Source organism: Centruroides sculpturatus, unplaced genomic scaffold (assembly GCF_000671375.1).
Source record: "Centruroides sculpturatus isolate CEXI.00-Female unplaced genomic scaffold, Cexi_2.0 scaffold931, whole genome shotgun sequence".
Classification (NCBI taxonomy): domain Eukaryota; kingdom Metazoa; phylum Arthropoda; class Arachnida; order Scorpiones; family Buthidae; genus Centruroides; species Centruroides sculpturatus.
In genome coordinates this window covers 249,734-321,822 of record NW_019385181.1, presented here as the reverse complement: position 1 = coordinate 321,822, position 72,089 = coordinate 249,734, and the positions used below count along the sequence as shown (strand labels likewise).

Sequence of the window (72,089 nt, the reverse complement as noted above, 5' to 3'; positions counted from 1 at the left end):
AATGAATTTTCGAATATAAACTTTATGAGGCCGAAATAATAATCGAGGCAAACGTTGTTGTTTTGAAGGATTTATTTTCAGAAGAATTCTTAAAATCTGCTAAAACATTCCAATTTATTTCATTTCTAATTACATAGTTAAGTTTTGTAAGGAAAACACTACTCGTTTGCATTATTTGAAAATATTTAAATCATTGAGAAACCGAAATACCATAATATTAAATCTTTAAATTTAGAATTATGACATAATGTTTTTACGATTTAGACTTTACTCTTATCCCAACTGTCAAAATATCTTTCTTTCCCATTCATTTTTCTCTGGAGTTTAAATATTTTAATTTTTTTGTTTAATACTTTATGCATTTGTATCAATTTTGCAAGTATAAAATGCATGTAAATTTATAATAAAAGTTAACCGATTAAAATTTTTATCGAAGAAGAAAAATCGATCTGAACGAATTTTAGAGGAATTAATTCTTTATGCATTTGTATCAATTTTGCAAGTATAAAATGCATGTAAATTTATAATAAAAGTTAACCGATTAAAGTTTTTATCGAAGAAGAAAAATCGATCTGAACGAATTTTAGAGGAATTAATTATTTATTGAATAAACTAAACATTGGAATTCTTGTACTCTATATACTAGAAGTGGATCCGGCATCATTTTTCTATCGTCAAAATCCCAATCACGTCTAGATCAGGCGGGGATTAGGTCAACAATTCCTCTTTCCTCCAGATGGGAGATTTTGTTCTATAGAAGAAAAATGACGAGCAAACATCGCATTGTCATAATCTGAATAATCGAACTACAGTTCAGTCTGCCATAAAATATCAAAATTTTAAAAATTTAGCCAGAAAATAACTCTGCCAAGTGATATGTAACCTATTCATATAATTCCCCGCTGTTTTTAAGAGCGAAAATATACAATTGTCTTATTACTTGAAACTCATTTATAAATAAAATAAAATAAATAGGTATTTTTGTTTGTGATACGAGGATGGCAATTTGTATTTTAAATGTCAATCCAGTAATTTTGTAAACGAATTAAATAATCGCAAAAGTATTATATTAATGTTTTAAAGAAAATAAAATTTAAACCAAAATTTATATATTAACAGATCTGAGTTTGTTTGAAAGTTAAAATTCGTTAAATCGGGCATATTCTATTGAAACGTCATACATAACGATATGACGAAACCCAAATAAAATAAATAATCCTGTTCAAATAGAAGTCTGACAGTAAACTTAATTTATAATGCAAAAATTGGATACATTTGGAATTTTATTTGAGAATAATAAAACATTTCGATTCTTAAAATATCTCTCGTTGCTTTTATAAGATGCAACGTTTTATCCATTTTTGCTACAACATATCGATCTTATACGATCGATACGTTGTACTTCGTAGATTTATTACCTTATCTTTTTTATATATTTATTGGGCAATTATCGAGACTAAAACTACTCAAAATTTCCAATTCGATACCAACGTATAAATAATTATTTTCTACCCGCATCGAAACGGTAAAAGAAAAAATGAAAAAAGGAAGAAAAAAATTTGGTAAACCTGACCTATACACGAGTTAAGTTTTCATCTCGTATTTAGTGTTGTCTTCACCAGATGGCGGTCGGTCATTTTACTTTATAACATTGTCCCTCCTGTACGTGATGGTATTATTTTCCGGTCTACTGGAAGCTTTTGTCTTAATACTTTTCAGTTGTTAGAGTTCAATTCAATCGAAGTCGATGCAATTTCGGTAGGATTCCATTCGGCTAACAACCCTCGGGAAAGTACAGACACTCGCTTCTTCCTTCTCTTTTTTGTATAAAATATTTTGTTACGAAAAGTTTACGTGAAAACGGCGCTTTCCTTCCAACTTAGCCATTTGTATCCGAAGTCGCTTACGAAGTAAGGTAGCTATTGCCGAAGTATCGTAAAGGTATATAACGGATGTGTAATATAAAAAAAGAACAAAAAATAGATTTAAATTGTATACAAACTCCTTTATACTGTACGTAAATATATCTGAATAATTTAAAATTTTGTCATTTTATAGTAATTTATGGTGTTATGATAATGAAGTGACTCAATACAACGTGCTGTTTTCGCTATTGATGCGATAATAATCGTGAATTTCACGAAATCAGTATTTATATGTTATTTACGGAATTTAAAAAGTGATTAAGATAATTTAGTTTAAATTCTGCGTTTAATAAAATATTAAACTTTTTGTAAGACATTTTATAATAGCGTTAGTTCGATATTTAACATAATTTGATAGGATTTTGGTAAATATTATAGATCAATATAGGCCTAGTAAAAGTATGGAATAAAAACGATAAACAATTGTAAATATCTTTATTTAGATTCTTAATAAAATACGGGTAACTTAATTAAAACTAAGAATTGAGGAAAGTACAGTATAATGACGGTGATTCCGAACTTCCTTCTGTAGGTTATTCGCCATTGTTTAAAGCGAAGACGACGAAGGGAAAATTTTGAAAGAAAAAGGTGGTTAAACTCTAGAAATCTCATCGGACGTGTTTATTTTGTATCGGTTGATTCGATATTCGTCATTCGTCCAAGCAATTCGCACTTCGGAATTTAGCATGAAATATTTTTATTCGCGTGGCTAAAACTCGAGGGTTTGCTTTTAGTATGCCGTGTAGTATTGGTATTGGGTTACCGGTTCTGAAATATTCATGTGGTTCGTGCGAGGAGTCCGTACACGCCAAAGCTTCATTATCAGACCTTATGGCACCGACCGCACGCCACTGGCTAAATCCCGCTCGACAATACTAATTGTCGGTGCCGTGTTTTGGCACCAGAAATGAACCGACCTTGTCGACAACACCCACCACGCGCGACAGCAAATACATTAACTATCCGTCCGGTCGCTTTATTATACTTTCTGTTCGATGACATTGATAGTAGTTTTGCGAGTCGTTCCATAAAATATGAATAAACTGGTCTTATTCATACTCGCGTGACTCCGCGTTCCAATAACTATAAGCATTTTATTGATTGATAAGTATTGAATTTTTTATTCCTAATTCCCTATCTTTCTCTATTAGGAGAAAAAGTAGCGTCGAAGCATTGTTTCGTGATAATAATATAAATTTTTCTGATAATTATGGTCATTTATTAGTTTAATAGAATCTCGTGCGTTGTTGAAACATTTATTGCCCATCTTGTTGGAATTACAAAAAGAAATTATAAAATGGCTTCGAATAATGAAACGGACTTATCAACCAAATTACAATTGCAAAAAGGTGTAATATAGCGAATACAACATCATTTTCATTGCAGTTTCTAAAATATTCGTTTGGAATACTTCCAAGTCATTCGATCAGTTTCGTTTTAAATTTCAAAGTCAAAATTATCGTTGAAAATATTCACCGGTTCTTCCCTTAGAACTTTCTTCAAATTAATTGTTTGATAAATTAACGCAATTAGTATTAATTCCCCTTTCTACTAATAATCCAAACACTTTTTCAAAGAATTATTTGATAATTTATATAATAAAAAAAAATTTATTTCTCGGTCATGCTACTAATATGTTTATAATAAGAATTTAATAATATAACATCGGAGAAGTATATCGTAATCCGTTTCTTTCCGTTTATCTAATGCCATCTTAATTTTTTTATGGGCTTATCATATTGTTTAAGTCTTTTGTTGCCCTTATCTGCGATTATTTGATAATTTTATCAAAATAAAATCTCAATTAGTAAACTGTTCTACAACAAATACTAAAACTCAATTTTTTTTTTTATAAAATAGATTTAGAATATGGAAAGACGAGTAAGACGAGTATGCGTTTTGTCGCATCCATTCTAATATAGGTCTATAGGATTTACATACTTTAAAAAGGAACTAGATTAAAAAGGAAATATATTTATAGCAAAAAGATTGATACAATTTTAATAATATAAACACGATGTCGGTAAGGCACAAATTGGGCTATTTCAATTGAACTGGACGACTTTATTCTAAATCATCACTCAAGCAAATAATCTAGTTCAATGATATATTTTCGTGTAATCAAATTTTATTTTGTGTTTCATTCGATTGTTCTCGGCTTCCTTCGTCATTTTCTTTTATTCTTCTAACTATACTAAATCATCTCGTAATGTATTTTTCTTTTTTTTTACGTATCTAGTTAGAATCTACTTTTCTTTCTTATGAAGCAGTTTGTTTTCCTAGTTACGCCTGTTAAATCATTATCGGATTTTCGTGCCTAATAACCTGATAAGTAGAATAATGCAATTAATTGTATATTAAAATTATCATTGATTTTACAGATTTACTTTATTTATTTTTTAAAAGTTATTTTTTTAAAAATAAAAAGGATTTTCTCGTTCCCGTTCGGCAATTGTACATTCCATATTGTACTGTACTTAACGGCTAAAATATACATTTATAGACAGATTTATACGATAATGATTACTATTTATACGAGACTACTAGAGTATAACATGCATAAAGCTTAAATTATTATAAGACCGAGTTCATAAGGCTAGAGCCGTACACGGAAACACGAATGTGTTTACTCTATTCTAATAACCTTCACCGTGGGTCGTGGGTGGAATCGTATTGACGCACACAATTATTTATTAAACTCTACGTTAAATATTAAAATTCTAATGCATATTTCAGAGTAATTACAAGCAACTGTAACAAATAATGGAAATAAAAAGCATAAATTGTGATTCGATTTATTGTTATGATTACTTTTTTCGAGGGATTATTTTATTAGGATAGTCGACCGAGCAGAAAATTCTTTTTTAATTATTCTTTATCTCATATGATTCGATTTAATTAAACGATATAAAACGCCATTTATAATAAATAAAATAAATAATTTTTTAATGAAATTATATTCGAACATTTTTTAATGTGGAAAATATTTTAAAAGATTATATTTGCTAAATCCGCGTTTATAAGTCTTCCTTTCTCATTTTTAAATGGCGAGAAATTATAAAAAATAAAATAATTATTATTATTTGATTATCCAGAAATTAAAAAAAATTATTACTCAATTTAGGAATAATTATTTATATTTTTAGATTTTCGATTAATTAAGTTACACCACTAATTATAATTAGTTTGATATTTAAAACCTTTAAATAATTAAAATTATCGTATAATGAATAAAATTTTAAGATTATCGTTTATGTTGATAGAATAATAATAGAAATTACAATCGTGTCCAGAGAATTAAAAACTTTTTTTATTTGTGTTACGTAAAAAATTAATAGCTTGTACTTCAGACGGTAATAACATGGAAAGAAGATTTTTATTGTTAGAAAAGAGAACGAATTTGGAGTGGTTAAGACCCTTCCTCGGCTCTAAAATTGAAAACGACAAAACTGTTCGATAAATGCTTTAAATATTCGCTTATTAAAAACATTAATTTGTTAGGCAAATTAAATTTAAAAAGGTGTCAAAAAAAGACGAAACAATACTTAGTACGGTTTAAACTGTAATTAAAAAGATATTATTGTTATAAGTTTTAATTAGTCCTAAACAATAAATAAGGTTTGTTTGATAAGTTTCTTTTGACTATATTTCACTTTTATAACTTTTTTTTTTTTTTTTGTATATTGTACAATCTTTTATAAGTGTATATCTGTCATATTTTAAGAACAAGTTTCCGAAACGAAACTGATCGGGGATTTTAATTACTATTGTTTACTTTCACAATAAAAATCTATTTTCGGCATTATGTTTCCTGAACTGTACACACCTTAAGAGTAGACCTTTTTCTGTTTAAACACTACAAAGATAAAAATATATAGAACATCACTAAATAACGTAAAGATCTTCAAAGTGCAAATATGTATGAATGACAACGGTTTAAGTTCTTAAGATTTGCCATTATTTTTAGAAACGTTATCTTTTGTATGAAAATTGTTATGAATAAATAAGATATCCCTGTTATTTTTAATTTAAGTTTATATCAATACATCCTCTTATATCCATAAAATAATCTTTTCCAGGTCACAATTTGCAGAAAACGTAGCAGCAATACGTTGTGGTATGTTAAAATTCAAATCATATTTTTCAAAAACATTTAATATTTATTTTTTCATTAAACTGTAAAGAATGTTCTTTTTAATTTTTATCTAATTGACAAATATAATTGTTTTAAACAATCACGTAATTTTGTATTTTTCATACATTTTCTACCGAATCGGGATCGGAAGCGACGTAAAAATTTGATGTTTTCGAATGGAGGATATATCATTGTTTTTCTATTGCATTTTGCATAATTGTTACGGATATTTCGATTATTCTTTTTCTGTTTGAATAAATTAACCACATATTTGTCATTTTGTTTCTTATCTATCCGTCTCCCTTGTTTCTATTTCTATTTATATTTCTATTCCTATAATTAATTAATTATTAATTAATAATTAATAATATTTACGAAATATTCCTATAATTAATTAATTATTAATTAATAATTAATAATATTTACGAAATATTCCTATAATTAATTAATTATTAATTAATAATTAATAATATTTACGAAATATTCCTATAATTAATTAATTATAGGAATATTTCGTAAATATGACTTAAGTCATAATATTTGGATAACACGTATTGTACTGTAAGTCCTAAAGCTCAGAAAACTTTTTCAAATATAATTTTCGATTCTGGATGATCATTTTCAATATGGGAAAATCAACCTTCATCCATTTCTTCGTCTCGTTCCAACGGTTCTTAATTTTTCTCATAATTACCGCGCCTTCTTCGCTATAATTGAATATTCGATTTTTTTTCACGTTCTAGGAACTTTCTATTATTAAACTTTCATAACTTCTTAAAACGATAAATTCTTCTATCCGCCATGTTTTCCATAGAAATTGGAGAAACGGTGGATCGATATATTTATAATATGTTAATCCTTCTTTCTCATTTTCATTCAAACAATGCAGTATGCATTGTTTGAATATTTTTTTAAAATAAAATATATCCGGAAATATTTAATTAACGTCGTAAAACGGTAAAAATTTTACTTTTTAACTATGAGGTCAATAACCGACATTTGAAATATTCAATAAAAATACAAAACATTTTTCTGGAAATGTCTACAAAATGATTCATTTGACAACCCGTAGTCTACTAAAGTAATTTAATAATTTAATTATAGTTTATCAAAATAAAAATAATTATTATTATTTAAATATTATTTTAAAATATAACAATACAATTAATTCCACAAGAAATAATTAAAATTAATGAACGTGCGCTTTATAATCAGCAATAAGATATCTTGTTTAAACGAAAAAGTAATTTAAGAATGAAAAATAGCATTGGCGATTTAGGAAACGAGATAAATAATCTAAACAGTGGATTAATTTACAAAATCACATCAGCATTCACATTTATTTAGATGATAATTGATAAATATTTAAATATTTACGAGAATATCTTGTTTAAATTCATTAATAAGTTTTGGTTATAAATACCTTAAAGCTAAATTCTCGAGCTTTTCATTCATCTACACAAATAGACAATAGGTTAAATTCGTTATTCGAAACTTCCACCGTAATTCATTATAAACTTTTAAACTTGAAAATCGGCTAACGGGATTAATGACAGGGCGATTACGCGCCAGGTTACTCTTTTGCAATATCTCGCGTATTTAGATAACTTATGCACGGGATTCGATTGTTTAGATGTAATTCCATTCGGAAAACAATTATATCGGAGGCGATCTCGAATATTAAACGTTAATAATTGATATAAAAAAAAAAAGGAAAGCGACGTCGCGACCGGATTCGAGCGAGTAAGCGCCGAAGTAAAAGCCGCGTGGGCGACAGACGACGCCATTAAGGCCGATCCCCAAAATAACGACTCTCTAGAACCGAAGTACCTCGCCGTTCGTTAATAAAAGGTCTGGCGAAAGGTCGAAGTGCCGGGGGGCGCGTCGTCGGACATCTGGCCGACCTGCGGACCAGCTGTCGACGGTGCACGCCACCCCTCTTTTCTAATGCGTTCGATTTGGTTCGAACTGATACACTTCATGACTTTTCTACACGCCCTGACCTAAGACGTTCTTACGTTTCTTCTCTTACGTACGACAGAAGGTAACATAGATCTACCGCGAAACTTGACGTTCGTACGAAGAGGGCGTCACGTGTCTTGGACGGATCGGTAGATCGATGGTCGAATATTAGAGGGCGGAGGGCGTGACACGCGAAAGACGATCGACCCGGCTTATAACGCGTTTTTGGGTGGAGGCGAAATGAGAACGCGGTCCCTGATCGAACGAGGCCAGTTTCTACTGTACAGTACTTTATCCATTTCATAGTTATTGTGCAAAAGTAATGCGATTAAATCTACCTACTTTTTGTTTTACTACAAGTTACTTTAAGATATGTTTTCAATTTTTTCACATTTCTAGGTAAAAAAAAAGAAAAAAAAACGCGTAGAATCTTTTAAATTTCAACTCTTCTTATTGTGCATTGCCATAGCATTCCCTACTACAACGCAGATAAAAACAAAAAATCGCATCTAAAATAGCGCAGTAGAAGCCGTTCTTCCGGTTAAGCCTTAATGCTCTCCCTCACCCCCCCGCGTTGGAATTTCGAAAAATCCCNATTAATTGTACTGTACCTTAATTATTTTACAGTAAATAAAAACAAAAGTTATGAAGCAATTCTGCGAACGAATTAAGAAGTAGACCTTATTTAGTTTTTTATTTTTGATTTATTTATAAATTCTGTACAAATTAAAATTATTTCGTTCAATAATTTTGTAATAACTTAACTAAATAGATATTTAATTAAGTTTAAATTAGTTTTGGGACTGAATTGCGAATGTTGTATCAAGCTAAAAAGACGAATGGATTTAAGCAAATTTAAATAACTTTATAAAAATTCTTATCATTTGGTTTTAACAAAAGTCTAAATAATTAGCGATCACTTTGTAAATTTCTACGAAATTCACAAATCGATTCGATAAGTTAAAATGTTAACCGAAAGTCTAGACAAAAATCGATGCTTAGTTTATTTTGTGATACGATTTATTTTGAATATAGATCTTTTATGTGTTCATTGTTAGACATTTAATATTGCGATAAGTAGCGTGTGATTTTCTAAATTAATTTCTATATTTTGATATAAATAAGAAATTAATTAACAACTCCTCTTTGCATAATGTCGTTATTAAATAAAATGTTGCGATTCGTTGAATTACTTTTCTATACGTCGAGTAGCTTCGAATTTATTAGAAGAAAATAGATATAAAGGTAGATAGGAATCGATCCGCGATAGTTGATAAATCTTTATTTTTCCAGATACTTTAAACATTAAACAACTCCTCCAACTTTCTGTTTCCTATTTTTCTTTTTTTTTCCAATAAAACGATGGGTAATTTGTGAAAATGGAAGTAAGTACTCTAAGTTAAACGAATGATAAACGAGTTTTGTTTCGTCGTGGTGTGAAAATAATCATTAAAATATGTGATGGAATCGAGTGGGAATTTACAATAACTAAAAAGTATTTTAAAATTCTTTATACGTAAACTTATTATTTTAGTTTTTTTATATTTTTTTATGACTTTCTATTTGAATAAAAATCTTCGAATACTTTTGCGCTAAATTTTATAAATTTGTGTCAAGATTTGTATATTTTAATTCGAAGCAATTTACTACAACTTTAATCGTTTTACCGTTTCAAATAAATGTACCAACATCCCACGAGTGCCAACGAATTTTGACATTCTCTGTGATAAATTAATTCGTCGTATTAAAGTACTATATTATTCGAATGCGATTTTAATTCAAAATACCTTCTCAATAGATTAAAAACAATTTTTACCAGAAATTATATAAATTGGCAAATGTAATAAATAATTATGAAAAGATTTTGATTTAGTATTTCTATCTTAGATCACGATAAGGACCGATATGTATGATTACGAAGCATTAGTTTTAATTAGACGTTCATCTAAATAAAGAATTAAAAATTGTTTTCTATTTATATCGTCCTAATAAACAGATGTATAAAATATTGTATTAATGAAGATACCGGTATAAAAAAATATCTTATATAACATAACACTAATTATTTTTTTTAAATCAATTATATTCTCGCTTCAATTAAAACAATTCAACAAAATATGTCATAAAATATTATTGGAATACTTCCTCGTACAATTATTACGGACAAAATGTCAAATGCATAATTCGAAAGTCATTGTTTCAAAATAAAAGATAGATTATATGCAGACTTCAGAATGTTTCCGGGCAAAATTTGAGGTGATATTTTCATTACACGGTTTCAATTTGTCCAATTTTGAAATTGAATATAAAATGTCCATAGGATGCCGCAATTTTTCATTTTTATTTTATTCTTCGTTCGGGTTCCCTTCGCCAGAATATGTTTTCGGGAACCGACGTCTTCCATCAATTCGGAAATCTTTTACGTAATCCTTATGAAAAGACGTTTTCCCCACCGAACAGTCCACGTCTGGGGAATTCTACCCGTAAGTGGTACATTTCTGACCCATAGTGCTTTGAAAAATCCGTCGATAACGTCGGTATCTTTCGAACGAAACAGCTCTTTATTTCGATTTACCGGATGGAAAATTATATCTGGAAAAACTTGAAATAATTTCGACCAATTTTTCTAAAGAAATGAAAAAGAATCGTAAAAAAATTTTCCAAAATAATTATCCGAAGTCTTTCTTTTAGTAAGAGTAATTCATATAATTTCAGGAACTTCGTGCGTATTCGACAATTGGGTGAGAAGATAATGCAAATGTTAGAAAATAGCCGGATTTGGAATATCCGGTGAAAGCAATCTATCCCATAGGAAAATTTACGGTTTTGAAAAAAAGAATCATTTTGGTAAAAGAATTGTAATCGATAATTTTAATAAGGTTTGGTAATGGTGCAACTCTGCCAAATTACTCGTTAATCTAATAGAATTGGACGTTAGATTTAATAATAGATACCGGATAAAATATATAAGAAATACGAGAAAATATATTTATATAAAAATAGTGAACTTTTAAATCAATTTATTACAACTATGTAATAAGGAGTGAGAATTTGCGTCGACGATTTCATCGAAAGCTTTAATGAAAGTTTGCGAAACTCATTTCCCTTAATGCTCCGTCGTTATTACTAGCACCTGTTATTAAATCAATTTACTTAATGCTAGAGCTTCTTATTTGTCTTTAACATCTGTAATTACAAAAGATCTTTAAAACTGTAAATATCCATACCGAAAATAATATGCAGAATTTTAAAATTTAAATGAATTAGTTAATTACGGAGATAATTACACTATGGGAATTTACTTATAACTATTTTTGAAATCATTTTAACTAAGGATCATTTGAACGAATATCAAATTTCTTCAAAAAATCAATATTATTCAAGAAAAATTTTACTTTAACATTATTTTATCGATATTATAATATGTTTTTTTCCGGAATCGAAAACTTCATAGCATTAAATATAATATTTCAAAAGTATTGTAAAATTATTTTCGTCTTTTGACCTTTATGTCAACTGAGTTAAAACGGATGATATATTTTTCATTTTATTTTTTAAATTCCAAGAAATATATCGTCGTTATATTCTCATTACTTGTTAAAAATTTTTCACAATTCTCTCTTTGTTAAAAGACCACATTCGACTTTGAGACATTATTATCGTTTGATAATTGAATATTAAACATATAAGCTTACTTGAATAATAATGCAAAATATTTTCGAATAAACTGTTGCACATTATTCTATTATGAAGCTACATTATTGTATTACAGAAGCTACGCATATTTTATCGATTAGTTTTATATTAGCGGCACGTTTATAAATGGAAACTCGACGATTCGTCAATCGAATATAAGCCTAATTCTTTATTAATCCAGTCTATATTGATTGCATTAAATAAATAAAAAAATTATCCGATAATTCTAATTCGTCGATAACAGATGATTCGTTATTATTAAATCGCGTCTTATCGAGATAATTTGGCTGCAACTTGAAAAAACTGTAGACCTATAAATTCCCAGTCGTTTGTCCGTCTGTCTGTCTGTCATTCCTTAATGTCTAGAGAAGAGTTAGATACATGAATTCCGAGGTCAGATATGGACAATTGAATGCAGGAAGCCCCGATTAACTATATAGAAACGTCTGATGCACACCAGAAATCATGTTATTTCAATTCAAAACTTTTTCCTGGAAGCAGTTAATAGATTGCCCGACTCTATTGTTAAAGGAAAAGTAAGATGTACAGATGCAAGACACTACAGGGATACGTACTAATTTGAGGTTGGAAGCATATATTTTAAGTTAAATTGAAGATAGTATTGTGATAATAGATTAAAAATTGCAGCCCAGTATTGTGACGATATCACAGTAAATAATTACACGTTACGTATAGGTCGTTATGAAAAGTAACTCTTTCTATTGCAAAATCTTAATTAAACCAAACTTTTAGTAAAAGATTGGTTCGGTCATTTCATGAAGTCACGTGATAATAATACTTGTATAATAAACATATAAACGAGAGAGAGAATGATGATGACTTGTATAATAACGATAACAATAATAATAATAATAGTTTTTCAAATTATACTTAAAAACAGATTTAATCCTATTCTGTGAATAACTGCAACTCTGAAAATGCATTATTCTGTCAATGTCTCATAACCAAGTTTCCATTATGCCGAATGACTACAAAAACTAAGAAATATTGGTATTGAAATTAAAATCTCAAAAAATCGAGTGACGACAGCTTTCGTCTCTTTGTAATCTCACGAAATGTTTGCAACCGATGCAATGGTGAACACCCGATTTACAACAAACGATTTTCATATTCTCATCTCATGGACTTGCGGTAAAATCAATAGCCATACATTTCACGAAACTACCGTCTTAAGAGGTATAATCGAATTGTAATCAATAGAGGATGCCGGCCAAAGGAGTCAACCAAGCGCTCCGAAAAATCTGAAATTGAATTCCGACAGAGTTCAGGAATCATTCATGAGCGGTCTTTACCTTACCATAAATATCCATATTGAAAAGAATATGTAGAATTTTATGTTTTATATAAATTAATTAATCACGGAGATAATTACGCGACGGGAATTTACCTATAACCATTTTTGCAATCATTTCAACTAAGGATCGTTTAAACGAATATCAAATTTCTTCAAAAAATAAATATTTAAGAAAATTTCACTTTGACATTAATTTTAAAATTTTAGCGATATTATATAATTATAATTATAATACAGTGGGTGATCGGTTAACGAACAGTTCGGACTATGAACAAATCGGATAACGAACACTTTCACGAAAGATTTTTATGTTCGGACAACGAAACCTCGCAGAACAAATACAAGAAGAAGCGATGTAAAGTAACGAATGCCGATTGGTCTTCCCTTGTCTTCAAGGCAACAATTCGAAAGTTTTCAGAGCGCAGGAGATGTCGACATCGACGCTTAACCCGGTATATACTGATCGGATAGTATTCCTCCGAACTTTGAAACTTTTCCTTGTAATTCCAGCCTTTTATTTTTCTGACAGAAACAATTTTTTCGTAGTATTCGCGAAACTGACGGGCGGGTACTCGTTAAGTTTTGCATCGGTTTTTATTTTCGAAAGGTGAGAATGGGCGTAAGATGTCTAATGTTGCTGGGCAGTATGTCTTGAACAGGTCTACAGTAGGCCGTAGTTCAATCTTATCAAAAAAAGATACAGTGTAATCAAGAAGACTCAAGCAGCTACAGGAGTAACAAAAATAACATTTGAGAAATAAAGAACATTGAAGAGCTCGTAATGGAACCTGAAACGGACTTGACGACAGAAGAACGCCAAGAACTCTTGAATAAAAAACACCAAGAAACTCGGCGATATATGTTTTCTTCTGAAAAAGAAGATTAATGCCGATATCTGCTATTAAAGATCTTTTGAAGAAGTAGGAGAATGTCAGAACCACGGTCTTAGAACGGAATCCAAACCAGATTGAGGTAAATAGGCTTAGGGTTCTCTACAATTACAATGCTATTAATTACTTCTGAAAAATCTTGAAGAAGAGAGAAAAACAATGGACATTAGACATATTCTTTAAATGTGCCCACCAGTGGCCAAGCGGTTTTGGTACCCTGAACACTGGTAGTTCGGTCGTTGGTTTACGCCAGGACGGGCTGGTCATGTGGAGTTTTCCGAGTTTTCGCCATGTCTGTAATGCCAGTTATTCTTAAAACAGACCTAGTGTAAGACACTCTCATAGGCAGATCGCCCAAGTGTTGCGTTGCCGTAACTTAACTAAACAAACATTAAGATTATTTTACGTTAAATATTTGAGAGAATAATTTAAGTAATATTTTTGAGAAATGAAATTTATTTACACGAGACAGCCATTTAATAATTCGACTGTCCAAGGATCCAAAATCTTTCTATGAATCAATCTGTAATCATGTTATCACTTTATATCATGTTAAATCACTTTTGTACATATTAATACTGTCGCAGCAATACAAACAATGTGCAAATAGATATTGACATCATCATCATTTCTTTTCAGTGTTAAATTATACTTTGTTCTTGTGCAGTCACTCACACTACCTTGCTGAATTAGGCGGTATAAATACAAATTTCATTCCTGGATCAATGGTGTTTGTTTACAATATGGTATTTAAATCCAAAAGTTGAAATGTATTTGAAAGATAACTCAAACCCACTTTGGCTGCAAATATCCTTAGAGAAACGAACAGATCTTGAGTGGTTTCATGATAAATCACTATGATCGATGTTAAAGAGGAATTACTCAACTAAAGGAAAGAAAAATATTAACATTGCTTAGTAACTGCTCAAAATAATTACAGTTCAAAATATAACTCACCTGGCTATGCCAGGATAGTCATATGAAATACTGTGTGATATTGACCCTAATGAACTTTCTGATCTTCTAACTTCTTAACTATAAGCGTTAGTACAGTACACCCCCTATAACACGGAATTATCTACAGTGTTATAGGGGGGGGTCGACTGTACAATCAAATTTTGCATATAATGGAGTAAAATGGATACAAAATCATGGATCGGAAAGCCTCTACAACAATAAATTAGCAAAAAGCGATATTTTAAAAACTCATCGGAGTCGTTTTGAGCCCATGTGTAACATGGATTAAATTAGATTATTAAATTACATGAGACTAGTTTAAATATTTATTACGCGAAGCATTATATATATATGCTAATAACCTAAAAAGTTTCAATATTGTAAAATATTCCTGCAAATGCTTCAACAATTTTAATTATTTCTTAAAAATTATTATTATTATAATAAAATATTCATTTTCAAGTATTATAAAAGCGTAGAAAATTATTTTTGTAATTGTAAAGTTTCGGTTGATCTTTTGGGTTTAAGAATCGACTCGACGAATGTTTGCGCTTTAAAAATTCCTATTCCAAAAAATTCGGATATTTGGAGCTTAAAGAAATCGTAAGCTATTTTTATGCTGCATATTAATATGTCATTGAAAATTATTATATTTTGGAAAAATCGAATCTCTCATTTCGTTGCAATTCTAGAAATTAATTAACGGAATATGTTATTATCAAAAACCGCCGTCAGTAATTTCCTTTCGTGCATTTGGTTATTTTATTTTTTTGTATAAGAGAATCTCTTAACTAACAAGTAAGACACGCATTTTTAAGGAAATTCTAATTGTCACGAAATGCAAAGAAAAAACCGAAATGCAATATTTTCTATTATCTCCTCTTTTTTATTATCACAATTACATGTTACGTGTAAATGCAAAGTAAAATGTGAAAAAATAAAAATTAAAAATCTCCCGTGATTATTTTTAGAATAAACCGAGCGAATATTTGAAAGAGTTAACGCATTGCAGAACATTAAAGATTGAAATCAGAATATTAAACCGGAATATTAAATGATTCGTTTATGAAAGACTATTAAATGTTTTTCTCTGGAAGAAGTAACGAAAAGTATCGTACAAAGCTTTACCTCGTAAGCATTTCTACGCACCAAATGGTTCGTGTTTTATAAAAATTGAAGCATCTCAATCGTATTTTTCGAAGAAAACCATTTATTTTCGAGCGCGATAGTTTCTTAACGTACAAAATATCGGCCTGTTTGTTTTGTAATCGATCTATCAATAGTTTGAAGAATTTTAATGGCTCTATGCAATAGTCGATTAAGTAAGTGTTTAACTTAGAGCAGAGGTTATCTAAATGAAGATATTTGTCTTTAATCGTATCATCTCTCGTTCGGAATATTCTCGCGAATATTCCGAAAACAATGAGAATGTAAACGAAAAAATATGTAGGTGTATATTAATTTTTTTAAATCCTGATTTACCCTTGTTTTGCGGAGGAAAATAAAAAATGTATTTTTCCTATATTTAAAATGTTAATTTAAATGTGGGAAATATTAAAAATATATTATGTATTTAAATAATAAGTTGGACTTACGAGATCATAATTTTAAATGTGCAACGAAATATACTGTATCATATATTGTAATACGAATGGAACGGAAAGTATTTGTAAAGTAAGACTAGGTTACTCGAATTTCGTAGGACATAGAAAAGAAACCCGGAACAAATTTTAATCTCGGATTTCAAATCGTTTCGTCTATTTAGTTATAAAATTACAGAGGAAAGTATTGTGTGGGGCGAGTTCCCCGTTAAAATTGTTCGTTACGAAGGGAATTGTTCTTTCCACCTCCTTCATGCACCGATGCTCCCAGATTTCAATACAAACAACAGCCAATCGGCACCAGATGTCCGTCTTTCCGCTCGATTACGTAACTGATTTTTCCCACAATTAGACGATGGCCGAAGAAGAACGTTTCGTTTATTTTAAAAACAAATAAATGGAATTTGTTGAGGAAAACCCCCCGGAGGAAAAAATAAAATGATCGCTTCGTCTTACGTTTCACATTCGGGGCTTTATCATTTATTTTCCACTGACGATTGTGTTCGGGTTTAACGAAAATGCAAAATTATGGATTTCTCGACTGCAATTATCATATTAGATTTCAAATGGACTTGGATCCTCTCTCTCTTCGTTGAAAAACAGATTACTAGACGTTAACTGAGCTCGATGTTTGTATAAAATTTATACGAATATTTTACAAAGGCAAATAAGATTGGAAAAATAATTTTAAATGGTCTGCATTTTACTCTAAATACCGTATTCGTGTATATTTGCGAGTGGCAGAGTTTGATTAAATAAAAAAAATGTTACTAGTAACTAACGTATCAATTGTTAAATGGGAATAGAACATCATTCTCTAATGCAATATCCAATTCAATATTATTGTAATCTTATCAAAACAAATCATTTCAATTGCTCTACAAAACGATCAAACAGAATTAATTATACAATATCTAAAAAGTTATTAATAGTCTACTTTAAACGGACCTGGAATTTGTTTTCGAAGTACTTAATTTTTTTTTTTTTTTTTTTTAATTTTAAATGGAATATGCATCGGGATTCCAAATAAATTTGTCATAAATATTTAATTGCATCGCACGAAATCTCCATAGTTTTCGTCTTTAGACAAACGACGTCGACGGCTTTATTTTTTGTTTTTATTTTTTAATTGACGAAACGTATAGAGTAGAAAATTTAATTATAAAATAAATTCTTTGAGGCGAAATACTTTGGCAACTACCAGAGTTAATAAACTAATTTCAAGACGTATTTAAATTGTGATTAATCAATGAAGAAAATTAATCGAATGTATATTTTTTCCCTTTATAATTAGAAATGATTAAAACGCGAAAAGAAACATTATAAGGGTTTTAACGGACGTTTTCTATAAAACTAAATTAATTTCGTTGTCGCTGAAGTAAGCGAAAGCTCTTTCCTTACAAATTTCATTCAAAAACAAATTGTCTTTCTAATCCGATCATCGTCTATTTTAGAATTATTAAATATTATTTTTATTTCCACTCGTATTCTTTACGTTATCTTAATTAAAATTAAAAATTAAAAATATAATACAAAGTATATTTGTCTCTATTTATTTCTAATCTGTTCTATTTTTAAATTTTTAATTCCGATTGCGTAGACAAAAACACTTTCACTTTGTTTATAAACACGTTTTTTTTCCGTCTCGTTTCGAATTTTATGATCGTTTTTGTATCGAAAACAAAAATAAACTCAAACAGAAAATTTGTTTTTATGATGGAAATGGCTGCTTTCAATGTCACGGTAATGTCGTTGCTTCTCTTTAACATTCGACAAAATTGACAAACCGAATTGGGAAAACATTTTTAATTATTAAAATTTATCTCTTAATATCAAGTTCTACTTTGATGTTTGCTTTAAATCTTTTTTTATAATCGGATAAAACAAATTTTTATTTGATAAAACTAGGAAAGATTAATCGAAATTATTTGATTTAAACAAGAAAATATCCGCAAACACAAAAAAGAAATTCTGTTGGAAAGAAATAAGAATTTTCTATAAATAAAGCAATTAAAACTTTTACTTTCTTTATTAGATTTATAGATAAATAATCGTTATTTACATCCTGGCAACTTCCTGTAAGAGTTGATTTCCACCAAGAAAAGAAATTATCAAAGTCGTCTTATTCTCCATCCAAGATTAACAATAGTCGAGTAAATAACTGAAACAAATCGTTCCCATTTTTTCTATACAATTTCCTTTTTTTTTTTTCTGGAACCGGTTTCAAATATCAATGTTAGTTGGAATTCAATAAAAACTCTATAATTGCAAACAATGTTATCGATAAGCGGGTCGATTCGGTCTCGTCCCTATTACCTTAAAATAATGTATTTAACTTTTTACCAAATTTTTTATTTGTTCGAATTTGATCATCATTATCTGCAGAAATTAAATTCCTGTAAATAATGCCTTTATATTTTAATTAATCAATATAATAATAATAATAAATATCACACGTGACCTAATTAAATATTTAAAAAACATCGCAAACTACTTTAAAGCCCTACATCTTTATATTTTTTAGTAGTTTTGAGACAAAAGATAAAAAAGTCGAATTAACATAATCAAAACTAAGAATGTCTCGTTTTACGCTACATAAAATAAGCCCTTATTATATAAACGTGTTTGGTCATTTAATCCGGCAAAACGGTTGATTCTAATGCTTCGACCTTTCGATTTTATAAATAAACCTTGGCTATTTTAAATATGAAACTCGGATTTCGTGACAAATTACGTCTTTTAGCAACGAATGTATGTTTATTCTAGTGGTAAACATTCTACTGATACCTACAAATATTTGCTTGAAATCGTTACTTTATGTTACGAATTTTACCGAAATTTATATATTTTAATATTCTTTATACTATAAAAACAACAAAATTTCGCTAAATTTACATTAAAATTTATCTATAAATCCGCGTAAAATCTTTAAAGTATCATAAATTCAAATATTAAAATTTCGAGGAAGATTTTGTTAAAAAGATAAAACGAATAAATAAAAAAAAGAATGAACAAAATAAATTGTGAATAGAAAATCGGTCGAGCGTGAAAAATAAGTCTAAGATGAAAGTAGATTGACTTTTATGAAAATAAGTAGGAATATCTCACAGTAAAATGGTTTAAGACCGTGATTAATGAGCCATAAATTTACAAACTTTCGAAACTTATTCTCTGTTTATACTAAAATATAAACAGAAAAGAATTGTACTTGACTGCAACCGATAAATCCAAACAAAATTATGACGAATGTCTTTAAATCTATCTGGAGAATATTTACCACGTCTCGCCCTTTGCTAATTTTCTCTTTTTTATTATACATAAATTATTCGAATAGGCTAAAATTTCTACCATTTCCACAATTTAATTCGTTAACTCTTAGTGTAGTTAGATTGCTACGAACCACATTTTACTAATTATTACTAAAAGGTTTCGAACCGAACGAAGCCTTGTGATTTTTCGATGGTCAAACTTCTTCTGCAACTTTTTCCAGGGAATTAGAGATGAGGAACGTTTTAAATTTTAATATTTTAAATGCTATCGATTCCTTTTTAGAAAGCTAAAAGTATAGTGTTTATTTATTTACATGGGAATTTGTGCAACGAGTGGCCTCGGTAGCTTCTAGCAAAACGAGAAAAACAAAAATATAATAAATTTAATACATAAAAAGTAACAGATGTGCAGGAAAACAAATACTTTAAAGAATATTTTATAAAGATAAAGCAAGCAAAACTTGATATTAAAAATTTTAATTCATTTTTGAATTAAATTGAATAAAATTAAAAATAAGTTTGAAAATAAATAAATAAATTAAAGTAAAATTTTGGAATTCGAATAAATTTTTAATTACGCGAGGAAAGAAAATGCAAGAGAAAAAAATACATCAAGAATGAAAACGTCGAAGAAGACATTATTTATTAAAACCGTGGCCAGTAATATTAAAATAAATAAATAAAAACAATATAGGACGTGGTTTGAACTAAAAGCCTTAATAAGACAGTGGACATTGACAAAAACTACTTCTGACAGTATCAAAATAATAGAAATAAAAGAAAATTAAAAAAAATAAAACTAAATAATAAGATGAAGTCTACCCCGGAAATTACTTATTGAGCTATTCCTTTTTTATAAAATTGAAGTCGAGAAGATGACATTTTTCCAAATAAATTTGTTAACTCGATTATCTTTAATAAAATTTTTAACCGAGAACAATCTTATTTAGTCATTTCCTACCTGCTTTAACAATGGGAAATTTTTAATACATCTTGTAAAAAATGTTCGCAATTATGGATCCGTTTAAACCAGCGAATTTGGCATCAAATGTGTCCCTATCGAAAATGGCTATTTTATCATCCTTTTTGATAGTGACACGTCAAAATACTCTTCAAGTCGGAGAATTATTCTAGTCGCTTCATTAAAGTTTCATTACAGATTATAAGAATTTTAGACGATTTTCGCGAATTTAAATCGACGTCTTCCGTCCCAATGGGCAATATTTAACAATAGGAACGAATCTAAGCTCGAAGAATAACCAAGAAGTTTTTCTTTTTTTTGTTTTAACCGGGCCCAATCGAATGTAGAAAGAACACTAAAACATCCTTGTATACCCTTATTAAATCGTCTATTCTCTTCCAAATTCTTTTTATTTCGCGTAAATTTTATTCTTTAAAATCTATAATTTTTGCTTCGGGAAAGGATCCAATGCGAATTCATTCGCGTATCGCTATAGGAATAATGACGACTACAATAGTGCAGATAGGGAAAGTATTAATATAATGATAGGCAGAATAATAATATAGATTTATAAAAGAGCGATTTGTGAAAAGGGAAAAGGTGGAATCCGGATGAGAACGGTTCCTAATTCGACCTTGATTCTCTCTTCCTTTTCCCCAAAGAATCTATTTAAATTCTAAAAACGTGGCGGATCCATTTTGCAAAAATATCGTTTAACACTTTTCGCTTCAAAGATAAAGTAGCAACGATCTGGTAAAACGAAGATATCTTCTCACCATTTAAGCTTATTCGTCATTTCGAAGAAAAAATTAGAGTCGAAATTTTAAACGGGAAGCCAAAACCACCGAATATTTTCTTAAAGTTCGGACGGCGGCGGAAGGGCGAAGGCCAACCATCGATTTTTCTCTCCCTCTAATTTTAAACCTCTTCTAACCGTTAAATTCCCACGTTTTTCTATCGTCGGCCATTTTAAAACACGCCCAAATGGAAGTGGTCTTTGGCGACTTTACGCCAGAAGAAAGCTTTATTAAATTATGGTAATTCTTTAAGTGAGAATATTCCGAATACTCATAAAATTCCACGTGCAAAAAACAAATTGAAGGAAATAAATCGATAGATTAAATTTTCCTTAGTAAAATTTATAAAAGCGATTTATAGGGACGTCCTGGAAAATCCTCTTAACTTCAACTGAACGTTGCTAATCTTCTCGAAATTTAGTATGGCGCGCCATTATAAATTCCTCATGATTCTTATTTACGAAGATTTCCTCTGCCGGAAAACAAAATAAACTTTTATAAACGTTTCAGAAAAGAAAATCGTTATAATGGCAGGAAGAATTCTTAGCGCTGCGCTGTAAAACTGGCCAAATTTAAGGTTAACATTTTTCGGTGTAATTCGCTTTTCGATGAAATTATTTTCAAAATATTTTTATGCAAATTTCGTCGATCGAAACAAACGATACGATTTAATCGGAATGGAATTACGAGTTTCTCTGCTTTAATTCATCGCTCGGAAACGTCTCGTCGGTAACTTTAAACCTTAATCTAAATCTTGGAAAGGAAAAAGTTAGTTCGGCAAGTATTCGGGAAACCGAACGCATAAATGTTAGTCGTTCGATACGGGAGGGTGGGAACGACGAGATCTCGGCCTCCGGACGAGTCCAACGTCTGCCATGACGTCACTACACGGTCGAAACGAACGGTCGATGGGCTCCGTTGCCAGTTCGTGTCGTGGGGGAGACGGTGCGATCACCATGTGCATCTCGGTCGGTATGGTTGCCGTCTTCTTTCTCGTCTCCGGTAAGTTCCTCTTTCCGTATCTCTTAGCGTTAAGCCGTCGAGCGGGTGGACCGGTCCTCGTCTTCTTTATAATTCTTTATTAAAAGACGTAATCCTCGGCGGGGAAGAAAAGATTCTACCGAGGATGCCGACCGGACACATTTCTGATTTTTCGTGTTTTGCATGTTCTCCCTCGAATTTACGTTTTTCGTCTCTGATGCCGCCGTCTTTCCGAGGAACAAACGTCAAGTTTATTAAAAATGTAATAATTTCTGCGTTAAGCAGCAATCGTTACGTAAATATTCTAAGAATGGAATATTTTTACGTTTGGTTGCGAAGCATTGGGTCATCGGTAAATGAATAATCGACTAAGAACTGTTATTAAAGGTTTCGCTGACGAAGCAATTGTTAATTACGTAATGTTTTATTTAGATAAAATAATTGTAGCGACTGGTGTAATTGCCTCGAATTTTTCACTTCTCTCGAATTTCGTACAGAAAATTCTCTTAGTTTTTAATTGAAAACGGGTCGTCGGTCCGGCCAATTTAAAAAACTATTTCATTTGAAAAGTGATTTTAATTGAGAATTCTCGTTCGGATTAGTGTTCCGCTCTCTCGAAACGATCCGACCTGGAAATAGTTACGAAGAGACGATCGATAGCGTAACCGCGATTTTTCGTCACGTTTCGTTCGATTAAAGAAGAGCGGCTAATGGGAAAAATTAGGAAAAAAATCTCATAAATTATTGGAGCGAATAGGACAACGCGATCGACTCTGGGATTATAGAAAGAGGCCGTTCGACTCGGGGGACGAAACAAACAGAACGACGTAACTCCGACCCAAATCCGGTAAAGTACGAAGAGAAGCGTTCCTCGTTACGCTCGTAACGAAAATAAGAGGCGGGACGTCTCCTCCGCACCGAACAGGTAACGTCGGAACGACGGCGGTCGGAAGTCGCGCGAGCGGACGGAGATCCCGAACAATGGCGCGCCCCGGTCGCCATGGTTACCGAGGTAACGCGCCTCCCGCTTTCGGATTGCCCGAACGTCCTCGGTCATCGATTCCACTCGCGCCACCCGCCCGCGGGGGAGGATCCGGGTTTATTACTCGCCCGGTTATACTTTCCCCAGCCAAAGTTCGGAAATTGTCGAAAATCGACGCCAGCCGTCAAATTCCGAAACGATTCCCCAGGAAATCGAGAAACCGCGCCGTCCGGACTAATTTGTCGAAGTTCGTCGACACGTTTCGCTTTCTTCCGGGTTAAGAGGGCACCTCGACTTCCGCCTCGACCGATGGGATAGCGCTTAACCCGGTTAGTAAATTGAAATAATCCCGAAAAAAACAAAGGGGTCGGGTCGGACGTCGACGGAGAAATGTCGGACGACGACTTATTCGGAGGAAAGGGTAGGCGGCGCCGCTTCCGGGAGAGAATAATCGAGCTTCCCGGAAGTTGTCGGATGACGTCACGAGCTTCGAAACCGGAGATTCGCTCCGACTGAATTTTTTTTCTAAACTGAACGAAGCTTTTAACGAAAGAGAACGGAAATTATACGTTAATTAAAAGTCGGACGGAGACGAACGCCGATTTCCTGGAAGAATGCGACTGCGGAGAGATGTTCGAATAAATTTGACAAAAATTGGCTAACTGACATGGTTCCAGACGCCCTTCTTTCGGACGAGACTAAATTTCCCGAATTGACGAAGCGTTCTCTTCTCGACGCGGATCCGTTTGGTCGTCCGAAACGACGAACGCACCGATTCTTTTCCTTCCTTTTTGATCCTTTCCGATTCGCCGGTTCCATCGTTTCGACCTTTACGGACGAGTCTCTCGTCCCATGGGCGAAAACTGCCCGCCGTAATTAAGGCAAGAATTTGTACCGGAGTAGACCGCCCGACGATTAAGCCCTTCGCCGACCTCTCAAAATCGTGCAACATTCACGTTCTCCCATTCCGTTTCTCCACTGAGAAGGCGAGAACGGGGTGCCTACAAAAATCTCCAATGGCCACACCTTTTCGGAAAAAAGAGTTAATTTGTGCAAAGTCTACGAAAATTCGAGGCTTCTTCCATTAATTTAAGGGAATTTTTTTTCGAATCAAAAGGATTTTTCTCATTTCCGTCCAACGTTACGGAAAAACACTTGAAATTCATTCCTTTTCTTTCCGAGATGTTTCACCCGACGACGAAGAACATTGCTTCAAAAACGGGGCTTTCTTAAAATGTTCTCTGCCAAATTGGAAAGAAACGTCCCAATTTAGGGAAGATTCATATTTTCTTCGGATTTTCTTCATGTAAGATGCTCTTTCGATCTCAGAGAAGCGATTCGAAGTATACGTGATTAAAGAGATATTTTCAAATGAGATTATTGGCCATTTTAAAAAAGATGATAAAATCGATGGAGGTCGAACATTTTTTATGAAGAGTTTAGGTAAACTCGGTCGTAACTTTTGTAGATAATAATCGTCTTTGTTTGTTCTTTTTTAAAACGAAAATGAAATCGGTTGCGGAAACGAAACGTGGGAAGAGACAAAAACCAGTTGGCAAATAAAACAGGTAAAAATGTCGGGCCCAGGATATTTATTCGCCATGTCTTTTCGAACGTTCTAGTAGGACAAAACCGGAATTTAGTGGATAAATGTATAATCAAAAAATTGTCGTCGAAAAACCCTGATTTTTATAAATATTCAGAAATAATTATCCAATTTTTTCGAAATATTTAATCAGACAAAATTAAAATCGATCTTAATTTTGGATTATTAATTCGAAAAATTTGAAATACAGTATTTAATTAAAAATCGCTATAATGAATGATTTCGTAGCAAATAATTCTATATAATAATCCTCCTATCGATTTATTACATTTATCGGCGAAGTAAGTACTGTACAGTACATGGATACATTATCATTTAGACAATTTAAACGAAGATTTTTTTTACTCAAATTTTTTTAAGATATAATAACAAGTAACATTAGATCATCCATCCTCCCGGACACAAACACAAAGAATATAAACGTACCAGAACGTATCTTTACAACACTTTTTTTCAAATGAAGATACAGTGGCAATTTCAGATCAGCATTATCGATCTGTATTTACGCATCATCTGGTCGCATACGTTAAAACATAAGAAACCTTGTAAGATATATTTCCGAGAATATCTCAAATAAGCTAAATTGTTTGTCGAGAAATAACATTAGCGATAAACTCTGGTGACGATAAAATATATAGGCTATATATAGACTTAGTAAGACGTTCGCTAATAAGTTACGCAGCAAAATACTTAGTAGCGCGTAACAGATATAATGTAGAATACGTAGCCTAATAAATATTAGGAATCGTTGAGGTAACGATATGAAATTTAATAAGCTTCCGGTTATTATTTCCATCTTTCGACGAAATTAGTATCGATGTAAGATTACTCTCGTAATGTTCTGTTATATAACAGACACGAATAGCCAGACTACAATTAATTACGATCATTGTTTTGTAATATAAAAATAATTAGGTAAGCTTCATTTACTTCGACGTTTATTCGATAAAAGATAACGTCTACAGTAACATTTTTTTTTTTTGTAATTTGAATAATTTAATTTATTGAATTAATTCAGAATTTATGAAAGTGAAAGCAATTCTTACAACGAAGGACTGAGCGTAGTGAGGGCTTTTGTTTTTAGACGGAGTCGAGAAAATAGACTCCGTATAAAAAGGGAAGAAAACCGAGTAAACAAAGTAGAAACTTGATTACGCAACGCTATAAACAGCAGGGACGTCCTTTAGACAAAAAAAAATATAAGGCTGGTTGCTTCAGGGAAAGGTGGCATCGATGCGGCTTAAAAGTCGGCAACTGTGGATATTAGCGCCACATCGTGGTAGTTTATGTAATTAGTCGCTTCCTGTGTAAAAAATTTCGGCGTGATAGAAGTCTTCCTTGAATGCTCCGTGTAAAATTAGTTATCAAACTTTCTCATTTTTTGGTGTGTTTCTAAAGAAAATAAGAATTTTAATGTTACATGATTATATAATAAATAAGCAATTGGCTGGATTATAAGTGAATTTTGTGTGTTTGCGATTGTTGATGAGAAAAGACATTGACAGTAGCATGAATAGGCGGGACACATTACGTTATCCACTCGGGACACGTTGCTTCAGGATGATTTTTCAATGTGTAAAAATATAACTAAAATTTAAAAAAATGCATTGGTTTACTTGTCATTATTTGAAAATTGTTGATATAAATTAATTAGGTGCTTTCGTAATGAAAGTTTATTGCTATCAACGTAGATATTAATTTTTAGGAAGCCAATTGTTGCCGTTTAGGAATAAGTTTGTCATTTCTTCTGTTATAATTTTCGCTAATTTCTTCTGTGTAGTTTTTTTCTTGCAGTGTAATGATAATTTTATTAGGAGAACACTGATGCAATGATACACATGTTGTAGTGCTTGCAGCAGAGTCACCCACACAAACTTATGAAACTAGATTTTACCCATCACACGTGGACCTCATCGATCTTTAATAGTTTATAGTACCGAGATCGCTGGTATCAAATAGCAGTTCTAACGACGTCGGGATAAATCGATTCGACATTATTTGTAAATTGTTTAATAAGTATGAGGGAGTCACCCGATTGCATATTTCATTTTAGCTTGTATATTGTTATATACTGCATAATAGCGTAATGTTTTTACGGCTTTCTGTTCAATAATAATTACTATTAATTAATAATACCAAATATTAACATAATGTTGGACGTAGGTGCCTCTTGATTGTCCAAATTAACGAATTATCAATGTATAAAGTGAGATTTAATAATGATCTATAATTAATTTATTATCGATATATATTTTTTATTGTTTTGTATTACATCTAATACGGTATTTTCATAAATATTGTATCGTAAATTTTACTTCGATCAACGGTTAAATAGCGAACATACAATCTAATCGGATGTTTAATGTGCCACAAAATTCGAACTTAAGTCGAACTGTGGGTTATGATATTGGTGTGCATTATTTAATGTACTACAAAATACTATAGGTTCGCAATAATACTTTGTTATTCGGTACATTAAATCTACGTAGATTATTATGGACTAAATAATTTATCCGAATCGGCGGTCGTTTTTTGATCCTTCATCTTCAATCTTATCCTGCCGATTTCAGAGAATTTCGGCCCGTCTTCGTGCTTCCGGACAAATAATTAATATTATATCGGGCCCGATAAAGAATTCTGTGGAACACTTCTAGTCACTTTAAAGTATTAGAAAAGTTATTTTTAATTTTTAATTATGCTACCCGGAGATTTTAAACCATTCCAACATAGAATATGTATATCCGAATGACTTAATTTCAAAATTAAAATGTTACGGTCCACTTAATTCTAATAATTCGTGACGTTAAATCAAAAATAAACTCTTACAATATCTTTATTATATTTTCGATGTAGCTAACAACTTCGCATTAATTAATGACAAAACAGCGAATCTATGAAAGCAGTCATTGTCGAGTTCATACATTTACACTTTAGAACTACAAATTTTCAATTGAAAATTTCGAAGCGTATAACAGAATTATTTTGTTAGAATAATTCTTTATTACCGTTCATATTTTTGTCGTTTAATATTACAAAAAGCTGGTGAATAATTGGAGCCGAGTACATTGCACTGTCGAATCATATCGAAATACATTACAAAAGAGATTCTCATTCTTAAATGATGCTTCTCACGGACATAAAAAATAAGGAAAGATCCAAAAGAGGACGGTGCCGCATGGTCGACGCCACACTAAATTTAGTTACCAGTCGATAAATCGGCGCTGTTTTCCTACTCGATCGTTTAGATTTATTTTGGCAAAGGAACTCCCGTTATTGTTTTACAAAGATTATTTTTTCGCGAAATATTACGAACTTACTTACTGAAAAATTCTTACAGAACATTATGCATAAAATAAATAAGCAGACTCTGTTTATTCTAATACGAAATCTTTCGCCAACGATTAACAAGAAAAAGTTAAGTCGGAGTGTAAAGTACGTACTTCGATAAGTAGAGTACTCTCCAGAGAATTATTTGGATTGGTCCGGCATAAAGTACAGTACTTCCCGCATTACCGAGATGAATATGGAAAAGAGAATATATCCGTCGTCGAGCATTTAACGCATTCTTAAACGACAATAAATTTAAGCGAAATATAAATTCATCGTATCACGAGAAAAAACGTACGGAACGAAGCAATCTTTGTGGGATTCGCACTCTATATCCACTTTGAATGCATCTTCTATCTTTGAGTTACATATACTTCGGTTATAATGAACGTATAAAGAAGGAAGAAGTTCGGGTTAGTGAAAATGAAATACTTTCATAGGGACGACTTCTGATCGGCCGGAATTTCTGCGCAAATCGCATCATCTTTCGATTAACATACTCTGTGATGTCATCCAAGTATCCGTATTTAATCTTTGGATGTAGTCGACGTTACCGTCTTTGTTCACTGTTTACATATAGGATACTTTAGAAAATTGAAATAGGATATTTTCATATTTTTTAATGTTCTATATTTGAACTCTGTTTCCATCCACCGGATATATTTGTATCGACTTCTTTACTTCCTATTTTTTGTTTTCCATTCGTTTTACTGTTATTTCCTTCCAGACTATTAGATCCCTAAAACAACAAATTTAGTATCCGTTTCCAAGTAACCTTTACAATTTAGTAAAATTAAAAACGTCGTTTATACTTCCAATCGGCTAGGTGTTTTCAATGAAAAAAATTAGCTACAATAAAAAAATCAGTAATCAAAATTTTCCACAAGAAAGCGACTGTTGGAGGAGGTCGCCGTACGTTCGTGGCATCATCCAAAATCGTTAAAGTAGTGCGTTACGAGTATTGTTTTCAAGAAAAATTCTTCCGAAAATAACGAAAAAGCCCGAAAAAATAACCAGGTATTTACAACAATCGGTATAGAGAAAAATTTATCTTCTTTTAATTATTATATTTCATTTAAAGTTTTACGTCTGATGCTATTTATCGTTATCGTTTCATTAACGGAGGGTTTCGTCGTCGCACGACGTACTTCTTAAAGTAAAGAATGTTTCTTAGTATTTGTACTTGAATATTTTTAACATTTTATTTAATATTAAATTTTAATTCGAACCATCTGCCGTTTCCGAGATTATCAGTCGGCATATTATCCATATCGTCTATTCCAACTATTTTTTCATATTTTACTAGGCAAACGACAGAAAATATTTAATTCATTTTTTACTCATTCTGCGAAGAACTCGAATTATTTCTGTTTGATTTCTTTAGAGAATACTTCGTAATTTGGGTTTTCAGCTCTTGTTTGTCTTTTCTTAATCTGTTCTTTCTCCAAATTTTCGAAAAGGGAAACATTATCGAAAGAGTATTTTCGACCGGATAAAATTTTCCATTCTTATTCTGGAGTTACGTTTCGGAATGAACGACAAATGATGTAGTATACTGTGAACAAGGGATTAAACGTATATCGGAAACAACGACTGTTGACTAGTTTACTTAAAATCACTGATTTCGATGATAGATTTCATAAACCTTCTTCCATTCAAAATTAACCAGATATTTATTTTACAGTGACTTTCGTACGCCGAGGGAGCGAAAGTTGTTTAAACTCCAATCGCTTCTACTTCGGCTTTCGATATAATCGGATAACTTGTGCGATACTTTATTCTATTATCTCTTTCCTTCAGTATGTGACTTACCTTTAGAGATAAACCTATTATTTTGGAGTATCGAATTCTTTCTTTCTTTTTCTATCGGAGCGAAATTCTTCCATTTTATAAACGGAAAATGGATTTGGCCGTTGGATTTTCCAAATCTAACATTCTCGTCCGATTCGCATTTTATTTTCGCTAACGTTTGCTTATACTTTTAATTAAGGAATCCGCGTAATTTCTTTTACATTCGTGGTAACGATTACGTAATAGTTACGACAAATATAAATTAAAGATTTCCTTATGCTGTAAATTTTTCAGAGATTGTCCGTCGGAAAATATTTTAAAAAATAGTAATATATTATTGTTTTAGTCGTTTAATGTGGTATCGTCTGCCCTTCTCTTCAGAATATTTAGAGTGAGAGTGAAGTACTCTGAAATAAATTACTTTTTTACGGTTGGACTCTCTTCACCTCCGGATAAGGTCTTTTTTCAATGCTCATTTTGAAGAAATTTTTTATACAGAGGCCATTTTGCGAATCGGAAGTAAAAAAAACGACGGGATAAATTCGTATTTTGAGTCCTGGTGAAAAGAGATGCTTGGAAAATGGAAATTGTGCGTAGACGAAAATTTGGAATCCACGGTTATCTATAAGAGTCGATCGATAAAATTAGGCAGGAGCAAGGAAGAGCGGTCCATATCGATGGATATTATTAGCCTGGAAAAGAGAAACGATGTCATAAAGTGGATGAATTAGGAAGCATTTCGATACGTCTATCCAGACTAAAGTTCTAAGTGTTGAGGCGAAGATCACCATCGGACATTCCTCTGCCGTTCTTTCTTTTCGGATGATTTAATAATGCACGTTTGGCTACGATTCGGTTAACGCTTCTTTTGTCGTAATTTGTTCGGTGGACGCAAAATCGTATGGTAAACGAAAGATCTTTTATTTCACGATTCTGTATTTTAATTAAATGATGGCGAAAACTAAATGGTCATTTTAGGAAAATTCGTGCTAAATACGAGCTTTAAAGTCAAATAACGCTATTGGAATTTTTTAGCAACGGTTTTTCGCGTCCTTTCGTTTCATCGGGGCTCCACCCGAAATATTCGAATATCGATTATAGGCTCTGGAGTGTTTTAACTTTGGAATATTTTCTAATGGGATCAGAGGCGAATTCGTTTTTTAGAAAGAATAGAAACCTTTTTCTTTTGTTTAAACCAAAATAGAATGAAACAAAATTGACTGGGCATATTCATTTCAGAGAATTAAAACGTCGATTAAAAGAACTGGGGATTCGGAATGCGACTATTCTTTCTCGGGGAAAGAACATGATTCTTTTCGCTCCTTCGACAAAAGAAATCGCTACATTAAGATTTCTTATGAGTGAACGCCGTAATTTGTATCTGTCTTTGGTCGAGGATGCTTCGACAAAGTTTTCACGCTGGTAATTAATAGGCGTTAATGATATCGAGACTCGCTCTATCGGTAAATCCTCTCCACCAAAAGCCTTCGACTTTTTTTTTTGTGTGTGTGTGTGGAAGAAGAGGGGAGAAATTAGCGTCTAGATTGTAAAGACGATTCGTCATCCACCTTAAACAGTCTTCTCCCGGGGAATAAAACTTTTTCCTTCTAATTCTTATTTAACATAAATGGAAAATCCCAGTAACGATCCCAGTAACGAAATCCTTTGGTATAGACACTGACGTTCGACCGTGACGATTAAAATGCAGAATGCGCTTCGTTTCAAAATGTCATCGATTATTTATTCTTTAGGTTTATAAAATTTGAAATAGTCGTTTTCAGGAAATTTAAATTTCGTTACGAAGACAGCTTAATCGTTATATAAAATATATCGATGTTTTACGTCGTATAAAAGCCGTGACTCGTTTGCGACGATAGGAATTTGTTCGTTACGAGACGCGTAACGTCGATTCGATTCGTTCCTCTCCACTCTCAATAATTTTGGTTACAGAAGTGTTTTAAACGATCGGTGGTCGGAACGATTTTTTATTTCTTACGAAAACGTGGCCACCGGCTCTTCCAACCACGACATTCTGGTACAAATAATTCTGGTCAGAAGATAAACAAACTGTACGGATGGAATCTGCTCTTTCTTTCTCCTCTTCTTACCGAGAGAGAGAATTTCCGTTTGTCCGCTTATGTTATATACAGGTGGGCGGAAAGAAAATACAATCGGAAATCGAATTCGATAATCCCTTGTCGGACGATGCCAAAAGAGGAAATTCGAACCGGAACCGATCGTAGACAAATTAAAATTATTCGAGTAAAAACAAGAGAGAACGTGCCTGAGTACGGGTAAAAGCATCTTTCTATTTCGCGTCTTCCAGGATAAAGTCACGTAACAAAAACAAACTCAATAATTCTTTTCTTTACCAATGCCAAAAAAGCATGTAGTATTAGTGGTATTGAAGAGTTTCAAGAAAAAGAACTGGAGCAAGTTTTTATATGGCATTTTTCTCAGAAGGGTTTTATGCATCAAACGCTATGGAAACTACGAAAATATCGAAAATCTTTCGCTTTGTGACGATAAAGAGTGACGCAATTTCTACTTCTGGCGAGAAACCGTTTAGCATTAGATTATGGAGTATCGAGTGGCGATTAAATTGCCTTTCCTCTTTCGGTGATATTTTTCATCGAAGTCTTATATCTTAGAAAAGCCCTTCCGTAAAGGAAAAGAGAAAGTCGTCTTTCGGAATTCTCATTTTGGTCGTCACGTTCGGATTCGAGAACGAACTTTCCCGAATAATTTCGCCTGGACAGGCCAAACGTTATTACTAAAGACGAGTGGTTCTCGACCGATATGGACGAGTTTCTACCTCAGATAATGAAAAACTAACGATTTAAATTATTTATCATTCTCGTCGAAAGTAGATATGTTAGGACTTCTACTCTTTCTCTTAACATTTTTCTTAGTATTTTTTATGCAGTCTCTACTTCAAGAGACTGCTCGTTACCCGGCGGCACCCTAAGATGAAAGACGTTTACAGGAGAGAATTTCAAAGAAATAGAAAATCGATGCGTGTGTAATCGATAGTGCGCCGGATCTTTGATTTCCGGAAGCGACGAACACTTCGGACGCCGTCGCCAACTTTTTCAACTTCCGGTGGCGACTTCCAGTAAATCTCGTACAGCTCTTTGGCCCATAATCTCTCCCGGAATAGAACTAGGTTAGAAAATTAATTTTCTCACAAAAAATGCGCCAGAAGAATCTCCCTGAAATTTTTTTACTTTTTTTTCTACCAAATTTTGCCATCTTCTGACGGTGAGAATGTCGCCAATCCGAAAAAGTTTCGCCCGACAGCTCGACGATTTAGAAACTGGAAATGCGGGGAGAACAAATAGTGAGAGAAGAACGTGCCGTGCCCCACGTTCTTCGAATTAGCGGAAAAAAAGACCTTAAGTCGTCGACTTGAACGAGAAGAGAACGTGGAAGAGGGCGACATTTCGACTTTAAGAGCAGGATCTTCTACCTTGAACCTATCGATCGGTTTACCGTTTCTCGCTTTCCTGGCGAAAAAACAAACATTACGCGCGAGGAAATGTCCGACTGGCTTTAATGGCAGTCTCCGTAAACTACTGGTAAAAACAGATTTAATTGGTTTCCGGCTTGGTATTGTTATGTTATACAACTTTAAAATATTATTAGGTTAATAACGCATATTTAAAAAAAGGTAAAAATATTAAAGTACCTCTTCGTTATTCAAAGCGTAGGCTAATCGATAAACAGGGAGACTCAAAATTTTATTCGAAGGACTCTCGATAGTCTCTTCCATTTTTACGGACGAAAATATCAATAGTTTATTTTTCTCAAGTACTCCGCTCATCTTTCTCCGTCGATAACGACGACTGACGATTTCTAGCGAAATTTTTGATCGGTGGAAACACGTTCGACCATCCCCCCCCATTGTCGGACTGGCTCGGAAACGAAATACTTATTTGAACCCAGCCACAAAATCGCATTCCGAGTGACGATAGACAGGACAAAGTCAAACCTCATTTGTAAAGACATCGGCTACCGCCTTTTCATTTTCTTCCGTCTTTCGATATTTAGTAAATTTCACCGAAGAGCATTTTTCCAACAAAATTCCTGGAAGAAATTTTCTCGTCGTGTAGAAATTAAATTTGCCGACGCTTCGGCAAATTTAACAAGCGAATGTATTTCCGTCGATTTCGACCCTATAAAGACTATCTTTTGAGATTAAAGCTTAAGTAGAAGCGTCCGACAATAACTGCGGAAGTTTCGTTTCGTAATGTCTTTTCCTTAATTTATCCGGTAATAACTCGAATCTATTAGTCTCTTATAAAATCGAAAAGGGATTCGACAGACGTTGCCTAAGATCAGAACCGGCTTTTCTTTCTTTTTAAATTAATTTTTTAAAATTTTTTAAAATTTGGTCGAAGGTATTTACATTAAAATATAAAATATATAAATATTTCGAAGCTACAAAATGTCTTCATTTTCCGTCGTTCGCAACACCACCGATTGGATAGTTTAATTGGACTTTCTAACAAAATCTTCCTTGACTTATAAAAAAAAGGTATTAGACATTCCATAAGACGGTATTTCGTTTTCTTTTTTCTCGCGGACGTAAATTTCAAACGCTTAGAAATAGACATAAAGTATAAATAGATGGAGAGTAAAACGAAGGGGTGTGGGAATGAATCATCGTCTCGGGCTTAAATAAACGTATTTACGATGAGGTAAAGGTGGCTTTCGAGAGACGTCTCGGCTCCGATGTTTATAGAAATGTTTCTCGACCGGAATGTCGTATCAGACATTCTCCAGTTAAGTTTTTCTTTCAGGTAGTTCAAATGGACGTCGTCATCGTATTTGTTTTTCTTACATGGGTTTTGGATGAATAACTAAATAGAACGTCCCAAATTAAGAGTCGCTAGCTCTTAAAATTTATAGTAGAAAGAATAAAAATAAAAAAAAAGCGAAATTTAATTACTTGGTTAATTAAAAAGCGAAATAAGGAAGAAACTCTTCGTTATTTCTTCTCTTCGAGAATTAAATGTGGAAATGAACCGTGATTTTCCCCTTCCTTTAATCTTTCCAAATTCGTTTCCAGCCGGAAGATGAAAACAATTTTTGAAAACGACCGACACCGGGAATCTCGTCTCCTCTTTTCTATCACCAAATGTTGGTCGATACTTTATTATATACAGAGAAACTTAAGACACGAATTATTTTCTCGGCTCTTACGCAAACGAAAAGACATAAATCAGTGAATAGTTTTGAATTTTTTTATACGTTTGTGATGAAACGTATGCCGAATTTTTTATAGTATTTATCGGATAAACATTTGGAGTGTTCGTTAGAACAGAATATAAGAATCGAGTCGGTAGTCGAACGAGCGAGGAGAGGGTAGGCTAATTCCAAATCGCCGACTCCTACACTGACTTCGATCCAGAAATCGAAATTAAGCTTAATGAAAAATATTGACAATTATCCATTCGGCTGTTAATTTTTGGGAAAAGAAATCTTGATTATTAAAAATCCCATAAAATCTACATTCCTGCCCAATTACAGGAAGAGGCGAATACAATCTAAGCCAAGTTTAGCTGAATTTATAATTAGTCGGGCAACCGTTTTTCATCGATGAAAATTCCAATCTGATTATTTTTTTTTCTATATTTGTTTAGCATCAAAGTCGATTTCGAAGGATGTTAACGCACCTTTCTGGCCCCTTTTTCAGATATTTGGAGCGTGAATGCCGAGAATTGCGACGAGAATTCTCTACAGAGATGCATGCAGGAACTAAACGTGTTGACGAACAATCAAGACTTGGCCTTCGCTCACACGGAGGAAGAATTAAAAACGGTGTGCAAGTAAGTTTCTTTAATAAATATTAAAATAAAAAACATCCATCGCGATATTATTACGTATTTTGAAGATTCGACCATATTGTGAGAATAATCGAAATTCTCGAAAGGTAATGAATTTTTTCTTTTTCCGGATAGATAGGAAAACTCGTTTATATTAAGTTTCGTCGAGATGATCTATAAATGTATCGAATTATTATGGAGACAATATCTTGGTTTAATACAATTGTTACATCATGGTCGATATCAAATCTAATTTTCTGTTATAATTTTAACGACGACAGACAAAATTGTTTTCGCTTTATTATCCAAAGGCTAAACGATTGTTTGTTGTAAAATTTTACCAATAATTCCTTTCGTTTCTTTTATCCTTTCGATTGGTTTATTTAAAAAAACGTGCCGGTTCTCCCTGAATGAAAAGTGGTTAATTACAATTTACCGAATTTCGACAATGATATAATATGTTTAAATTCTGATTTGTAAATATTTGGGACTTTGGTTTTTGCATTTACAAGTTTTAACAATGTTATCCTTCTGACTTAAGAATTATAATAAATAATAATAAAATAATATTATTATTACCTTCGGAATTTCCTGGAAATGAGTACTGTCCTGAGGACAAAGGAAGCTCCACTCCAGACACTGTCCTCAGTGACAACAAAGCGGAAAATAGTTTAACGTCAAAATTCGACAAAACCTTACGAAATTGGCCTTAACGTTCTTATTTTATCGACTATCCTTTTCCCAGTGTCCGATGCGATTCTAAAAGATAACCTATACTGATTTCTCCTTTTTGGCGGGAATCGATGTTAATGGGAGAGCAGAAATTCCTTGTTTTCAGTCTAAATGGTCTTTCTATCGAAATATTTTAGGCCTAAAGATGATCCCACAAATATATAGGCCTATACACATACATACTCGTTCTACCCTATAGGCATTGAGGACATGTTTAATCATACTCATCATGAGTTCGTCTAGGGCCGACCGGTAACCACAGCGTTAGTCTGACTTTTTAACCGCCTCGACCACCCGGCTGTTCCCACAATTATGTTGAAAATTAATTTTTTCAACCCCCAAAAAATTAAAAAAAAATCACAAAACGAAAAAAACATTTACAAGGTTCGAAATAATCGGTAAATGAAAAGCGTCACGCGAATCAGAAAATAACGCTTAAACGAATATGCTTGGATATTTGACTTTCATCTAAGTAATTAAACCTGTTATTCCGAAAGTGTAAACTTTCATAGAAAAATAATTTAAACAAATGTGTTTTTTTAATACATTTAATCGATAATTATTTGAAGGAAATCGTAACGCGTGCTGCCAGATGTTTACAGTGTGCTGCATTTCGAAATTATTCTCAAATTAATAATTTTTTACCTTAATTGTTCTGCTTTCAATTCGAAAACAATTCCGATGTAAGAGGCTGTAAACAACTAGGAAATACACGTTCGATTTCCTACGGATAATTATGGACTAAATTTATAACGATGTAACGTCGTTATAAGGAATAATAACGAACGGTATTTTGTAATACTGTGCTGTTCGGTCATTATCAATTTTATTCTTCCCAACGAAAGGTATTTGGATCGTATTCTGGCAATTTATCTCACCAGTCGCTAAAGAAAATCTTAAATTTTACCTTACTCCACTAATTATTGTAAAATTTTCGTAAAAGTGTATTTTTAAATATGTGGGACTGAAGTTTACAGAAAATTTGAAATTTTCTGTAAAGATGTGTACGGATCGTTTATCTAACCAATCCAATAAATAGAATTGGTTTACTATTCGGTTTTATTGGATAAATACACTAATAACACGTTTTCTCTGTTTACGCGATTCGCAGGAGTCCATTGATTAATATTTATAACAGATTGGTTTCCTCTTCGATATTATTAAACTTGGGTTAGAAGAAGATTTGAGATCAGAAAAAAGCGAAACTCCCTTCTTACTTGTCACTAAAGGATAAATTCGAATTTTGAAACTCGAATCTAAGAATTTTTAGTTTATAAACGATCCAAGATCAATTTTTGTTGTGCGAAATTCTTTTAGGCATGCAAATGCATACGAAATTCGATTAAAAGTCGCAGAATATTTAACTTTTTCGTTTGTAGAATTTGATATATAATTACCGAAAAAAGAGAAGTTTATTTTTTTTTTATCACAAGATTTATGAAATACATAAACTTCTTTTTAAAATCATAAGTATAGTTTTCTTTCGTCTTTTTCTAAGTAATATTTTTGACAGTTTCCTTATTTGTATCTCTCGAACAACAACATCTCCAACTTCTTTTAACTGTCGAATGGCATTAAATGGCGTCATTCGCCATATTTTCCTCGAGGGAAGCGTGAAAGCGCTCTTAGAGAAACTTTTTTTTATAATAACTCGAATCTACTTTTTTCCTTCCCTATCAAAGTACTTTTCCAGATAAAAACTGAAACTTTTTTAACATGATCCCTCCAGGGTTTGGTTAATGCCGGAAAGAATAAAAGAATTTTAAGAAATATCCTCCGAAATATTTAATAAACTCAGTTTTTCAAATAAAACTTCCGAAATAAAATTTATTTTAAAATAATCGAGTCAGTAAGTTTAATTAAATGTCATTCGCGTCAATTCGTTTTTTAATATCTTTTACTACAGAAAAGAAATTCGTTTTCGGTAATGTTTAAGAAAAATTAAAAACCTGAGCTTTCAATTAATACGTGTCAATTACGCTTCTATCTGAAATGTTTTCTCATAATTCTTGACTTTCGTCTGTTCCATCTTCTTACTTGTTCTTTTATTTATTTTTTAAGCTTTTGTGCCAAAAATCATATACAAGCCACACTATGTAAAACTAATCTGAATTTATACATAAAATTTAAAAAAATAGAAATTTTTGACGCAAAAGACCACGCTTCTCTGGACAAAGAATAAATTTTGTTCATATCTTTTGATTTTGAAAACTCTTTATTTGTATGAAAACTGATGTGGAATTATGTAAAATCTAACAAAACAAACACAAAGAAATGTAAAACACTAAGCTAAGTTTATTTTACGTTCTGAAATTGTTGGTAAATAATAAAACAAGTCTTATTCCAAATTTGTTTTTCATCATTTATAATGTGGAACCAATTAACTTCATTGTATCATTTGTGGTTCGGAAATTAACATTAAATTGTAAACTATGTGATTTATTGCCATTCATTTAGTATCATTCGCCATGTTTCTGTTTATAGCACGGTAAAAAAAACCAAACCAAAAAAAAACCCTTAATCGCGAGATTGAGTTATTGAATGAAGTTAGTTGTTTACCAGAAGTTTATGGTATAAAGTGAAAATTGAAATGGAAATTTATTTCTTTAATTAATTGAAATGATATTTTTGAATTGAAATGAGTGTAAAATAAGTATTTTGTAAGTTTCTAGATGTAAAAGTAGTTCGTTTCCAGTTAATCGTCTGATAAAATCACGTAGTCTAAACACATCATTCGCTGCTTGATGTCAGAAACTATTATCGTAACGACTTTTGTCTCATGATGTGAATCAAGCTTAAGAAGTTCTCTATTATTCGTGAACGAAATAAAAAAAAATAGTTCCCAATGAGTTTTTCTTTTGGTGTTACAAAGTTACCTACGCTACGGGGAAAACGAAGAACCCCATGACAAAAAAATCTCATACTTCAGTCTCGATATGAATAGACTAAAATACCTCACGGGTGTAATCTTACTTACAGAGAACAGACTAATGACTTTCATCTTAACAAAATATTTGTGATTTAGCTAAAGATATCTATGATATTCGCCGAAAATGATATTTTCTTCGAAATAAAATGTGGGGGCGTAGTCCATGTATGTTGTTAATAATTTTCAGATATAAACAACTTGGCATGAGACGATGCCACGTTTCTAGACATTCTGTAAAGATTTTTATGCATTCAACAAGTATTAACGATGATAAACTACGATCGATAAAAAATGTTATTTTAGTAATTTTTTCCTTATTAATTTGAAAGGAGTAATTTGAGAAAATTACAAAACTTTAGCCTGTCTATTTTTTTATTGCGTTTTCGCAACAATTATTTCGAAACTTTCTCCGTTGAAAACCAAGCAGAAATTACCGAAAAGAAAATTGCACGTTTAAGCTTTACATTTTAATGTTAAAGAGGTACAGTGCAGTTACTCTAAAAGTCAAAGATCAGTGATAAATAACAGCGCATCTCGTATAAATGTTTATACAATTCAAAATGTTTATATTTTCGGCTGTATAAATCATTAAATCTGAGAGATTTGGAGTTCAAAACATTCGACAGATTAAATTATCTGTCGAATGTTTTGAACTCGTTAGCTGTCATTAGCTTTTAGCTGAAACGATCATTCATATTACTTAATCTTAAATAATACATCTATTTTTTGTTGTGAAAAATCACTAAAAAAATGGACGTTAAAATATATTAATTGAAAAGGAATTTGTATAAAATTGTTTTCCTGTTTTAAGAAAATTAAGTATTTTACGGTTTAGGAATTTTAAATCGATTTTTAACTCTTATTTTGTGAAATTTTCATTTCGCTTCTGTATACGCATTATCTTGATGGGATTCGAGGCATTTCAATAGTTGATGTAATTATTTTCTTTCCGACTGATAAATATTTCGAAGGCATCTTTGTATATTTCTGTGTCTTTTTGTATCGTCCTATCTGTTAATTCGTAGTAATATTAAATTCCAGATTCTAATTAAATTACATAAATATTTTCGTGAAAGTAATGAAAGTCTCGAGAAAATGTTAAAAAATATATTACAAAATTATTGTTTAAATTTGATTAGGTGCGAATTTAAAACAAGTAAACACGCATGTAAAATCAAATAAAAAAATAAAACGTAATCATTTTATATACAAGTATTAGCGTATATCCGGAAGTTTTCAACGGAAATGATATTTGTGTGAAAGACGATCGAAGTTTCCTATTATAAAGAATGATACTAGAGATTGTAATTAGATCGATCTTTAATTCATATCGTGGTTGAAAACTTTAAACGAGTTGTCGTTTGATCGAATTCGGATATAACGAATAGAAACTTCTGAATTTAACGTGAATGAATTCTAATTTTCTCTGACCGAATAAAATTTTTGAGAAAATAATTTGTACTAATTTATGAAGGAAAGTTGCAATTTTAAGCAAATCGCAAGTTTATCCTATATTAATAAACATTTAAATTAAGGTCGAACTTTAGTTAATAAACGAATCAATGATACCTGGTATGATACTAAATTTTTCAATTTGGTATTGAGAGTATAAAAACGTTTTTATTTTTCTGCAGACAGACGATTCCTAAACTTTTTTGGAAGCAGATAATCGAGAAATAAATAAACGAAGACGATAAAATAAACTTTTGGTTTAAAAAGTGGTTAGAATTAAAACATCCGATAGAATTGCATAAAATTCTGAGGATAATGTCTGTCTGTTTTTTTAGGGAATATTAACATTTGGAATTTGTAGTGATGGATCCTTTCTTCGAAAACGGATTTATCGGGTAGATATTTCTTGTATTTGGATCATAGTCTATCGGCTATTATTATTTTTTTTTTTCATAAAGAGAGCTTAGTGAATAATTTCCTCGAATGTAATAAACTTCTAATCCTCGAATATTTTGATTTATTTCTTATTTGTTCAATTAGAATCATAAGGAATTCGTATTTTCACTTATTCTAAAGTAATTTCGATTAATTATTACAAGTTGAATAAAACTAAGGTTTTTTTTTTTTAAACTGAATTTTCGAAAAATGGAAATAGGACAAAGACGTAATTTCTACATTTAGATTGTTCCGTAAGTATCAAATATAAGAATTTTAAACAATCTGTGATATTTTGTATTTTTTAATTGCAAAAGTAAAGATCCTCGTAGAACAGTTCCAACTTTAAAAATTGTTTCTCTCGACATCTTACTGTAAAATATACAGAAGTCGATCTTTACCGCTTTTGTGTGTATCTGAATTTAACGGGAGACACGTAATTGCGATGCTTTTCTTCCAATTTTCTTATCAAATCACGCAAGTACGATCAACCATCCATCTTCCGTTTTTCTATATCTAGTCATTTTACTAACTGGATTCACTTTTATTCTTACAGAATAGTGCCGAAAATTATTATAAAGCCATCTATAAACATTTTGCATACGGCATGTAAAAGAAATAATGATTTTGCTTTAGTAATAAAAATCAAATAACTGTTTTATCATTTACGAGGAGTAAATATCATTAACAAGTTTTTAAAATTATTTAAAGATTTCATTTTAGTAAAATGTAACATAAATTGATGGAAATAATTAGACTATAAAGGCAGTCGATAGACCACGCTTATTGTTAAGTCTTAAGCCAGCTCGACTTTCTGAACATAGCCGCATTCAACAATATTCTACGCAATTTTTAAAAATCCCTTCAAAAGTTAGTACAATGCTAAGTGATAAGTTTAAATAACAAGGAAAAGGTTTAATTAAGTAAAGGATTACCAAGATTGCGCATTATCTGATCGACAAATTGTCAATGTTTAATTATTCCAGATCAATAATTGATAATTATATAAACAAAGGCGAGACTTGTGTAAAATAAAACGACCCGGAAGAAAAACAGCTATTATAGAACGGGACAAACGAGATGTTTTTTAACAATGCTAGAAAAGAACACTTAAATTTATAATTAGGTTGAGCAGATTTAAATCTGGAAGTAACGTCTAGATGCGTACTGTACTGTACATGAATTTTGCAATCAAACGATAATGAAATATAACCAAACCTTAAATAATCGGGTCTAATAAACCTTAAATAACCTAGCCTTAAATAATCGGGCTATAACTCAGCTAATTTTATGAGGTAGTAAATTACAATCAAACGATAATGCTCGGACAAAACGTGAAGAAACTAAGACTGATCAAGCAACACAAAAGTTAAGGTTACTTTGCTAAAAAGTATTATTTTTGACCAAGAGTGGAAGAAAAGGCTTGTTTACAGATAAAGTTTAATTTAGATGGCTCGCATTGCTACAAATATTATTGGCATGATTAGTCACAAAGTAAAATTCGTTTGAGCTGCAATTTTGATGGAAGCTCAATATTGGTTTGGGATGCTTTTCCGCTGCAAAATATCTGTGTGTATAGTATGTATATATAGGCTATATAATGGCCCGTATGAACTCTCAGATGTATAGAGATACGTATTGTTTTCTTGACTACGCTGAAAATATTGAAGATTTCATAGTTCAGCAAGATTTTCTGCAACATGTGTGTATTTATAGAATATGTTGGCTTAACGAGAGAAATTTTCACGTACTCGATTGGCCAACTTGTAGTCCAGACCTTAATTCGATCTAGAATTTTTGGGCTATTCTAGCTCAGTGAGTTTATAATAATAGGAAACAATATAACACCATTAGAGTCAAACAGTACATTTGAAAGGAGTGGAATGAAATTCCCAAGTAAATGTTGCAAAAACTTGTTCTGTCTATGAAAGACAAGCTAATAAATGTGATAAAAAAATTGGAGATCGCAAAAAATATTAAATTTCAAAATAAAATTTTATATCATATTAAATATTGTTAGGTTTGTTTATTTTCAATGTTTTTTTTATTGAAACATTGAAACAGTCTTTTTTTGTAGATAAAACAGATATTTTTCTTTAATATTATTGTTTTAGTATTTCATTAATAACTATAAACATTAAAATCTAGATCATACAAAGTGTTTATTTGACATAATTACGTGATTATTACTTCTAGCTCTATACAATTTGGACAATGTTCGAAGGAAAGTACATCCCTAGAAAAGAAACAAAAATTTCGGAAGTGATTTTTCATCAAAAAGCTATTTATTCGCTAGTTTACATTTAACTTAAACGAAGTATTTTATACTCTTTATTGGATTTGTAATGGAAGATGTTTTGCGCGGATTCTCTAGTCATCAAATTCAATCCGTTTTTATTAAATCTCTTATAACACTCGAATAATTAAGCCTGGATGGAAATCGCATTTTCGATCGATAAACTTTGATGATGATCTTTGGAGGCGTAATTCGTAAAAGAACGTCAAAAATTCATTTTTACTGGAGAAAAGAGATGATGTTAGGTTGCGACAGTCTCTATATCGATTATTTCGAATGAATAAAAAATGTTTACGATTCTTTTATATTAACGTCAAACATTGGTACGACGTCGGTAATTTACATAAAAGCAAACACTGTTTATTTTAAGGTATCATTTACGGCTTCTTCGAACGACTAGGAACGAATTTTAATCACTTCTCTATAATTTAAGATTCGTAATTATAAAATGCGATCTGAATTGTCGTTGAGACTTTCGAAGGATGAAAACGAAGCTCCCGACCAAATGATAATTAAGATAATTCGGGGCGATCGAGATACTAATGACCAAACGGAAATAAAGCAGACATCCGACGAAATTCAACCTTCACAAATGATTAATCAACACATAATCAGGAATGTGGAAGAAAAATCTCCTGAAGGAGACTAAGAAATCCCGATAGAGACTACAAGTGAAGATTAATGAGCGAAGTTCTATTAAAGGAACCGAAACACTTAAGCCGTGTACCCATCACACACGAAAAAAGAAAAAATATTTTTAAATCATTTGTGTTTTTTATCTGTAATAATAATAAGTAAATATGTTAATTGATACCACGCATCATTGCATTTAATTAGTGGAAAGAAATACGCAAAATTAAATATTTCTTAAAATCTAAAATATTTATATGTATTTATTTAGATATTGTTTATAAAAATTATTCGATGTTCAAGTTAAATATAATTTTATCGCTATTTTAAAAACACAAGATTTAAGGTAGCGATAAAGGTGGACATTTTTAAGGAGGAAAATTTTATTTAAATTCAGAAGAATCGATGTGGTTAGAAGATTACACAAGGCGAAAGCTTAACAAATACATCTAATGGTGAAGTGATGGAACGAGAATAGATGCTAACCTAGCGAATTGGATAAGGTGTTAATGTACAGGGAAAGTGGAGTTAGGTTTTGCTTTTGAAAGACGCGAAAGCCTCGGAGATTCCACTAGAGAGCGAGAAAAACACGAAAGGAGAACCGAGATCGATACTTAGTTTCCATCTTGCTTACGTTGGCCGTTCTCCTTACTCGCTCCCGTAACATAGGGATGCCAACTAACGGCCGCATTAACCGTATCCGGGTAAGAAAGAAACCAACGTTTGGCTCCGTCCTCTTCTTCTTTAATTCAAATCGATTCGAAAATTATTTAACTGATAAAAACTTTATTAAAAATGTACGTATTGATTAATCGATTTTTATTCTTTGTACAAAAGCCCTTCAGGTAATCCGAAATTCGGTCTTCAGTTATTTCAATTTTGATCGTTTTCCTACAGGATTTTAAATAATTTTTTTTATTTGTTAGCATACACATTGAAGAAAGAATGAAATAAGAGTTTTTTACTTACATTTATCTTTTATAAAATTGGGAAAATTTACGATACGGTTAATCAGTGCTGTCAGTCAATGCGGGATAACAAGAGGCGATAAAAACTGGTGTGACAATAAAAAAAGGAAGATTTTGCCGAAGACGAACCGCATCCTCTCTACATTTATTAAATATACACGTTGATACCTGTCGTCTTTTTAACATCTTTGATGGCATTTTGACTTTAATATCAATTACGTTCGTTATGGGTAAAATAACGACTACTTGTAAAATTTTTCAGTTTAGGAAACTGGTTTTAGTTTTTTTATCGCCTTCAAGAATAAAGTCGTCTTCTAATCTCTAATATTAATGGAAGGAGAAATTCTTTGTCAAATTCTGGCTCCATTCCTATCGATTTTCGATAAAATAATCGTTCTGCTTCGGTTTCGTCACATTATTAATAGCGATTGGTCGGAAAGTGTTAGCCCCGTCCCTGCCCTATTAATGTCTGTATCGATTGATATCGTATCTCGAATATTACTTAAATCTTTTTTAGTCAAATTAACTAACCAAAATTAGTTAATTTGACTGACCAACATCATTCAGGAATAACGTTACTTCATTTCGAATCGAATGGAATTGCGGTTAGACGTTTGGTAAGATATCTTCCAAAATTATAAGTCGAATCGATGAGATGAAAAAACGAATTATCTCGGTAGGGACGAAAGTTTGGACTATCTTGTAAGACTATGGAATCTTTTTAATGAATCATTTTTGGGGAGGAAGAGGATTGGATCGGATCCATCTCCCTAGCAAAGAGCCATATGGTCGAACATCGATCGTGCCCAGTTCGCTTAGAAAACACCTTGGACATTGTGAATCGATAAAAAATCTGAAAAATAGACAAGCCAAGATTGTCTTTTGGTGTTAACTCAATTTTCTCTTTATTCGAGTACCCAATCGGTTATTTTCCTTTCAAATTTAATCAGAAGTTAGGCCTGTGGCAATCGATTACGAAAATACTATTTTTTTTTTTTTTGATTTAAGTATATAAATTTGCTCTCTTGAACGAAACGAAATTTGAAATAAGATCAATTCCACACTTTTTACATGTTTTAATTTAGACTATTTATTCGCGGGTACATCGAATCTAAAATATGGAATTGAAAGAGGAACAAATCTATCATACTTTTGTGAAAACTTGTAAATAATTTTTAACATACGCACGAAATCGTTTCGTTTTTCAACAAATTTTACTTTGGTATTAATATGGGGACTATGTATGAAAGTATTTACTTGTTGGTCGCGTTTAAAACGACGTTTCTCGATGCTTTAATGTAGGAACCGAGAAACTGGATTATTAGAAAACGATAGAATGGATGTCGTTGACGACTCCTGAAGGAGTATTTGTCGTAACTGCTCTTCTGATGCTGCGCCAGATGCTTAATTTAAAGGATGTTTGGAAATCCAAGCCGCGCAATCGATCCTTCTCGGAAATGATTTATCGAAAGTCGAGGATCGCCCACCGTCTAAATAGATTATTAGCCTTGTTTTAATAAATGTAATAATCGTGCAATTGGTGCCCTATAAAATTAATAATCGTGCAATATTGTGATTGCCCTAAGAGTGCCGAATTTATTCCGTTTGAGAAGGAAATGAACAACGATTAGTTATGTTTCTTCGATATTCTTAGAACATTTTTAGAATTTTTAATTAAAAGTAACTGAAATGATTTTCATTTAAATTGTTAAGAAATAACAAAGCCCGTATCGATTTTCTAAGTACAGAAGTCGTTTTGAATGAAACGGACCGTATTTTTAATGATTAAAGTCTCGATTCGACGGGAATTGTCTATCTCTCCAGTCAGGTCGGATGGGAAATTTGAAGTTATTTTTTGTCATTTTATTGTTTGTTCATTTCGATCTATTCCAAAATACAAAAGAATTACGCTTAATTAAAAAAACGCATTTTGGGATAAAACCGATTACTAGACGAAAGGTTTTGGAAGTTTCATTAATTAAATTGTTCTTTTTCTGTCATTAATTCGACAGATATCAAACGTAAACAATTTCTAAACTATATTTTTTGTGCTGTTTCGTCGAAATTCTTAGATTAACGAAGATCGATAAACGAGTGAAAAGTCGACGATTTTTTTATTCGTTTGATTTTCTGAAGAGAATCGTGTGTTAGTCGCGAATCGTTGGTCCACGCCATTAATGGATCTATTATCGATTTCGTATCGGAAGCAAGTGGTGGAGATCTTTTCGTTGCTGGCGACATTTTCTTTTCGGCGAGAAACTGATTAAATTTCAATCAAACGCCCATAAAAATTTTTACCGAACGTCCATAAAAAAGAATCATTAATTTTTACAGAATGTATCTTTGAAATCCCATTCTAATTTAACTCGACCACGTATAGTTTATAAACGATTGTCAATGACCGTACTTTTCTAAAAAAATATCTAGCGAAGATCGTAAATTCCAAATTGAAATTGAAAAAATTGAGAAAATCTTTATAAAAAATTTACATTTTCAAAAAGAATTCCTTTTATATTTCTAACATTGAGCGTTTGTATATCAATTTAAAACTTTACGTCACCGCCACGCTATTAAATTATCCGAACGAAGCTGAAGAATGAAGAATTTGATAACTCACTGTCAGTAATTTAAGGATCGCTTTTATAAAATATTTTGGTTTCGAAACCTTTCGACAAAACACAATAAATCTACACTGCGTTAAGAATTCTTTCAAATCACGCGAGATGTTCTCGTTTCAACTTTGACTCTAAAATGTAAACTTTGATTGAAACTCGACTTTGGCCGAAAGTCACCTTGGGCGGAATAAACTCTTCCCGTTTATGACAAATTCTAACTTCTTGGACTGTAATTACTGAAAATAAAATATTCTAAGAAACAACTTAACAGTAATTTATCTATTTAAATAAGGTTATGATGTAATAGAACGATGAACGAGAGAGCAATTAAGTAAAAATTGGCATGACGAGTTCGGCAATTTGTCATTATAACGTTTAAAAAAAAGACACTTAATTATAATTTTTTTGGCTGATAATTCCGGAAAAATTCAGTCGAATTTTTAGTGTTTTTTTTATAGAGGTTCATTTGTTGACGTATATATAGGTTACTTATATTGCATTTTACGGCGGAGTACGACAACACGGAACTTGAAAAGAATGATGTTTATCCTTTAAAAAACATTCCTGGTCACAATCCTCGTTTCAGTAACTTTTGTCAAATAAACTTTTCTCATCTCGTCCAACTATTTCTATTTTCCCACATCATATTTACGGGATGTAAATTATTAAGTTTAAAATGCGCATTGTTACATTCTGGAACATTTAAATGAGATTAAATCTGTTTTATTAATATCTTCCTAGGAGCTAAGAAGATGACATTTATAAGTCAGATTTATTTAAAATTTTTGTATAGATATTCGTGCATCATCATCATTATTGTTAATAATAATAATCTTTTGTAACATATCTGTCAATTTATAAATGTATTTAATTAGACTTGTTACTCAACTTTAAAGAGTTGTATTTTTCTTCTATTATTATTACAGAAATGATGAATCTGGTTCATTATAACGTATTGTTTTCTTAATTGCTTTTAGATTATTCATCGATTTTCTCTTTTTTTTACATCTGGAAATTGCGTCGACGACGACAAAAGACTGAGATAAATGGTTGAGAAAAACACAGATTTTGATTTAGAAAGTGGTCCAGATGCCTTTTATGGAATTTTAATACGGGGCACATTTTCTCTGACGTCGTCCGGCGGCTTATTATTGAATTTATTGCCTATGGAAATTGAGTGTTGAGAGAATGAAGTCGACATCAAACGGCTTGTCCGAGACTAAAGCGAAAATGAATTTTATTCACTGCCCGCGGGAGAAAAATAGGATTAGAGAAAAAGGAGGTGAAAATATCGGTCGAGGCGATGAGTCACGATTTCTCTTAATGTTATTTCTCGTTTTGGTTTTTATATAATAAAAGCTAATGCCGGCCAAATTATCTTCTTGTCTCTATTATCGATTTCCGTACATCGTATAATGTTCTATTTATCTATAATTCCACGAATTTTTGGTTAAAGTAAAGTTCTCTGAAAAATAGTGTGTGGGGTATGTAATGAATGTTTCAGATAACGAAAGTAGAAAGTAATCTTTCCAACCATAAATGAGCGGGTCATACACCCGCTCATTTATGGTTGGAAAGATGTTTATTTGTAAAAGAAACTTCCGTTAGATTAGTTTTTAACGAGTGTTTGAATGTTTCGTTTGTTTTACAGACACTTACAAGAAGCGATGGTCTGCGTTAATCGTTTTACAGAAAGATGTTTCGATGCGGAACAACAACAAATTTATCAGACGTTGACCAGAGGAGCGCAACAACTTTTATCAGATTTGTGCACCGATGGATCGGAATTTCGAAAAAGTAAATTTATATCTCTCGCGCTTTTAACTTCGTTAGATACTTTCTATCGAGCAAAAGAAATAAATTTTCCTTACAGTGCATTTTTTTGTTTTTTTAAAGTATTCTTTGCGTTACTTTATCCGCAACTTAAACGTCATTCGTTTAGATATTAAAAATGTTTTCTGTCCCTATCGATAGACAATTTAAGATGAAACTAAATCAATTTTATCGTTTACACATATCGCCTTAAAAGGCCATTTTGAAAATTGTTTCCGGAAGATTTAAAAAGTGCAACTCGATTGTATTTATTATCTTATTCTTTACCGACCTAAGTCTAAATTGAATAAAATTCGAAGTTTCTTAAAATATTGCGGATTTTAACAGTTTTTTTCTTTAAATTAAATTTCAGGAAGTATATAATGCAATAAACGTAATATATTCCTTTTATCGTGTTTAGAATATCTGAAGCATGCCGGTTGTTACAAACAGCTATCTGCAGACTATAAAAAATGTTCCGAAGATTACATTAGACAGCAAGAAGTCATGAAAACACAAGAACTTCCAGAAGAAGAACAACTGAGAAAGTCTTGCTGGTAAGTACTTGGTCGTCGTCTTTTAAATAATAAAATACATCGATATTTTCTTTATACTATTTGTTCCTATTAAAACAAATGTTTTTGAAATACTTGTTTTTACCCGGTAAAATTTTAAATATGTTTTTCTAAACTTTCAAATTTATTATTTATAACTTTCATATGTTTGACTTCCTAGACCCTACTTACATATATAAAGTATACACATATTTACATACAAATATAAAGAATAAATTTTAGCTTCCTAAAGAAGGAAGATCAAAAATCGTATGTTAGTCGGTCAAATCAGAAATAATAGTAAAAACCTGAAATAATACATTTTTCTATGCACCGTTGCTCGCAAACAGCAATTTTTGCTGTCAAGAATTTTATCCAGACACAAAAGCGTAATCATTAAATTATATAAAAGTCGTTCCAGTTTTAAAATTTGGAACGCGAGTTTAATCGCTTTAATTATAAATCTTTCCTGCAAATCTTATATTTTTAAGATGTAGGCCTAATACCTTCTAATTCTAAAATTGAAATTTGTTAAATCTATACTCTATAGAATTATAGAAAGTGAAATGCACTTATTTTTCGTAAAATGATCTCAAGGAAACGTCTATAAATTGTCACATAATTTCGTATGGCCTTTTTTCCGTGCTCTCTCTCCAAAATTTTCACATTCTGATTACAAATTAGAACATCTATTATTTTTTTTCTGAAAATATAATTTAAAATTATAGTTGTAAAAAATAAAAAATAAAAAAAAGGAATAGTTTCGAGTGACCTACCACAACAATTTTTGTATTATTGTTGGAAGATAATTTGTTTACGATATGCTCTATTATTAACGAATGGATGAATACTTAACAATATTTTATGTCAGATTGAATAAAAGCATCTGTTTTTGTTGGATATAAATACGTATTTCTTTTCATGCAAAATTCAGTCTCGTTTGTATGATTAATTATCCTAAGGATGAATTCTCATCCAACAATCTCACGCGTTACTTCCGTTGCATCGGTCATCACTTTCCTTCGTTCCATTTTGCTTCATTTACTTTTAACTATTTAATATTATGCTTTGTCTTTAATATTGTATTAATATTTTTTTTATTTTGTATTAATTTCTTCAATTTTGCGTGACATCTTTCTACGGAATAATTAGAAACCAATAATAGTTAACAAAATTTGATCTGATTGGGTTGCAATTAAAAAAAAAAAAAATGTAGACCTATAAATTCCCTATCGTCCGTCTGTCCGCCCGCCTGTCTTTCCTTAATCGCGAGAACGGTGTTAGATAAATGAAATTAAAGACCAGACATGGAAATCTTAAGGACAGGAGGCCCCGAATAACTGATCAACTAAATACGAACTTCCGGTCCGCATCGGAAATCACATTATTTCAATTCAAAACTTTTTCTGAAAGAAGTTAGTAGATGGCACGGCTCTGTTAAAGGAAAAGTATGACGTAAAGGGGCAAGACACTACTGTACTAATTTGAGGTGGATAACAGATATTTTAATTTAAATTATAATTTTAGATAATACCTAAAAAATATTCGAACTACAGAAATGCAAAAACAATAATCACGAAGTCTAGATCTCAAATAAGAAAGAATATAGAACAGAAGGAAAAACGAAAACACATTCTATATTTTCTTTTCAAATGTTACATAACAGCATTGTATGATGTGGCTTCATAAAAGATAAAAATACCCGACGCTTTTACAAAGCTGATTATTTTACTTTTTGTCGGAAATTGTGAAGGTTTTCTTGTTTAAACGCAACACCTAGGAGTTTAATTTGCATAAAACTACGTCGTAGTTATTTCTAGCATTAGAAAAGAGTCTAAATATAAATTATCGATAAATTACGTCATTAACTAAATAAATCTCATTTTAACTACATTTATCCATCTAATTAAGATATCGATTAATGTCGACTAACATCCAATAAATACATCGATGTTTAGCAGTACTTTGGCATTTGGATACCGTAAATCAATTAAAATATAAATATTGTGAAACCCTCTTCTTTAATAATTTAGTTCTTCGCCCGAGTTAACTCGGGAAGGTTCCATAGCGTTACATAAAACTCGGTCCTTTCGGCCCCCCAAAAATTTGTTTTTTTTTTGAATTTTTGGAATGTTTTTTGTCTCCAAATTTTTTCAAAAATTTTTTCCCGCGCGAAAAAATTTTATCGCGATTTTAATCTACCTTTAATGACGCACGATTAACGCTTAATTGTTTTTAATGAGATTTTTTTAATCAAATTTAATTCATCGTTCTAAAGTTGTAGTGCACGGATTTTCCTTCGGTAATGTTACTTAAAGCTAGTTTCTGATGTCAAAAACCACCTCTAATAGTTTTAATTTTTTTAATTAATAGATTTTATTATATATACGTTTAATTAAGTCGGGGTCGGAAATCGCAATTAAAATTTTAATTTTTAAAAAATATTTAAAAATATACGGCCAGCTAGTATTCACCCTACTATAAACCCATCGCCTCCCGAGACTTCTATGAGAGTGTCCCGGGAAATCCAACTCCAGCTAAGTTCAAGGTCATCCAGCTGTGTAAACAATGACTCGTCGGTGTCAAATTTCGCAGAAAGGCGAGACAAAGGAAAATAAAGTTTAAAGCTTTTTCTTCAAAATTAACGCATTTCTTTCGTTTTTTTCAGTTTTAAGTATTTTTTATGTTTAATTACATTAATATCAAAAATTGCTGGGAATTAAAGGTGTAAAAAATCGTGCGCTTAAATAATAGTAAAGTTAAATACTAAAATATGATTTAATTGATCGATTAATGCACCATATTATATAAGTTGTATCTAAGTTTTGAATGTTTTGAGCTTTTAACAAGCTCTAAACATTCAAAACTTTCCATACAGATACAAATTCGTTGAATAGGTTCTGTATATATTCTGTAGATTTTAATTCCTTTTCTTATAGACTTAATATTTTAAACGCGTTTTTGCGTTAAACGAAACGAATTTGTAATTCGTCACGATTTATTCGATTTAAAAATTTTTTAAATGCTGGTTTTATATCTTTTGGAGTGTTTATATACTATACGAATCTTGTTTTACGTGTCATTTTCCGTCCGAGAGATCGACAACCAACAATTCCATCAGGTTCTGTTTTAGATTAATCTTACAAAGTCTATATATAGCATTGATATTGGTCCATCTCTCCCCTCGATTCGTGTGTAGCTTACTTTCCTCAATTTCTTTTGCCCTCAAATCCTACTCTTTTGTATCGTATTGTTTACGAAGATAAAGGATCTAGAAAACTAATTTTTCTGTTTCATAACTTTTAGTAAGCTACACTTCTAGCAGATAACTCTTAATATGCGCATCCTTATTATAAAATAATCGATTTAGTTTCAACCTTTATAAAATCTTTCTCTGTTTATGAAATGAGATTAAAAAAATTACCGTAAAAATATTCTATATTATTATTATTGACGGAAATAATTAAAATTCAAATTAATAATTTCAACTCGATTTTCTATTGTTTGGTGTCCACAATAAAACATTGTATTATTTTATAAAAAGACAAACTATGATAACTGGAGAAATCATGAAGTTCTTTTTGCAACTGTAAAAACTGCATCTAATTATTATATTCTTAATGGTTCGGCAAACTCTAACGAGTAAGATAAATTTTAATAAACTTAAGAATTTACAGCGTCGCGGAAGATCCAAAATTACCTATTCGTGTTACAAAGGAAAAAAGAAAGCAGAAAATACTTCCCATAATCCTGGTAGATTGCATTTTTCCGTTGGCTACCCATACAAAGACGGGAATGTGATAAATCCAAACGCCTAAGACGACACGTGATAGAAAAACGCTGATTCACTTCTCCAGACGACACGTTTCCAATCAGATATTTTCCATTTTTCACGCAATTTTGTCTACGTCAGATTAGAGTTAGTTGTTTTTCGAAGAAAGCGATCTTTCGAGAAAATCGATGAAGTTCATATAAGCGAAAGGAAATGGAATGGTAGTTTTACAAAGATTTTTTCGAAATTTGCATAATTTTTCAGAAATCACGAAGAAAAACGATATTCCTTTGAAGGAAAAAACCGTATTTGTTTACTTACACTGCAAAGTTTTACTTCAATTTTACAATAAATTCTTGTTGTTATGGTCGGTATGCCCTACTCCCAAACTACGAATACGAGAAATTCTAAAAAAAATTACACATTTTTATTTTAACTTGAAATATTACATCAAACAAATAGATAATTTTCTCGATGCGACATTTACTTATTCGTTTAACACGAGTATTTCGCAGCGGTTATTTCAATCGCATAAATTCTTTATGTAATTACATATAAGTTATAAGTATGTTACGTAATTGAGAAATTCAACATGATTGATTGGTTTCATATTTCGTACAATAATCTGGAAATCCATAGCATCGCCAAAAGAAATCCAGAGAATAATATCTCATTTTCCAAAGTTACGAAAAACATTTGAAATAACCCATTAAATTTCTGATGTTTTTAAAAAACTTATTTAATAATTTAAAGTTTTCTCGTTATTATTTAAATGTTTTTTCCCCTCCGTTCAACTGTTTTTCCGTATTTTGGCAATTGAATTTCATGAACTGTTTTGATGGCGGTAGAATTTAACCCGTTTAAGGTAACGCTTTTCACGAAAAACGTCGGGTGAGAATTTCCATTCTCGAAAACGTGTGTAATGAATTATAATGTAGTGAAAGAGTACCATTTTAGAAGGGAGGAAATCGAAGGAGCGATACTTTGAATTATTCCGGTTTTCAAGTCCAAAATCGAATCGGAAATTCAATTTCACCAAAGCTTAACAAATTAAAAAAAAATAAACAAATAAAAGGAACATTTTTCGAAATAAATTTTATATTCGAAATGATTTTTATAAATTATTTTTTAAATCGATTTTAAAAAGAGCATTCCAAAAAGTTTATAAAAAATATATAAATGTCGAAAATTCTTCGAACAAAACATAATCAGATTGGAAAGAGTGTCTTTTAAATAAAATGAAATTATTCTGTCTTTTCCTAAATGTGTGACATCTTTATATTGGTTGCCCGAATAAAAATGATGCCAGTCGAGTCTATTATTAAATATCAAATAGAGAATAGATTTTCCACGTTTAGATTAATTTTTCATTTCGACATTTAAAATTATAATAGACTTTCCCATTAAAAGTATGAGCTGATATTCATTAATGTAGGGAAACACGCAATGGAAATTAGTTCCGTGTTTATTATGGAAGTAATCGTAATATGGATAGGTCCTATATTAGAAAATTTGAAGACATCTTTAAACTGTTATGTATTTGATATTTCTGACAATGTAAGAAGTTTGATATTCAAAATAAACGTCATACATCCTACGATGTGGTGTTCGAATTGTTTGGTCACTGCAGCGCAATGATAGCCTAAATCTACATATCGACTCCACTCCTATTTTGAGAAACACAGTAAAACTTGTTTTATTCGAGTTGCGTTTTAAACAAGTTGTCTAAAAGGAAAAAAGTCTTTGGAACTGAACGATTTTCCATCTCCATATATAATAGTCACCGCAGAGCGTGACAAACTATTCCAAGAACGATTTCGAATATTGTTAGAGAAACGAACCTCACGTTACAAGGGAACACAAGGTCTTTAATATTAATTTTTGTCGGAATTAACCAGGGTAGAAACGAATACGTTCAAAAATTGAATGAGTTTTCGAGAATTGTGTTCTTGAGAACAAGCAACGATTGTTGGGATGAGATTGAACAAGTAAAAATTGGCAATACTATGTTTTTCAGGAGAACAACGTGGTATTGCCTTGTACAGAGTAGTTAGTAACTACTGCCGAATATTCGAAAATAAGTTGGTTAACATATTGATAGAGATCGAAGTAAACTATTAATTAGGATATTAAAATTACTCGAAAAGCCAGATAACAGAGTAACTTGATTTCTACACTACTGTAATCAGATTAGAATTTGGTAAACACGAGATTTTGGTACTAGAATTGTGCTGTTGGGGTCGTGTGAGCTGATCAGAATCGTATTCAAGAAGTATTCGAATACCTAGAACATGTTCTTCGGAACAAAAGCGATTTTTTTTGGTTAAACAGTTTTGAATCCTTAAATTTGAATACTCTTGTCTTTAGTTTGAATCATTTGGATTAAATTTAGTAATAGACAATTTTACGTATGTAAAAAAGTGATTTTACTATAAAAGATGAAATGATAGTTTGAAATTAATCTTCAAACTATCTTTTTGGATAGTTTGAAGATTAAGTAAAACAAAATACTAAAATCTGTTTGAAACTGAAACAACCCAAAATGGGAAAAATTATCCTGTACCATTTAATTCAGGTTTATATAGGATTTACTATATTATAGTTTAAATAACTTAAGGAGCTAATTTTATAAATTAAACTAGCTTATATTATTTAATTGGAACGAATTGCAATGTAAATGACTTTTTTTTCCTCTTGTTTCACAGCTTGTTCGACGGCTACAAACAATGCACTAGGAACGCCGTTTTGGCCAAGTGCGACGCGGAAGCGGCCGACCTGGGTGAACAGATCGTCATCAAGGCAGGAGGATTCCTGGTACAGAACCACTGTCGCAATTACCGCTACGACTCTCCCGAATGCGCCTCGGGATGCGCGGCGCACGCTTCTTTGGCCTTATCCGCGCTTCTCGCCCTCTTCGCGATACTCCGCGTCCAGGTATAGAGGAGCTCTTCCCCGCGCGCCGTTTCCGACACACCGCCCGCGCGCTCCAAGTTGGACGCGCTACCCGACGTCGCCACCGTTTCCGAAAATCTTAACTTTTCTACGGTCGGTTATTTGCGATCGTTTGGGTACAATTTAGTCTAGAGTCGTCGTTCGTCTATATGTGAACACGTAGAAGAGGAAATAGATCAAAGTTTACTTTTGTATGCAGTCGGATGTGAAGTGGTTGGTGAATGTCCGTCGTTTTTATAGTGACCTATTTTGTTACATAAACGTATTTATTTCGTTCCGAAATTTGTGACTAAAATACTTTCGTAACATTTTTATTAATAAAATACATTTTCCAGCTATATTTATTATTTTTATTCAATTTCAAATATAGTAAAACTCCAACGGACGGAACCATCTTAAGACGGAAACTATTAAAAGCCAAAAAACTGCATTCATTTCGACATCGCCGTTAATTTTTCTCACAAAGTGGCCCTTCTAAGGAAGAATCTGAGATTCGAACGGAAATCTATTAGTTATACTTGTTAATTCGCATTAATGGGGGACCTGTCATAGACGGAAGCTTAAATATCTATTCTGAAAATCTGATAAAAACATTGGAGCCGATTTCATTCTTATTTTTTCTTATACGATGACGGATTTTAGGGAATAGTTTAGTTAAATGATATTAGAATAAAGTATTGACATTAACAAGTATGAAAATGGTTTGGTAAACACGTGAATACATTTACTACACTTACTATAATCCACACGAACAATATTGAAGAATAATAGTGAAATATGTTAAAAATTAGTTACATTCTTATTCTGGGAGAGTATGATTATTAGTCTACATACGAGAAGGAAGGTAGTTGTATTCATTACGAAGTAGAACATAACGTATTTATTTAAAACATATCTTACAATTCTCTAATATATATTTAAACTGTTAAAATTTCCGACATTTTTGCAATAAATGTGAGATTTATTATAATAAGACACACAACGTAATTAGAGCTATGACATGATGGAATAAAATTTCAAAAATTCTGTTTTATTCAACAAAATTGAATAAAATAGAACCGCCGCCATGTCTTAGTTGCTTAGCTACGGGAGCAGAGTGATATATTCAGTATCCAGCACATCGGCTCCATTCTTATTCCAGGAAACACATTGGTTACACTTACAAGTTAAATAAAAAAAAAATTGTATATAAGAAACGTGCTCTCTACTCGATTTTGTATTCCAGCTAGGCAGAAACTACAAGGAAATATTTTATACGCTTTTCATTTTCGTCCGCATTTATGTTGTATTTTACGTACTGTACGTGTTTCTCGGCCATAGTGTGCTTCGATTTTAAAATTGTGACATCGCTCTTCTTACCGATGCATCGATACGATAAAAACAATTACCGAAAATGTTGACCATTTAAGATGGCGTTTAAGTCTATTTTCAGTGAAATAACACAAGTTTTATTTATACTCTGTTCAACGAAAAAGAAACTGCTTTATATATTTGTCATCCAATAATGATTTTCCAAAAACTTAAAATAGAGGTTTTGTTACGTTTTCTATTTTTCCCTTACTTGAAAGTTAATGATAATTCGAATGCTATTAAATTATTATATAACGAATTTTAACAGTATAACATAAAACAGTAGTGGCCGTCATTTAGTCTGGAAAATGGAGACGTAATGTAGCTAAGCAAGGCAAAACGTTTGCAGAGTCTAAACGGGCTATCTTGTTTAATGCATATAATTTTAATTGACAGTTTACCACGTTCTATTCTTAACGAAAGTTACTGGTGCATGTGTGTCAATAATTAAAGACTTTCGCCGATGGAGTGTGTGCTACTGTTACCACGACTGTAAACATCGATAAACCTACGTCGTCACTGACATTTTATACACCCGGTAAGAAAACAAAACTCTAAGAATTTGGGCGAGTTTCACTTATCAGTTGTTAGCCAAACGACTTGAATAGCGTAAAATTAATGATAGAAATCTTAAAATTGCATTAAAAATCTTCAGCATTATAAGTTTCAATAAATTTATTTCAGGAGCCAAGGGTCAATGCTCCAGACAAACACTAAATGCAGTTATTCAAAATAAAATGATTTGAATAATGTACTTTCATTTTAATATATTTGTAACTTATTTCTATAGCTTTATATAAAATTTATATAAACAATAGAAATAGATATTTTTGATTACATATAACAATATATAATTTTAGCATTATTCTTACTGTGTGTCAAACTATAATTAACGGACAAAGTCAAAAAGATAATGAGATGCCAATGAACAAGTAATTAATAACTATTATTAACCAGTTATTTACCATCCTTATCCTCTGCACCTGATTTGAAAAATAGATTTTACAATTTCCAGCTTATATAATAGTTTTATAGGCCTACCAATAAACACACTAATTTTATTTGCATGTTATAATTTAATATTTTAATTATTTAAAAGCTTCTAAAATATTGTCCATTTATGCTAATAATTATCGATTGATTATAGTTGATTATAAATTTTAAGTTTAAATAATAACATGAAATATAAAATGTCTATGTATGTATAATATACAATACATTGTGCTTGACATTGAGTGTAATAAATACATACGATTTTGAAAATCATTATATTATTTTATTAATTTTTTGAACATTGAAAACATGCGGCCCCCGACTTATTACAGACCACATGATCTATTTTGTATTATATGAGTTTGACATGCCTGATCTAAACAAACGAGTTAATTAATATACGCATATCGCAGTTCGGACAGAATTTCACTAACCGAATTCCTTAACATGTAAATCTCTATAACCCCGGCCAGAACAAAAGTAAAATTACGAACTAACGGGATTTCGAACTATCAGAATTCGAATAAACGAAGATTTCCTGCGCTGTTTTGCAAGAGTGGTTCTCAACTAAAATTTATGCTAGCAAAATATAGTCGCTGAGCTTGAATTTTTTAATCGACACTTCAGTCCATAATTTGAGATAGATGTTTTGGGAGAAAATGGAAAATATATTGAATTTAAGCTGAAAATATAAGGGGAAAAATTTGAGATAAAGGTTTTTCGAGATAAACATATTTGAGATAGATTCAACTGTGTTTTAAAGCATAAAGCTTTCAAGTACAGAGCTGAAGAAATTAATATTTGAGCCCTAAAAAATAGAGCAGGAGTCAAGAAATTTTAATAAAGAACATGTGGTTCCGGGCTCAAAGCGCAGATTAATTTTATTTTTATTAAAAAAAACGAAATTACATGCTACTGAAAAGACGGAAATACGTAACGATTGTTGTCACGTGGTTCCTTTCGCTAAAATAACCAACCGATCATACAGACTGACCTTCATGTTTTATACATTCGCATTATACAAGTATCGTACTATAGAACTTTTAAACGCTTTTTGGTTTTAAAAATACGTAGCTGTGGAAAATATTTTCCTTTTATTTTGATGTCATTTCAATAGTATTTGCTACAAACATCATTTAGAAAAAAAAAATTGTGGACTTTTTTTTATTACCATTTTTAATTAAGCAATGATTACTTTCTTGTTCCAGAATGCCTAAGACGGAAAACCTGTTTCCGCTGTAACGTTCACCATCTCTTGGAATTCTGGCTTTCGTAGATTTAACTATATTTAGATTAGTATTTCCATGTAAAATGGTCTAAACAACGCATAAACAAAGGTTTTCTCAACTTGCAAATTTTCGATATTTTTCTGTGTCTGAATACACAAAACTATTTTCCTGACGCTTAAGGAGACAAAGCGATTTAAAACGGGCGAACGCTACACGATTTGCTGTTCAACGAAATCTGATAGCCGATTTTGACGTCAAAAAATTTTATGTTGGCCAATAGTGAGTTTTTAAAAGATTAGAAAATAGTTATTGGTGGAAATAAATTGTCATCAGCAAACGTATTGAATGATACTAGACCAATGTATGACTTGCGATCATGCATTTAAAAAGTTGTAAAAAATAAAAATTTATTGTCACTTCGATGTTCTTCCTCTTTTCTTTCCAGATGCTTGCCTGATTCAATTAGCTTAATTGGTAAATGCTTCGTTTTATGGAAATATTTGTTTTTAGTGGCATTTCTGCTTAAAGTACAAATATTTTCCAAATTAATGCTCTACGAATGAAAAATTCAAACGAATCTAAACCATTTAAAAATAATGAGAGAACGACCAGAAAGAATCCTTTGCAATAATTACTCACTGGGAAAAGAGGTCTTACAAAAGGAATCATTTAAAAGGAAGACATATGAAGGTTAACCGAATACTTTGACCCGATGGAAATATTACCTTTGACCTTAATCTGTTTTTCAGAAACGTATTAAGTATATTAGTTCCAAAATCATTTTCCACTCTATTTAAATAGAACAATGAAAATACAAAAGTCCAGTCATTACAGATCAAATCGACCGTAACAGTAACACGTAAAAAAGGAAAAAATTTCCAAACGAATTTGATCGATTCCATGGGTCGACTGTTTGCCGATCGTTATGTTTGCGTACGCAATGATACAGTTTGGNTATTTTGTATTATCATATGAGTTTGACATGCCTGATCTAAACAAACGAGTTAATTAATATACGCATATCGCAGTTCGGACAGAATTTCACTAACCGAATTCCTTAACATGTAAATCTCTATAACCCCGGCCAGAACAAAAGTAAAATTACGAACTAACGGGATTTCGAACTATCAGAATTCGAATAAACGAAGATTTCCTGCGCTGTTTTGCAAGAGTGGTTCTCAACTAAAATTTATGCTAGCAAAATATAGTCGCTGAGCTTGAATTTTTTAATCGACACTTCAGTCCATAATTTGAGATAGATGTTTTGGGAGAAAATGGAAAATATATTGAATTTAAGCTGAAAATATAAGGGGAAAAATTTGAGATAAAGGTTTTTCGAGATAAACATATTTGAGATAGATTCAACTGTGTTTTAAAGCATAAAGCTTTCAAGTACAGAGCTGAAGAAATTAATATTTGAGCCCTAAAAAATAGAGCAGGAGTCAAGAAATTTTAATAAAGAACATGTGGTTCCGGGCTCCGGCTCAAAGCGCAGATTAATTTTATTTTTATTTAAAAAAAAAACGAAATTACATGCTACTGAAAAGACGGAAATACGTAACGATTGTTGTCACGTGGTTCCTTTCGCTAAAATAACCAACCGATCATACAGACTGACCTTCATGTTTTATACATTCGCATTATACAAGTATCGTACTATAGAACTTTTAAACGCTTTTTGGTTTTAAAAATACGTAGCTGTGGAAAATATTTTCCTTTTATTTTGATGTCATTTCAATAGTATTTGCTACAAACATCATTTAGAAAAAAAAAATTGTGGACTTTTTTTTATTACCATTTTTAATTAAGCAATGATTACTTTCTTGTTCCAGAATGCCTAAGACGGAAAACCTGTTTCCGCTGTAACGTTCACCATCTCTTGGAATTCTGGCTTTCGTAGATTTAACTATATTTAGATTAGTATTTCCATGTAAAATGGTCTAAACAACGCATAAACAAAGGTTTTCTCAACTTGCAAATTTTCGATATTTTTCTGTGTCTGAATACACAAAACTATTTTCCTGACGCTTAAGGAGACAAAGCGATTTAAAACGGGCGAACGCTACACGATTTGCTGTTCAACGAAATCTGATAGCCGATTTTGACGTCAAAAAATTTTATGTTGGCCAATAGTGAGTTTTTAAAAGATTAGAAAATAGTTATTGGTGGAAATAAATTGTCATCAGCAAACGTATTGAATGATACTAGACCAATGTATGACTTGCGATCATGCATTTAAAAAGTTGTAAAAAATAAAAATTTATTGTCACTTCGATGTTCTTCCTCTTTTCTTTCCAGATGCTTGCCTGATTCAATTAGCTTAATTGGTAAATGCTTCGTTTTATGGAAATATTTGTTTTTAGTGGCATTTCTGCTTAAAGTACAAATATTTTCCAAATTAATGCTCTACGAATGAAAAATTCAAACGAATCTAAACCATTTAAAAATAATGAGAGAACGACCAGAAAGAATCCTTTGCAATAATTACTCACTGGGAAAAGAGGTCTTACAAAAGGAATCATTTAAAAGGAAGACATATGAAGGTTAACCGAATACTTTGACCCGATGGAAATATTACCTTTGACCTTAATCTGTTTTTCAGAAACGTATTAAGTATATTAGTTCCAAAATCATTTTCCACTCTATTTAAATAGAACAATGAAAATACAAAAGTCCAGTCATTACAGATCAAATCGACCGTAACAGTAACACGTAAAAAAGGAAAAAATTTCCAAACGAATTTGATCGATTCCATGGGTCGACTGTTTGCCGATCGTTATGTTTGCGTACGCAATGATACAGTTTGGAGAAGAACTACCATCATCGCCTTTCTACGCCTTTTTTACGTCGGAGCTGCGTTTAACGAGGAACAACGGTAAATATCCGCAAAGCTTTAATTTACAAAACGACGTATTCAGTGGAAATCTTTCTTCGCGTCTAATTATTTTAAACTTGTTTTGAATGATGAAAATTCTGAAAACCTCCATTGACTTCTACCAATTTCATCAAACACGCTTTCCTATTAAAAAAAATGTATTCCTAAATTACGCAGCGATAAATGATTCGTTCGTTAATTATCCATTGTAACTTATTAGCCATTTTCATATGTAAATTGTAACGAACATATCTTGGATTGAAGATCAAGCGCACTTTCCATCCAAACATGCCAGTAGAACACGAGTTTTCGTCCTTCGGAAGGTAGAACTAAAATGTTATCCCAACGGCATTTATCGAACTCCATTGTAAACAACTCTGGAGCGAAGAGAATCTTTGTATTGTAACTTGTAATTGGTTTATCTATCTGCGGGATATTTTTCCATAGTTTTTACGAGAAACATATCTGAACAGTGATGACATTTTCAAGGGGAATTTTCTATTTAAACCGAAACTAAGTGAACATCACTTTTTAATGAACGTTTCAATTTTCTCCCAAGTAGTCTTTTGGCCCTTTTAAGTGACCAGTTGTAATTCTCCTAATTGTTTTCTAGACAGAGCTCCGCAACTAGTATGCTACATGATGCTAGGGGTGCTCATATGCAATGTCTCCCATAGGAGAAAATGCATGCAGTTTATTGTGTGAGATTCTACAAAGGAAATACAATTTTATAACTAAATAACCTCAAACCCATAATTAAAAACGAAAAATCATTTTTACTTAATGTAATAATTTTTATTAACTTAATTTGATAAAATATTAAAGTAATTTCCCATAAAAAATACGATACTTTTGTCACTTTTATGACGAAAGGGGAAATCAAACTTCCTTTCACTAGAGCTTATCTCAATTTTTATCGAACATCTAAACGTTTGATTCATCTGTACGTCCCGTCAGATGATACAGATTACAAATTTCAATTGGAGGAGATTTGCGTATAAAAAGGGTAATTCGAAGCCGTTTTTGCCATTTTGCCGTTTCCCTTCCACACCTCGATCTACCATTCCTCTACCTGTTATCCGTTGGCCACTCCATTCCTACAGTTTACAGAATCTCCATATAGCCTCACCAATCAGATATATCCGTGATAGACCGTTCTTCGAACGAAAGATCTACATGAAAATGAAGTAATATGGCTAAGATATGTAAACTCTCTCTCTCGTGTTGAATAGAGAATTCCTTATATTTAATCAAATATTTGTGTTTTTATTATTTTTCATGATTTTCATTAAACTTTGCTTTTACTAAGTTAAATGGTCTCCCTCTTGTTTCTAAATATATGCCGACGTCTTATCAGGAGCCCACAAGTACTCTCCTTTGGACAAAATTATAAGAGTTAAATATATCGCGGGCCTAACGCACTTTTTAAGCTGGTGTCAGGAAAAGGGAAGATCATAAGAACTTCCTATTAACTTAAAGGAATTATTCTACGATTCCATCCACTGACAAAGTGGGCGGATCATTCGAATCTGAAGTCTAACAAAGGTAAGAGAATCCTCTCCTAACCCCGGATTCCCACAATAGGGATCTTGAATATGATAAATACATGTTGTATCAAAAGGACGAGTTGCCTATTACATGCTTATTATTTGTAACAGAAGGAACTCTAGCATGCTTCAAACTTTTATATCTTTGCAGTCATATTTCACAGAATCTGTGCAGGTGTAAATTTGACAGATCACATGTCACAGTAGCCATCTCAATTTTTGTGAAGTGACAAGAAGACATCTCTGGTTTAGTTTGTTCGTGTACAGCAACACGACATATGCGCGATCTGCAGGGGTTGCCTGCGGGAGGAAAATTTTATGGAAAATTAGCCCCTATTTAGATGTTGGTAACGTGAAAAATATCTTGAAAAATTCACACGGCCAGTCCTTTGCTGAGGTGCGAACCCACAACCAATAGAATAATTTTTGTGAGAGCAACATAATAATCTGTCCGTAATTAGACCACGTCATTCGTTAAATTATGGGATATGTCTTCTCTACTCTGCATAATGGACTGTATTTCCTGCTACGCTGTACAGTACGTTAAAGGTAATAAAATCCTTCCGATTGTTGATGTAATCTGTTCAATCGTTTTGCGACTAGTTCGTGCAATTTGTCTATTGTTTTTTTTCTACTTGGAACACTTCTGTGAAATTAATCCGCCAATAGTTTCAAAGTGTTTCTGCATTCGTCATAAACATACATTTAAAATGTGAAATCTCTCCGTTAATCTGCCACGAGCAGAACACTTTCGGTGATCGTCAAAGTGTTCTGTTCGTTTCTTGAGCACAATGCACTCAATTTGTTTTTAAACAATAGATACGTTCCTGAAGAATACAAGTAAAAGCATGCTGTATCTATAGAAAAATAGAAGATTGGTTCCAGATCTAAAAAAGCAGCAAAAATAATACAATTAAACTAAATGAAAAATCATTTTAGAATCTTATCGTTTATACGTGCTTGCAGTATTTATTTCGTAAAGATTGCACATGTATATAAAAATGCATTATGTAAAGTAAATTAAAAATGGCCCCAAAGATTTTTACACTTTGGACTCAGGGGACCCTAAAACGTCGAGAAATGAAAAATTTTGGGGGATTTTTTTCTGTAAGTATCGATATTTGTGTGTGGGAAATCCCAATTTTGTTCACCCATTTTGAAACTTAATAACTCCTATGCCTTTTATAGAAAATTTTGCATAGAAGTTTGTGTATTATGATGTTATTGAATTTTGGTGGTTAAAGGTGGAAGAGGTGGAGAGATAAATAGGGGTCATGTGTCATATCTTCAGTGTGGTCAGGGCCGTGCCGTGCTATGATGCAGAGATGTGGCCGCATCAGTCGGCACCGTGAGGGGGCGACATAAAAAAACATTTAAGGGGCAGAATTTCAAAGACTTGCGTCATACTTAGAAAATCTATCGCACGGCCCTGGTAAGATACACCAAATAATAACAATTATAGCCTATATAAGACTAATAATTTATATAAGGGGCGGCAAAAAACATATAAGGGACGGCATTTCGAAGACTTACATCATACTTAGAAAATCTACCGCACGGCCCTGAGTGTGGTTGGACTTAATGAAAATTTTATTCGTTATTAGTATTTACATTTTTTTTTTTAAATAAAACTCATCTGTACCCTTAAAATCAATCTTTTCCTCGTTTTATAATAACATAACAAAGTTTTAAAATAAATGTCACAACAGATGGCGCCGCACAGAATTTTAACTGTTGTCGGGACAGTTAGGCAACTCGTTGCTGGATTTTTTATTATCGAAACCACTCTCCTAACAAACTGGGTTTAGAAGGAGAAACAAGAAAAAAAATTACTTTTATAATCCTCCTATTGGTTTTCATTACATCCACAACATGACGTAAGCATTTTGATCTTTTTGTTATAAAATTTTGTTTATCTCTCAAAATTAACCATTTAACTTCGCTTCTCTACAAGTAAATGCATTTTACACAAGAAGTGTTTTAGTTACATCACGTACAGTACATTATGTCACCCGAAAATGCGTCATTCGCCTTTTTCTCGAAGTCGCGATGTAGTTTAAGTACTGTACCACTCGACCAGTTTCGATTCGGTGTTTTCCTTTAACAGGAACAACAACCTTACAAGTTGCTTGAATATATTCAATAAGAAAACTTTAACTGAAATTTAATGCATATTTTATAATTATTATTGATTTTATAACTTCATATTTTGATACAAATAATGCTATTTGCTATATATACTGTCTTTTAGTGTGAGCATGTTGCATTTTCTAAGGTAACAGTTTTAGTGAAATTGAAATTAGTATCAGGTTACTAATAGAGATTTCTTTTAAATATGTTATGTTGTTAGATGAAAACAAAAATCCAGTAAGTAAACTGCTTTAATATTCAACGCTTATTATAAAATGTTCGCAGTATGCATCATTAAAGTGGTTTTAATTAACCCTGCTTAAATTACATTTAAAACATAGCTCAGATCTGTACTAGTCTATAGACTGTTTGTGGTAAAGTTTTAGTTTTCTGACAGGTTGTATAACATTATGTAACTTATTAAACAGAATAAATGTTATAATATGTTGTTTGTGGACTGAAACACATTTTAAGCTTTAAAATAAAATACAGTAATTGAACTTAAAATTTTCAGTCATTTAAATTAATACAGTCGACCCCCCTTAACACTGTTAATAATTCCGTTTTATCCTCTTGAGATCCACTACTGAAAAAAACTATTTTTTTTTTATTGAAGTTTTGTTATGCTTTTGACCTTTAGGTGTCACTTATTAGTAAATTGTCATTTTTCTAAAATTTTTTTTGTTCTGGTCATTAAAAAATGGTACTTGTCATATATGACACAATGGTTCTCTACCTATACAAAATGCAAACTTTTCCGTTCATGTAAAAATTGTTTATTTGACAGTTTTTGTACATTATTTGACATTTTATATTTACATATGATATGCTTTGAAACAATTTTTATTTTACCAAGGCACAGATGNATATTTTATTTTAAATACTTTAATATTTTTAACTAATATAAAATGGCAAAAAGCTTAATATTGAAGGTAGGGATGGGTTTTATAAAAAATTGTAAATGCTAATAATAAGTAAAATCGTCATTAAATCTGACCCTACTGGAGATACACCCGACCCCCATTATCTCTCCACACCTCGACCTTTAATCCCCAAAATTTAATAGCATCAATCCTCTTAATAAACAAACCTAATAAACATTTCAGATATTTTCGATAAAAAGCACAAGAGTTATTAAGCTTCAAAGAGGGTAAACAAAATCGTGTCACTCACACACACACTAACATCAATACAGAAAAAAACCCGATTTTTTTGCATTTCTCAATGTTTCAAGATCCCAAGTCCAAAAACGTAAAAATCTTAGAGGGGTCATTTTTTGACCGATCGCCATACTTATCCTTATANAACGTTTGGTGGTGCCATCTGTTAACATATTTTATTTTAAATACTTTAATATTTTTAACTAATATAAAATGGCAAAAAGCTTAATATTGAGGGTAGGGATAGGTTTTATAAAAAATTGTAAATGCTAATAATAAGTAAAATCGTCATTAAATCTAACCCTACTGGAGATACACCCGACCCCCATTATCTCTCCACACCTCGACCTTTAATCACCAAAATTTAATAGCATCAATCCTCTTAATAAACAAACCTCATAAACATTTCAATATTTTTGATAAAAAGCACAAGAGTTATTAAGCTTCAAAGAGGGTAAACAAAATCGTGTCACTTACACACACACTAACATCAATACAGAAATAAACCCGAATTTTTTGCATTTCTCAATGTTTCAAGATCCCAAGTCCAAAAACGTAAAAATCTTAGAGGGGTCATTTTTTGACCGATCGCCATACTTATCCTTATNACGTATATCGTCCTTTATTAGTGTACGACCATTTTTCTTGTTTCATTCGTTATTAGCATTTTTATGTTTAAAATTAGAATTTTTCTGTCTATTTTCTGTAGTGTTTTACGCAGTGCGAAAGTACTATTAATAGATCTTTGAACGTTTATTTGAACTATTCCTAACATTTTATCTGAACGTGAAAACTTATTTTTTCTTCGAAATTGTGAATATTTTAATCTCAATCAAAATTTCATTTGCTCGAAACATATGTGAAAAAATCTGCTGCAATTTTTAACCTTATTCTGTATTTGGCTGTATTCTACATTAAACAGTAGACGGTGGCATATCAGAAAAATCCTCAAAAACGAAATCACAATATCAGGTGTCTTTATAATTTCATTTATTAAAAACTTTTCTGTTATTAAGTTGATATTAAGTTAGAGAATTATTCTTAACAAAGAAACAGACTTCAGNATTTTATTTTCATCTAAACACATTTGATCTAATTATATTTATAAAACACAAATATACAATAATATTTACATGTTTCATTTTCGAAAAAATCTTAAAAGAAAAATAAATCAATATGTTTTATTTGCAGATTTTATAATGTAAATTAATTAATATGTAGTCTTCTGTACTAATCCGAATGCTTTTAATATGCTGTCAGTGTGATCGTTACAAAAAAGTTGAATTTGCATAAATTTCAGCTATCGTTATTCTGAACAACAACATTTGTCCGGATGCAATTTTATCCTAAGAAGCGATAAAAGCGAGGGATAGGACCCCGCCAACTTTGACCTATCCACTCACAAGTTTCGCCAGCTTTTCACTGATAACGAGAAAGGCTTAAGTTTAAAATTTGAGCTCTCTAGACCCAGTGGTGTTCTTTGTCTAGTACCATCTGCACCGCCAAATGAATGAGAAAGAGAAAAGTTACGGCTTTTATGGAGATCTTTGCACTTTTCAACTGCTTATATTTCGGCAACTCCTCTATAGAAAAGCCTGAAATTTTGCACGTTACCTAAGGAAACAAGTATCTTTCGAACGAGATATTCACATTTACTACAGACGTTTAAAAGACGGAGAAATCGGCAATTTTGATTTCTGTATCAGTGAATTTTCCACTTGGCGCTGTGACTGCGTTACTGCAGAACGGCCTTTTTGCTACGGAATTGACTAATTCGGCTCTGTAAATGCGCGACAGCAGTTTTGTTTGTGAATTCCCGAACAAACACCTATTATATTGTCCAATTTATCGTACTCTATTTAACTTCTTGATATTTACTACTGAAAAAAGTCTATTTTTTTATTGAAGTTTTGTTATGCTTTTGATTTTTAGGTGTCACTTATTTGTAAATTGTCATTTTTTTAAATTTTTTTTTATGGTTATCAAAAAATGGTACGTATCATATATGACACAGTGGTTTTCTGCCTATACAAAATGCAAACTTTTTAGTTTATGTAAAAAATGGTATACAGTGGAACCTCGGTATACGACCTTAATCCGTTTTTAATGTTCGGACTTATACCGAATGGGACGTATACCAAACCAACCTTTCCCATAAGAAGTAATGTAAAAATGATTAATCAGTTTTCATGAAAAAAAAATGGCTGGCTTTAAACACCTCGCTTTCCTTGCTAGTTCATTCTTGATTTTTAATGAGATCAGCATGTATCTTTTTAGCTTTCTCGCAAATACTGTAATTGCTTCTGATACGATGTCGCCAGCACACCGTTTTTTCAGTTATCCAAAGCAAAAGTAATTTCTCAACATGATCTAATGTCATCGATCTCTGTTTAGAAATTGATTAAACTCCTTTCGCAACATTAGCAGATTTTATAATGTTTTTATTTTTCGCGATTGTCGATATCGTCGTTCTCGGAATACGGTATGCAACAATTAAATCTCGACCACGCGTACCACCTTTATATTTTTCATCAATCTCATTTTTCAGTTCCGTTGTGATTCTAGTCATTTTTTTTAGTTTTCTGTTGCTTTTCACTTACCTTTTTGCAATTCATGATTAATAAAAATAATAAAATTTTACTTACAAATTAAAACCAGAAGAAATTTAACAAAGATATAAATTGTGGCACCGCGAACGTCTAGCCTGGTCTAGTATACCGATAGTGCTACTTGTTCATAGATGGCGCGTATAATTGAATTAAGTCGTATACTGAGCAAAATTTGTTTCGTTTAAACAGGACGTATTCCGAATTGGACGTATTCTAAAGCAGACGTATACCGAGGTACCACTGTATTTGACTGTTGTTGTACATTATTTGACACTTTATATTCACATATGATATTCTTTTAAACAATTTTTATTGTATTTAGGCACAGATGTATTTTGCAGTTGATACAGTACACTGTAGCTCATACACTTTTACATTCTTCCATTGGGCAGTCGTAATTTTTGCAATTTACAATGTTTTTTGGCTTGTTTTGCTTTAATTTTGCATTGTATTTCACTGGGATGCAAAGTTGAATAATTTTTTGTATGATTTACTTTTTTTCGTCATTTTTATTTATCTTTTTTTTTTTCTTATTGCCTGTACTGTCTGAATGTGATAGCGATTTTGACACTTTTTAAAATTTGTTCTTTGAGCAGACTAATGACTTACACTCTCCAGGACAGTCTGCTCAAAGAACAAATGTTTTGTCACTGTCTTTATCACTGAACCAGTTTTCCACTTCAGACAAACTTCTATCAATATCATGTTTCTTTCTTATCTCGACTGTTGACAATGAGAAATTAAAACTAAATCATTGACATTTATTATAAATATGTGATTTATGATAATAAGAATTTATAAGTTTTTAATAAAAAAAAAAATATTGCAGACCAAATAAATAAGTAGACAAAAACAAATCACAGAAATTTGTGATAAATAAAAATAAATAATTATTTTTATTAATAAATTAATTGAATAAAAAATGATAATAAATAATAGAATACATATTGCGGTCCTAATGACCAAATATCTATAAAAGTAAATAACTTGCAAATACGAAAACAGTTCATATACTGTAATGTAATT

The 72,089-nt window shown here is 31.6% G+C and overlaps 1 protein-coding gene across 1 annotated transcript; it reads left to right on the top strand.

Annotated features, from left to right (window-relative positions):
- The first annotated feature begins 22,352 nt into the window (after window positions 1-22,352).
- Window positions 22,353-57,508, top strand: LOC111635845. Its single transcript, XM_023380946.1, has 5 exons — window positions 22,353-22,510; window positions 35,894-36,026; window positions 49,732-49,877; window positions 50,314-50,449; window positions 56,924-57,508. The coding sequence occupies exons 1-5, from the start codon at window positions 22,384-22,386 to the stop codon at window positions 57,156-57,158; spliced, it is 777 nt and encodes a 258-aa protein (XP_023236714.1). The 5' UTR covers window positions 22,353-22,383; the 3' UTR covers window positions 57,159-57,508.
- Window positions 57,509-72,089: the final 14,581 nt, after the last annotated feature.

What these genes read in the sequence shown, in the direction of transcription:
- LOC111635845 (XM_023380946.1), top strand. Translation starts at nt 22,384, where the DNA reads ATGACGTCACTACACGGTCGAAACGAACGGTCGATGGGCTCCGTTGCC. An exon ending in GAATTAAAAACGGTGTGCAA is followed by an intron (nt 36,027 to 49,731) that starts GTAAGTTTCTTT and finishes TTTGTTTTACAG; the next exon opens with ACACTTACAAGAAGCGATGG. An exon ending in TGGATCGGAATTTCGAAAAA is followed by an intron (nt 49,878 to 50,313) that starts GTAAATTTATAT and finishes TATCGTGTTTAG; the next exon opens with AATATCTGAAGCATGCCGGT.